We start from the raw sequence: 72,089 nt of genomic DNA, 5'->3' as shown, positions 1-72,089 counted from the left end.
ATCGAACATTGTACCACCCCTTTCCATGACCTAGTACTTGCCGGTGTTGTGATAAAACATTCGACATCATATGTGAGAGCCCTTTCCTTTGCCTTCTCTAGATGTTTCAGAGGTTTAGGTGCCCATGCCTGATTATTCCTCTATAATGCCATTGCTTGAGCGTGTCTCTCATTAAACCATGCAACCAACCTATAGAAGGTGAATGATACAATGGCATTGACAGGCATGGCACGTATACCCTTAAGCACACTATTAAATGACTCGGCCATGTTGCTAGTCTGAAACTCATACCTCCATCCACCATCATCGTAGGCTCTTGTCTATTTTTTAGGTTCTCTCATCAATCCTCTCATCCACTGCCTACCTTCTCCATTTGTTACCGTTTTAAGCTGCTCCAACTTCTCCTTGAAGAACGACACCTCAAGCATGCGAGCAACTTCCTTGAATAGAGGAAAGTTGTCCTTCGTACCATCCTTCCAAAGTAAATTCTAGGCAAGGTGCAGAGTGCACCCATGGTGGTGCAAAGGTGCATACTCCAGAATTTGCTCCTGTATGGCATTGAGTATGCCTTGGTGTCTATCAGATATGACACCAACTTCCCTACCAGGGCCAATGACATGTATCCGGACAAGACGCAAGAACCATCCCTAGCTGTGAAAGGTCCTAATGGCTAGAGGGGGGGGTGAATAGCCTATAAAAATTTCTATAACAACACTTAGCAAACCTATTAGACAAATATGAGACGAAGCGAGTGTTGCGCTAGCCTACTAAAAATGCAGCCCATCTACCACAATTCTAGTTTATATAGTCTCTATCCACACAATGGCTATGTCACTACACTAAGTTAGTGTACTCTCAAAGGCTAACTAAAGAGTCACACTAACCAAACTAACAAGCTCTCATGACTAGCTATACTAAAGAGCTTGACAACTAGTTTGCAGTAATCTAAAGAGAGAGAGCAAGATGGTTATACCGACGAATCGAGGAATGAACCAATCAATCACAAGAATGAATACCAATAAAGACCAATCACCTCAGAATCAAATGATGACAATGATTTTTTTACCGAGGTTCACTTGCTTGCCGGTAAGCTAGTCCTTGTTGTGGTGATTCACTCACTTGGAGGTTCATGCGCTAATTGGCATCACATGCCAAACCCTCAATAGGATGCCGCACAACCAACACAAGATGAGGATCACATAAGCCACGAGCAATTTACTAGAGTACCTTTTGGCTCTCCACCGGGGAAAGGTCAAGAACCCCTCACAATCACCATGATCGGAGCTGGAGATAATCACCAACCTTCGCTCGATGATCCTCGCTACTCCAAGCCATCTAGGTGGCGGCAAACACTAAGAGTAACAAGCGAATCCCATAGCAAAACATGAACACCAAGTGCCTCTAGATGCAAACACTCAAGCAATGCATTTGGATTCACTCCCAATCTCACAAAGATGATGGATCAATGATAAAGATGAGTGGGAGGGCTTTGGCTAAGCTCACATGGTTGCTATGTCAATGTAAATGGCCAAGAGAGTGAGCTTGAGCTGACCATGGGGCTTAAATAGAGAGCCCCCACGAATAGAGCCATTGGCTCCTCTGTTCATTGAAAAATCGGGGCGACCGGACGTGCCGATCGTATTGACCGAACGTAGGACCCCAGCGTCCAATCCTTAGATCTTCGCCATGTGTCCTCTGATTCAAATGCTTATCGCCCGATCTCAATGGTCATCAGTACACTTAAGTTGTGACCGGACGCACTACAGTGTATGACTGGACGTACAGTTGCCTAGCGTCTGGTCACTTCCAGTAAGGTTCTAGTCACGACTGGATGCGTCCGGTCATGCCCGACCAGACTTGCCCAACGTCCGATCACTCTCCCTCTTCTCTATGCGTCGCCACATCAGCATGACCGGACGCTGATCAGTGTTTAGCCAAAGTCCGGTCGCCTACGTCCGGTCTTAGGCCAAGAGTACCACTTTCTTTTATAATTGACCGAACGCTGCTCCCTAGGGTTCGGTCACCATGTGACCAGCGTCCGGTGCACCCTATGAAACCCTAGTTTTTCTATATAGGGCGCCGGTGGCACTGTCGAACTGTCCGCACTCTATGGATTGCTCCCTAGAGTACCTTTGACACTCTGCCCATGAAGTTTCGAATCCTTGCTCCCAAGTGCTAAACATAATGTGTATCACCTTTGTGCATGTGTGTTAGCATATTTTCACAAAAATATTTTCAAGGGTGTTAGCACTCCACTAGATCCTAAATACATATGCAATGAATTAGAGCATCTAGTGGCACTTTGATAACCATATTTTAATACGAGTTTCACCCCTCTTAATAGTATGACTATTGAACCTAAATGTAATCACACTTGCTAAGTGTCTTGATCACCAAAATGAAATGGCTCCTACCACTTATACCTTTGCCTTGAGCCTTTTGTTTTTCTCTTTCTTCTTTTCAAGTCCAAGCACTTGATCATCACAATGGCATCACCATCATCATGTTATGATCTTTATTTGCTTCACCACTTAGAATGTACTACCTATCTCATGATTACTTTGATAAACTTGGTTAGCACTTAGGGTTTCATCAATTCACTAAAACCAAACTAGAGCTTTCAAGCTGTCTTTGTTCTCTCTCTCCACCAAAGCAAAAGCCAAAGAAACCAATGTGTTGTTTGCGTCATAGGAAATGGCTACCAATAGTGTGCCCATATACTTGCCAAGCAAAAAAGTACTATCAATGGATAACACTGGACGACAGTGCCTGAAGGCCTCGATGCACTAGGGAAAATCACTAGAATGCACGGAAGAATATCTACCTCCCGTCCTTCCATTCATTTAGCTTTGGGATGTACTCATAATGCATGCTTGGATTTGTTGCTTTCATTGCATTGAACATTGCAGGCAACTACTCGTACCCCTCCTCCCAGTCCCCATATATCATGTTCTAGGCCTATTGCTTTGCCCTCCATGTTTCCCCATACTTTATGTCATACTTAAATATCTCCTTAGTCATCTCCATAATTGTTCTGACCTTCAAGTTGGGCTGACCCTTCAATGTTGTGTACAACCTTCTGCCAATGAGGGTAGAGGTCAACTATTGATGCTTCTGATTTAGATCTTTCTAGGCACAAGTGTGTGGAGCTATAATTTTGATGATCTTGAACTTCCCTGTGGCCTTCTATTTCTGAGCACATACCCTCCAATTGCAATCTGCATTCTCGCACACCACTATGTAATGATGCTCCATGTAGGAGTGCCTCACCTTGAATGGTCTTTTACATCTCACATAATATTCCTACAACCACCTTCTCAAGGTAGGCAAGTCCTTAAAGACCATGCCCTTCTGAATTTCCACGTTGTCACCAGCCTCAGGAGCCTCTAGCAGCTCGTCATCGCTTCATTCTCTATAAGCTTGTTGAGAATGACTAAGGTCATTGAATTCATGAACTAGTGGATCACGATCAGGACACAAACGTCTGATGAGCTCCATTTCTTGTTTGCTCAAAGGTGCAACTGGGCGATCATCATCAGAATCAACGGCTCTTGCTGTGCCATAAGGCTCCTCATCATTTGCAATATTAACGTCCACACTGTTAGAGGCTATAAACCCTAGGTCCACGTTGGTTGATGGAGGCACAGGAGGACAACCATCATTATCAGGATTGTCTCTTGCATATAAAGCACAAATATGGATAGAATTGAGACAAAGGAATGGAATGAAGGAAGAATAATGAAAGTGAAAGTGTTACTATGTCACTTACTTTGATGATTATGGGTCAAAGGGATCTCCTGAGGGGCAGCAACTTCATCATTGGACCAACATTCTGCATGAACATCTGGACATACTCCAACCTCATTCGGGGCGGATTGAGCGTCAGGCACCAGAACCACATCTTTCACATCCACCTCGCGGTTGGGTAACGGAGGGTCAGAAGGTGCCAGATTCTTCGGTTCTGAAGAGAACCCACGAGGGGGTGAATGCCCATTAGGGGGTGAATACCCATGAGGGGTGGGATCATTGGACAACTTCCACACAACCAAATCCAAACATTGAAACTCATTCTTTATGACATTTTTGACATATTTGTCCCATTGAGCCTCTGATGCAATTGGGACCACCGCCTAAAAATACGGCCTGATTTGCCATAGTGAAGTACCCCCTCAACTGAGATGCCATCCTTATTTGAATTTCAATAAAGCTCATCATGAGCACTACCAAACAACTCAGAAAACAACGGCCGATCATCGAACATGAGAGGCACCCTTTGCATTCCAACAAAACTGATATTCCTAAACTCATCTTCCTCCACACTTTCTCCATGATACAGGGTGACTACGTTGTCCATATAGTTGGTATGCACAACATCAAGGTTATTACGGGTTTAACTAATAAGGGTATAACTAAATTACATATATAATTATGTATCCCACTATCTACCTAAATAAATAAGTATCTAAACTACCTAGCTATCTATCTAACTATATAAGTAATTTTAATAACTACAATTACTACAAGTACTACCTATATATAACTTAATTACCTAACTATCTAACTTACAAATAAACTAAATAACTAAATTAACTACCTACAAAAGTACATAAATAACTAACAATCAAACAATCTATCTAAATTACCTAAATATATAACCTCTACATAACTAAATTGTCTCACTAAATACCTAAATTAACTAACTAAATTATATCACTATATAACTAAATTAGCTAACTAAACTATCTAAACTAACTAAATTATAAAATGAAATTACAGAAAAAATTACCTTACCTGAGGCTGATGGCCTGCCGAGGGAGAGGGGTGGCCTCACAGGGCGATTGGTGGGGGGGGGGGGTGGACGGCGGTGCCGCCAGGCGCGGCCGCCGGTGGCCCGCCGGCTGGAGGGGACGCTGGGGAGAGGCGGGGGCCGCCCTCATCGCCGGTGCACGCGTAGGAGGAGGATGTGGCGATGAGCGTGGAGCTCTTCGGAGCTGATGTTGCGGACTGCTACGGTGGCGTGGGCGGCCAGAGGTGCTGGCACGGGCGGCGGTTGGAATGATGAGAGAGAGGTCGCGCCGGAGTCGAGAGGAAGAGGAAGAGGAAGACGTCGCGTGGTATAGGTATAAGACCTAGACACCAAGATCTGTGGCTCCGAGGTCAGCGCCAATATCTGTTTCTGACCTCGGTGCCAGGATCCGTGGCGTCGACCTACTTGCCACGTCAGCGCCACTTGGATGCCCCGTTTTTCTCAGCTAGGCATCTCAGCACCGTTCGACCCCCAGGGTCCAAAGATTAGTTTACATCACCTAGGGGGTTAAACGTAAATTTTCTTCAAAAAAGGACCAAATTGTAAAAAATTAGGCCCGTGCTCATCCCTTGCTCGCCGCAGCTGCCCACGCTCATCTCGGTCGGGCGAACACCGCTCAGCTCGCCGTAGCCGGGGTCGCCCGCATGCAGCTCACGGTAGCCCGGGTGGAACCCGCTCGCACACATCTCGCGCTCCACCTACCCAGCTTGCCGAGGCAAGAGTGGAACTCGCCCGCGCGCAGCTAGCGACGTCCGAGATGGAACTCCCCCACGCACAGCTCACAGCGGACATCCCCCTGTGCATAGTTTGCGCTCCACCCGCATAGTGTGGAGACCCGCCGCAGCCTTCTCTACCGGACCTACTGCGGCCTTCTCCACATACCAGAGTGGCGAGGTTCGCGCTACCTGCGAGCTCTACACTAGTGAACTCCACACGACGGCGAGCCTCTATTCTCCCAGACAAGAAGGAGATGTTGCGCTGAAACCACATGTTGCAAGCATATATTTCAAGTGTTTCAGATGTTTCAGAGGTATGTTGCAAGTGTTTCATATGGATGTTGCAAAATTAGATTGGGAGGTTGCACATGTTGCAATAGTTGTATACGTATATTGCAAGTGTCTATTTCAAATATTTTATCTGTTTTTCGGACGTATGTTGTAAGTGTATTTATTTTAACGTTCCATATATTTTACACATAAGTTGCAAGTGGTTTATTTGAGATGTTACTTATGTTTTGCAATGACTTTTTCAATTTTTTTCATGTGTTTTTTGCAAGTGTTTCATCTGTCTTCAGAGTTCAGACACATGTTGCAAATATTTCATCTAGATATTTCGAAAGTAGATTAGGTGTTGCATATTGCTCCTCGCTCTCTGTTGCCTCGCCTCGGTGTCTACTCCTGCTCCCGGCGCCGGCTGGGCATCTGCCGCCCCCTCCCTATCTTTCTCGATGTTGGTAACGTTCGGGACGGCACGGGTCCCGTGTAGGCGTGTGAAACGGCATAGAAAACGACTGTAGACACCGGCATCCAGACGTGTCGTCTGTCCGAACGTCCGGGCACTAGCAAGTGCGTAGGGTAAATCTCCTGGTTGTAACTAGGTTGCACAAAAAAAAGGGATGACACGTAAAGAAGTGTTTCCCTTAGCCAGATTACTTTGAACACGAATATTGCTGAAAAAGAATGAATATGAGTAATTTCAAAAAGCTCGATCAGCTGGATAATTACCTCTGCTAAGTTTCCAGTTTTCATCGATCTCACCATCAAATTAATATCTCACCATCAAATTAATCTCAGCCACGCAATCGTCGTCCGACGTGTCCGGCAACTAATAAGCATAGTAATAACGAAAAGACTGGCTCCAGGACGAGACCATGTTCTCTTCTCTTTGAGAAATGCAATGACGTACGTACGAAACGTAACCTGCAGTGCAGCAACACACACACACACACAAGACACGGACAGCAAGTTCCGGCACGTTTCCGCTCCAGCTCACCGATGGCGACGCCCGAATCAAGTTCTCTATACGTCTCGCTCATAATTTTGTTGTCTCGTGCAAGCAATAATTTTACTTGGAGCTTTTTTTATATAAAAAAAATTCCCCTTCCACAAGTTCGAAGAGACGCGCGGTCAAGTGTGTCGCGCTATGTGTTTCTTCTCGTCTCTAGCTTAACCGTAGAATTTGAATCTGGGTGGACATGAGTTGAACGAATTATTTGCGTATGTAACTCATCGTAATTAAAATTCTCCAATCTTGTTCCGAAAGGTTTAAGATAACTACATATATGCTAGCAGAAAACACACACGCAAAGGAAATAGCAAGGGAGGGGGAAAAAATAAGATCAGTTACAATCAGTGATGTGATGACGGCGTCTGTATTGCTTAATATGCGTGCATGCTTGGTTCCTGGTAGCTTCGTGATGCATGCTAGTACTCTCATGGAACATTAGTAGTATGTGCTTGACCGGCACGTTTCAACGACGTCAATTTCCTCTCGCTTTCTTCTTCTCCAACTGGTGGATGCAATGCTCTGCTCTGTTCCTTCTTGCATTCAGCATGTTCGCTCGTTGTTTTGGCTTATCAGCTAGCTAATAGTATTTTCCTCTCACAACAAATTAATATTAGTCGGGCTTATCAGCTCAGAAACCAACTAGCGAACAGTCTGATTGTGTGGCCTGGTAAACGACGACGCTGACGTGCTTTAGCCGCCAAACTGCGTATTTATACTGAATGAATTGGTTTTTCATAATCGGCTGCCAGTGCAAGAAGGGGAGGCTAATACTGTAATAATTAGGATAACAGAGCTGTCGGTGTCCGAATTTAACTTGGACGTTTCTTTCACTGGAGTTTATTGAGTACAATGAGTAGATATGTACTACGGAGGAGTAGTGTATACATCATCAGAACATGTCATGTATGTACATGCTTATCTGTATTCTGTCCATCTCCTCATCCGACTCAGCAGGCCAGCTACGGTTGATGCTGACAGTATGTGTATCCCGTTCCTGCTGGTTTGACAGTTTGACTGGGGTATGAGCTCTGGTCCACAATGTCAGTGGCACTTATTTAGGGGCACTACCGGCTCATTCGTAGTGTACTTGTATTGCAGTTGTACACGTGTAGTTCTCTGAACACAAATGGTCTTGACTTGACTGCACAAGTATGGACAGTTGTTACTGCAACTTCCTTTTCAGTTCACTGTCACTCTGGTTTGGTGAATATGAGCCCTTGTTTAGTTGCCTTGGATTCCAGAATTTGGCACTATGCAAAAAGAAGATTTCCCGTCACATCAAACTTGCGGTATATGCATGGAGTACTAAATGTTGACGAAATCAAAAACTAATTACACAGTTTAGTTGTACTTTGCGAGACGAACGTTTTGAGTCTAATTAGTCAACAATTAGATAATTATTACCAAATAAAAACAAAACGCTACAGTAGCTACAGTGTACGCCAAAATTTGGCGGCGCCGATTCAGCGGTGAACTAAACAGGCCCTGAGCATGTCTTCCCCCAAAGAGAGAGAGAGAGAAATAACTGAATGTACAGGACTTCTCACTTCTTCACTGATAGAGTACACATGTACAGCCCTCCAGTACCAAAGAGCAAATCGTGCTGTCAGTTTGGTCCAGGATGTCGACCACAAAATAGTAGGGATATTTAGACCTAACTAAACCAAATTTGATGAAGGGATTAGGTGTGGAATGTTTTCTTATAGAAGACTTTAATCAGAGCAGTTGACTGGCAATAGTACTAGCACTATTACTGGCAGGGTGTGCCCATCACTGCGCACTATCTTCTGGTGCAATCATTTTGTGTCGCTGCCTTGTCTGGTTAGATCCAATAGTCAATAGTCAATAGTCAATAGTCAATAGTCCAATAGACATATTGGGTGTGTTTACTTCCTGACCATCTGCGGGAGTCGACTTGAGCCTGTTTGGTCGGTTGAACATGCCTCCTCACTGTAACACCTCTGGTATTACGAGCTTGCTTAACACCGAGATTGAGGCCCGAGAGAAATTAGCAAACAAGTTTATCGGGTTTTAAAATTTAAATCACGCATGAAATGATAAACAAACCATGTGCGGCCTATCTTTATGGTTGAGGGAAATCAAATAAAATCTAAGTTAATTTACTCAGTGCGTAAAAAAAATACTATGGAAATCCTAACAAAAAGAATAAAATAAGTAGTTAATTGTGTGGTACGAAAACAATTTCTATAAACAAAATAAAATATAACTTGAGTACAGTGCTTAAGTAAAGTTTGATGAGCAAGTAGTGTAGATGAAAATACAGCTTTAACTTTGGAAAATAAATAGTGTTAACTAGTGTTCTTGGGAGCTCAAAAATCAAATTTGAAATTAAAATAAGCCCTTTTCCTTAAGTCGGCAAAAAAACTAAACTTATGTTTAAAGTACTATTTTTGGTAAATTATATTGTGCCAAATTAATTAAATAGTGCTTTAATATTTTGTTCCTATGGTTTGGTATGAAGTATGGGCTATTGCATGAAATAATTGTTGATTGAAGTTAACAAGATTTAGACCTTTAAAAAATTTGACAAAAAGTGTTCATGGTTGTTAAGTTCAAATTGAACCCTAGTCTTTTCTAAAGTCTGAAAGAGGTAGTAGACAATGCCATTTTGGCATTTAAATTCTAACTAAAATGTTTAAACACTAGCTTCATATTCATGCATTGTTGGTTGCTTCTTGAAAAAAATTCCCCAAACTTCGTCAGAACGCGCTGTAACCATGCTATTGACGCTCCGTTCATGAACAAGCGCTCAGCGTGACGAACCCCTATTGGCACCTCTCTATCTCCCTCGCTGGTCACCCTCAGGCCATGCTTGTTGCTTTTGTAAGAAACCCTTAGGGTCTAATAGAATCTTGAGCTTTTGTTTTAATCTCAACCGAGCTCTAATCGGTTGATTTTCATGCTTTAAAAGCCGTGCACGACGTCGCCTCGGGTTGGCTGGCCTGGTGTGCGCGGTCACCGCGCTCGGGAATGCGACATCGCGCGTGGTGCACGCACCGCCGCACGCGTGCACCACACCGCGCGTGGCCTTGCTGGTGGTCGTCTCATCGCCGCCCCATGCGGCATGTCGGGCCGAGCCGGTCGCGGCCATCTCGTTGTCGGGCCGGCTGAGCTGTGCCTAGGCCTCGTGTGCACTTGAGCGGTGCACCGCTGCGCTGTGCCGATGTGCTGCCGCTACGCTATGCCTTGGGATTGTAGAACTAAAACACTTATCAAGAAACAATGCCTTATGCAACAACGTGGATACGTAGCCTAGTACGTTAGTCATTAGAACTAGCTCGTAGCTTGAGGGGCGTAACCGTATTTTAAGAATTGCGGTTACCGTTGATTAATTGCGTCTCTGCGTTGCATCCACGTATGTCATAATAGGAACAACAATGGATCACAAAGTCATCTGGAGTAGTAGAAAAGATGGTGCCTTGATGATCGTGTCACCATGATGGAATGCTAACCTTTGGTTATATCTTACACAGGCAAGCCCCGGTGCATAACCCCTATTATTCTACACTTTATCTTATGCTTGTGCATTAAGTTTTAAGAAGTTGAATGAAATCCACTTGCATATATATATCCTTATCCTATGAGTCCTACTAGTATGTTATGATCGTGTAGATTGCTATGCTAAAGAATTCTAGTAGAAGTCGAGTGATTATTTGTCACTCGCGAAAGATAGGAAAGATATTATTGTTGTTATTATCATATTACTATCACATGAAATATACATGAATGATAATTGGAGACCGAACGGGACTGTGCCTTGGATTTGGATTTGGACTTGGCAACCGAGCGAGGTTCCGGTTGCATTTGTCCCGCCTAAGTCGATTGAGGACCGTCTGTTGCTGTGGATGGTAGACATGTCATAGACTTATTATCCTGATCACATAATTGCTTATGGGAGTGGAAAGACTCGTTGCGCTCTTGTCGTGGGTTCTGGCTCTTTTCGGATCGACTGATTGGAGACGAGGAAAAGTGAAGGTCTAAGCACCATGCTGAGACTGGGTCTCAAGTGTGGGGGCTTGGAGTCCAAGTTTGGACGGGGACCTGGACCCCTCGACAGGAGTGGAGTCGGTTGGTCTTGTTTGTGCCTGGGGTACAAGCGAGGCGTGTGCTTCGAGGTACCTAGCTAGGATACATTGATTCATAAATCGCCATTTCTGTGAGACGGTATGACTTGGCTATGGTCTAGCACCGTATTAAGAACTGGAATATGAAAGATGGTAAAATAGTTCTGATTGCTTACCACCTGCTTGAAAGTAGCATATGTGCTTACATAGAATGGTTAGTTAATGAACTAATGATGTCTGCTAATAAAATTGAATATTAGGACACACGTTTAGTAATGCTTCCTACATATGCAATAACCCACAAGCCAGATAGCCTTGCATATCCTCGGAGTCTTTTATTTTCCTCCTGTTGGGTAAGTCTTGCTGAGTACAATTGAGTACTCAGGGTTTTATTCCCCCTGTTGCAGGTGACCGGAGGATACATAGAGCTGACTCTTGTGTGTGGAAACCTCCTGTTGGGCTCAGAGAGGATTCCTTTCATGCTACGACCGTAGTGTTTATTTAACCCTCACTAAAAGTTTTTAGAAGAAAAGTTTTATGATCTATCATCATATATGGTTTATAAATGTTCACTATGTTAATGATTCACCAATAATCTTTGTTTTCGTTGTAACTCTGATCATATGTTGTTCTCCGCTGCAAGATAAAAATGTGAACCTAAAATGTATAAACTCTTTTACATGTAAAACTATCTTAATTCCGCTATTGCCTTCAACTTGTTTAAGTACTCTAATGTTGTAATAAAGTAATGTAGGAAATGGTTAAGAATGTTGTAAGCTTTATTCTCTCATTTATGATCCTGACGGAAGAATGTGGATTTTCGAGTTCTCCCTTGGGGTGTGCTCGACGGAACGACACGATTTAGTGCACTCTCTTGGGTACTTAGTGTCTAATGGAAGACAAGTTCTCTTGGAAGGGCATTAGATTAGGCGGTTCTGCCACACTAGCCAAGCCTTAGCAAGCCACCCAGGGGGTCTTACAGCCAGGTCTGAGCCATCCCAGTGCTCGTTCTCCTCACCGCTCGCCTCTGCTCCTCTGGTCCGCCTCACTGTGCCGCCCGACAAGCTTGGCCATCGGAGGCGCTGCTCATCCTCCCCGCCTCACTGCCGATGCCCATATCGGCTCTCCTCACCTCCCGGACAGCAACACTACACATGCTCCTGCCATCCTCTTCACCCTCACGATGCGTGGAGATGGTCTTGTGTGGCATGGAGGAGGACGAATTGCGGCGGCGAAGGTCTCGTGTGGCATGGGTAGAGGACAAATAGCGTGGCTAGAGGGCAAATTGCGGTGGAGGGGGCGGAGGAGGAGGAATCACGTGGGAGGAGGAAGAATCACAGCGGAGCAGGTTCGGTGCGGCGCGGGCAAAGAACGAATCGCGGTGGAGGAGGTGGTGTCGCCGTGCTCATTCGTCGATGGAGGAGGACGAATCACGGGCAGCGAAGGTGGTGTCGTGCGGCCACTGGCTCATGCAGAGGAGGTCTCACGAGGATGGCTGGGGTGTAGGGTTGAGATGGTGAACTAGAGAGGGGTGAATAGTCCTTTCTAAAATTAATCACGTCGGCTAATCAAAATAAATATAGAATTAAAACTATCGGTCTAGCTAAGACTACACCCTTCTATCTAAGTTCAGAAGCACCTTAAAAAGATCATAATCAAGTAACTAAGGTGCCGGGCTAGCTAGAGCTCACCTAATCAATTTTAGAGCAAGGTCACACAACCTATGCACTAGTACTTCACACAACCGGGGAGCTCCTACACAACTAGTCATGTAAAAGCACAAAGCCACCTAAGCTCACTAGCAATGCTCAATAACAAACCTACACAAACCAAATTATATAGCGCAAAATACTTAGCTACACAAACTAAGCAATGTGACTAACAAGGTTACTAAAACCAAATTAGCCACGCAAGGGAGCTACTTCTATGCTACACAAGCAAGAAGGTAACTAGCAAGCTACTAAAGCTAAACCAGTCACAAGAGCAATTACACAAGCATAAAGTATATGAAAGTAATACAAGATTGTGTTTCACGGAATGCAAACCACCGAGAAGATGATGAAGACAATGTTGACATGGTGATTTTCTCCCGAGGTTCACTTGGTTGCCACCAAGCTATATCCCCGTTGTGTTGACCGCTCACTTGGTGGTTCGGCAGCTAATTGGCATCACCCGCCAAGCCCGCACATCGGGCGCCGCTAGAACCTACCCTAAAAGTGAGGGTAGTTCAATGACATGCTCAACTAGAGTTGCTCTTCGTGATCCCCATGGGCTGAGCACAATCCCATTCACAAATCCTCCTTCAGAGCACCGCACAATCTTCTCGCATGTTTCAATAGAGTCGCAAGCCACCAAGCCATCTAGGAGGTGGCAACCTCCAAGAGTAACAAGGACCACCTGTTTGCAACTCAATCATGTAGTGCCACTCGATGCAACCTCATGATGCAATCGCACTAGAATCGCTCACTCACTCGATCGAATGAATACTATCAGGCTCAAGTGAGTTAGAGGGCTCCCAAGCACCACCACATAAGCCACCAAGGATCTAGTGTGCTCAGCAACTGGCCCAAGGCCGGCCAAGTGCTCTATTTATAACCCCAACATGAAATAGAGCCGTTACCCCTTCACTGGGCAATCTGCGCACTGATCGGCCATGTCTGGTCGTTGATCAACCTCCACGTGTCCCTTTCAAACGAATTGAGCCATTGGTGCCCAATGGCTAGCCCTGACACGCGCTGACACTAGAGGATCAGACGCATTGGTCTATGACCGGACGCTCCCATGCGGAGTTCGATCACCTGCTCGACACCTCCCTTAGCACCGAGACCGGATGCACCACTATGCAACCAAACACTCGGCCAGCTAGAGTCTGATAGACTCTAGTAAGGGTCTAGAGACGGAGAACGACAACCGGATGCATCCGGTACGCTCGACCAAACGTGCCCCTGCATCCGATCGCCTCTAGATCAATCTCCGCGCGCCACATCACCACGACCTGACGCATGACTATGATTGCTCAGCATCCGATCACCTCCTCAAACCAGAGTCTGGTCACACGCCTTAGCTGATCTCTCTTGGCTAGAATACCAGACGTATCTGGTATCAATATCGGACGTGTCCGGTCACGTCGGGAACACTGCCGCCTAAGTCAGATACCGGACGTGTTCGATCCACATGTCGAACGTGTCCGGTCACCCTGTGACCAGCGCTTTCAACTCCTTTTCTTCACCAACTTCTTCTCCTTTGCAAATGTTCTAGCACCACCAAGTGTACACCACCATGTGCATGTGTGTTGGCTTTTCACAAACATTTTCAAGGAGTTAACCACTCAACTTGCCACGCCACTTGATCCTAGCAACAATGTAAAGTTAGATCACTCGAGTGGCACTAGATGACTGATATGCAAATAAGTTTATCCCTCTTCATAGTATGGCCATCTATCCTAAACCTGGTTATCAACTTCTCTACACACCTATGACCGGTGAAATAAAATGCCCTAGGTTATACCTGTGCCTTGCGCATTCCATTCCATCCTCTCTAATATCGATGCAACACATGCACCAACATCATCAACAATGATATGATCCACTCCATATCATCATGTGACCATATTGGTTCATTGATCTTGACTTCACTTGCTCTTCGCTGTTGCTTCAGTACATCGGTGCCAAGTCATCACTCAACTTGTCCTTCACACTTGTGACCGGTCCATCGAGCCATGCCTTGTCTTGATCTTCTCCACCTTAGTCACATGACTCAATGTCATGTTTCATATGCAATGAGCTCCTTCATCACATATGTGAGCTTTGCAACATTTCCGAGCCATTTCACCTCCATGGCAAGTATTGCTCACATATATGTACTTGTGGACTAATCACCTATATCTCACTCAAACACATATTAGTTCACCTAAAGTTGTCACTCAATTACCAAAATCAACCAAGGACCTTTCATGGGGGGGTCTCGACAGAGCTCGTATAAGGTGCACTTGCGACGGCCATGGTCGTTGTCCGAGGTTGCTGTCCACGGCGGGGTTGCTCTACGTCGACACACCGCCACTGGGCTACGTCACCACCGCCAGCGCGACATGCTTTTTGATCTGCCGGAGCTACATCACCACCGCATGGCACATGTTTGATGAAATGCCTCAGAGGGGTAACTCTACCATCTGAAAGAGGAGGTGATTCTATTCAAGCAAAACCCGCTAACCAAACACATCAAAACTTAGACAGACTTAAGTAATCACTCCAACCAAATAAGTGTCTATTGGCATGTGCCAACTTGGCTAAGCCTAGCCTGGCTCAGAAAGCTAGCCAGGCTATGAATTAAACTGGAACCAAAAACACCCATTATCATCTACTCTGACTGAAATATTCCCCACCGATCACAAAAAATTAAGAATTCATTACTCGTGCCAGGTCCACAAATTAAACCTCATATAGCTCGAATTATCCTTAACCACGTGTGTGCACCTCTCTGAACTTGACTACATCTAGTTTAGTCCCTGCATAGAAAATCTATATTTACTTAGGACGATAAATAAATATCAGGCTGCAATGTTTTTCTAGAGTAAATTATTACTGTCAAAAACTTTTTTCTTAAGATCACCTATTAATGACCCAACAGTAGTATAGCCTTCCATAGTTAATTAGACATTCCCTTTCATCTCCTATTTTTTTAAATTACATTATACAACGTAGACGTCCACAATACGCACGCACACTCACCTGACACACGGATTATTTTTCTTGGACAAAATGATGGCCATAGAATAGTTGCTTATGTCCTTGCTGACATAGTAGTTAGTGGGGAGGGGCGGGTTCGACCATGCCCATGCGGTGACGACAGGGGCTGCCGTGCCAGGCCAAACCTAATAGTTATTTCTGGAACCACTAGGCGTAGATCAGTGGGTAAATTGCTTAACTTAGATAGAAGACTTGGTGATGCACCTCATCTCAAGTCTCCAGTCACAGCCATGGCGCCGGCGACGAAGTAGCAGCAGTGCAGACCCGGTTTGGTGGCGGTGGTGAAGGCAATGGTGCTATGGCTATGACTGGAGACTCGAGATGAGGTGCATCACTAGGTCTCCTATCTAAGTTAAGCAATTTACCCACTGATCTTCCTGTAAACCCATGTCGACTATGTGTTCTCTAAACACACTGGGCGGTAAGCCTTTGGTAAGAGGATCCGCAAGTACTTACTCGGTACTTATGTGCTCAATGCTTTTAAAATGATTCTAGATTTTCTCCTTTATAACATATAACTTAGTGACAATGTGTTTGTCAGCACACTTGACCTATTGTATTAGGAGTTAACTTACTTTAAATGGTTATTGTTGTTTACCACCATTGTTAAATGCCGGTACATATTCCCTTAACCACTTTTGCCTATTCCTAGGGCCTCGTGACAAGCTATACTATGGCATGCATCATTGATGACACAACAACTGTTTCATTGGAGTTTTTCCACAATAATACTCCAACTGCGAGTGTTAACAACTACTGTGGATTTCACTACACATCTCGCCAAAACTTAACATTTGTACCCACAACTATTTTAGAGTACTTGTTCTTTCTTACTCAACATGAGGCCTATGATACTTTATAAAATTGCAAGACATTCTCAACTCCATTCGAGTGATCTATATCTGGACTGGACTTCTGCCAAAATATCCCGAATACGTAAACTACGTCAGGGTAAGTTCTTACTTGTACTTGTACACTCATCAATCTTCCAACAGCTGAAGCATATGGAACCATGTTTATTTGATCGATCTCATATCGATTCTTGGAACACTTAAAGTCCCCAAATCTATTACCCTTGACTATAGGAGCAGGCGTAGGTTTACTCGCATGCATACTTTATTTCTTTAGAATCTTTTCTAAGTATGTCTTTGCGATAGTCCTAATACCCCAATTTCTACTATCTCGGTGAATTTTGATTCCTAGAACCAATGACGCTTCACCAAGATCATTCACATTGAAACTTGAGGACAAAACTTCTTCTTATCCAATGACAGATTAACATCACTACTAGTGAGTAGAATGTCATCTATTCACAGGATGTGGAAAATTAATTTTCCATTCTTGAACTTCGCATAAACGCTATTGTCCTTCTCATTTTCTTTAAAACCCAAACTTATTTCTTATCGTTTCATTAACTTCAAATACTACTATCTAGAGACTTGTTTTAACCCATAAATGGATTTCTACAGGCGACATCCCATACGCTCTTTTTCTTCCATGATAAAACCTTTGGGTTGTGCCACGTAAACATTTTCATACAAATCCTCGTTGAGGAATACCATCTTTACATCCATCTGAAGTAACTCTAAATCGTAATGTGCCAATAACACCATTATGATTCTAAAAAGAATCCTTGTATGAGACCGGAGAGAAAACTCTCATTGTAACCTATTCATTCTCTTTGCGTAAAGCATTTTGCTACAAGTCGTGCTTTATATCTTTCTACATTCCCTTTGGAGTCACATTTTGTCTTGTAGACCCATTTACAGACTACTATTTTGGCTCCATTAGGAATTTCTTCTAAGTCCCAAACATCGTTAGTATTCATCGAATTCATTTCAACTTCCATAGCTTCTTGCCATTTAGACGAGTAAACGCTTTTCATGGCTTCTTCAAATGAGAAGGGATCACCCTCCTTTTGAATTTCTTCACTAACATAGACTTCATAGTCATTAGAAAACTGGTTTACTAATTCTTCGAGACCTTCTGGGGCCTCAGCTAGTGGCACTTTCATATGGGGCTGTTGTTGCTCTTCATTGCCAAGAGGTAATTGATTCTACAGGCTCCTGTATAACAATATCCTTATTTACATTATTTATCTTGCCAAGAGGCAATTGATTCTACAGACTCCTGTATAACAATATCCTTGTTTACATTATTCATCTTGCGAAGAGGCAATTGATTCTATAGGCTTATGTATAACAAGATCCTTGTTTACATTATTCATCTTCTTCGAAGAGCTAACAACATGTGTTATATTAGTCATACAACATCAACATGTATTGAGAAACTTATTGCTCCAGAGTTACTGGAGTGGACACATAGTCCCTCTTCTCTTCAAGTCTTAGGTCTCTACATACCTCTACATACCATGCTCCCCCAGATCTTCCTATCTTTTCTAAAGATAGTGTATGTTCAAATATTTTATTTTGGGTTTAATCTGTTAAATCTCATATGGCGCTTTAAGCACCACCTTAATATCTTTGAGACCGACTACGCTATTTTCCTGTCAGAACTTTAAAAGGTCCAGAAATTTAGCTATTGATAGAAAGTTCTAAACCTCTAGGTGTAGATCTAGCGGTATGAACAGCTCGTTGGTGTACCTTGGTAGCTAGTTCGCCCGCGGCCGCCGTCACGGTGGTCGCATCGTGCTGGAGTAGTGGTGGCCGTGACACGCGCTCTAGGCCATCGTAGGTGCAGGCACGGTGCAGTGACGGCGGTCAAAAGCGTCCCGGTGGTGGCACTACAGCCGAGTGATCTCATCGGTTAAATAAACAAGGTGCTTCTGCATCAATTCTACATCACCGTTGGGCAGAAAATATAATTAATGCATAAAACTCAGAAATTAACTTAAAATCCATATAACTACTCTTCAAAATTAAATTCTCCCGTTGGTTTGAATTTAATTAGAAGATAACCAACTTCATTGCAACGAAAACTAAATGGAATACATTCTTTTAGTTCAGGATCATTTCTTGGTTCTTATCTACTCTCTGAAAAATTCACCACGTTGGTGTAAAATTTACTAGAGATTTAAACTTCAAACTTAAATTCGTTATAATATTGTCATCGTCAACGTTGGTTAGAAAATAACAATACCATAATTTTACATAAACACAAACGGACTACTCCTCTAATTAAATTTTCTCGTTGGTTCCAATTTAATTAGAGGATGAACATAATCATAATTTTTTAAATATAACTGCTCCTGATCTACGATTTTACTGTGCCATGGTCAATACTAGGATAGTATAAGAGCTACCCAAACTTCTCTTGCTATACGGGATACAAAACATGTGAGTCATCACAAAACTTCTCCAGCCATGCAGGATGGACTAGCATAAGTACTATGCCAAACTTCTTCCCATGCAGGATAAATCTATATACAAACACGCATGCTTAATCCAACGTTGGTCAAATTAGACATGCATGTTACTTATTGCAACTCTTATCATAAAACATTCACTTATACTTCATTTTTTAATTAAATCTTTCCGTTGGTTCCAATTTAATTAGAAAATTAATAAACTAACAACTATGCTAAACTTCTCCCCATGCGGGATAAATCTATATACAAACACACATGCTTAATTCAACATTGGTCAAATTAGACATGCATGTTAGTATATAGATTTATCCCGCATGGGGAGAAGTTTGGCATAGTACTTATACTAGTCCATCCTGCATGCCTCGAGAAGTTTTGTGATGACTCACATATTTTGTATCTCGTATAGCGAGAGAAGTTTGGGTAGCTCTTATGTTATCCTAGTATTAACCATGGCACAGTAGAAAGGCTGAGCATCCCTGATCAGGCCGCGAATCAAGAATCCAATTGGACCAATTGGTGATCAACCTAACGAGCCAAGCCAAGCAGCCGTGCGTTGGCCGGCCGCCAAAGATGTCACCGGCCCACCGCCTCCGGACAGCCTCATGTTGCAATCCAATGACGGCCTCACAAGTCGCAACACTGCACCGGCTTGGCACTTTTAAATTGCCAAATTATGGCGCCAATAATTAGCTTATTAGCTTAGCTTCAAACCAAGCACAGCTTCCTGTCCTCAAACTTTGTCAGTGGTCGCTTTCTGCCACCGGCTCAAGACGCTGTACGCTTGTACTGTTGCTAACTAGATAGAAACATTGGTATGATTATTTTGTATGTTTTGTTAAGCAATGTGGCGGTTTTGATTATATGTGTAGTGCTAAAACATTTTCTTGAACATGCTTGAGCTACAATGCCACTGGCTTCTTCTTAAGAGGAGCAAAGGCAATTTTTACAAAGTAGGTGGCCGGGGTAATCAGCATCTTAGGATCTCCTTGGATCACATCTGGATTATGCATAAGATTATTATAATTAGGATTATGGATTATATTAGTCAAAGTGTTTGGATCCCTGAATTATTGTGGTTTTTTTTAAGTGAGAAATTCTTATCTTACCCTTTAGAAGATGACGATAATCGGGAGGAGAGGGGAGGGTGATTGGACTTTCAGCATCTATAATCCTCCAAAATTATGTCTTTTTTGGATTATGGGATTATGGTTATCACAGATTTTGATTATAATATCCATAATATAATCAATCTTGTTTGGATCATTATTTGATTATATAATCTTATAGTATTATTATAATAATAGGATATCCAAATAGGGCTAATTTTAATTAGGAAATTTTGTGATAGTACAGACATGGATGGTGTCAGGTCACTTGCTTCACCTGCATATATACGACGCAGGGATATAAATGATTAATTCTAAGTTACTTGCTTCAACAACAATTAGTGGCCGTAGGTTTTACATTATGAGTTGGAGGGCTAAGCAGCCAACCAAAGTGGAATAGGTTACCTCGATATAATGTGAAGAGCATCATTACATCTAGTTCATTCCTACCTTCTAATGCAAACAAAAGTAGCCAATGTGGGCCAGATCGATTGCCCACCGATCCAGATCCGCATGCATTATCAGCGATTTGCATTGGAGTAGTGGACCACTACTAGTGGAGCCAGCCATGTCTCAACTCTCAACCACAGATCTTGCAACAGGGGGAAAAAAATGGTGTTCCAGCTGTTGACAAAGCCAACCTGAAGTCCTGAATTACTGAACCAATCAGCCAGAACAGGAGCATAAACTTCAGTATCCAGTGAGCTTTTCGGTACATAGATAAATAATATGAGCATGACTCTGAAGTCTGAAGATGAATTCTTTCTCACATTCAGGTAGAGAGTAGTTCGATCGAGTTTCGAGTGTGACAGCAATTGCAGGAGAGCCACACAGACAGAAGAGAAATGCTGAAGAATCCGATTCTGCCCACCACACGAGGCACACGCACACAACACACAACAAGGGGAAAAGGGTGACCAGGAGGACGACCTCCATCGATAGCCATGCATGCGTTTCGTGGACAGGCCAGGCTTATCAGTTCTCACTCACCGAGTTGATCACCTCCCTGGCCGTAGCTCGCCGCAAACGGTCGTCGCATTCTTACAGCTTGCAGTGCCAAGGAGATCGACCGACGGCGTTGCCCTCAGCAATGATGTATCCATACATCACTGAAGACGTCATCAGGGACAGCAATCGGGAATTAGTTTTTGTGCGCTACTCAAGGAATCTTCAGTCTTTGAGCACAATCGATAATAATGCATTCAGATTATTGAATTGATTAAAATGTGTCACATGAGCACTACTGTTGCTAATTACCTGCACATGCATGCAGGCTGCATATTATTGTACTTGATGTTCCAAAAGGTAAGGGAGATGAACTCATCATACCATACTATAATGGCAGAAACTGGGTGTGGTTCAGAAGACAGTGATATATCGAATTGGTCCAACTAACACACACATATATAACATATATTCCGCGTAGCATATCTCGTGTGTTTTGGTGGACTTCTGGTGCCACTTCCCTGCATTTTTCTATGGCCGAGAATGTTTTGAATCTCAATTCCATCGAGCATTAGACTGTTCGACAGGACTGAAAAATACTGTTCCGGCTGATTGTCGTGAGAGAAAAATACTGTTCTGGCAGAACGTGAACAGTGATTTCGTGAGTGACAGAACCAGCCAGCCAGCCGAACGGCCTAATATAGATCTCGTGATTCTAGTCTGTTCAGTTGTACTCTATATAAATACATCTCAGCACATCGATCATCGTTATCGAGCTTCATATGTATAGTATATGTATGGTTACTTTCCTTGTTTTTGATTTGATCTCGTCGGTCTGTCCGTAAACAGCTCAGTTCGGCTGATCAATAATAATCAGCCTGGATGGTAGTACTTTAGGGATCGACATATTGTCAATGGGCTGCCCAATATGCAAACAGGCCTGACATGGGTCATGGGCACCAAGCAGCACAATACAAAAGCAGACGAGCTGCATCAGAGCAATGATCAGTCTGCCTGTGAATAATGCTAAAAAAAAAATCAGTCTTCTTTGTTTGACTGGTATTAAAGCTGGTTGATAAGCCGACTAAAGCTATTTTGTTGTTAAAGAAAAATACTATAGATTCTAACTGATAACTGATAAGTTCAAGCGACGTCAGTGTCACTGACACCGTGACACGTACTGCGATCAATCGGATCGGAAGCCACGGGATGTTGAGCAGCTTTACTACGTTACTTGTGGACCTCTGAAGTCCAAAATGACGACAGTGGTGAGAAGACAAGGAATATGCTTATCACTGACATGCTTTTGTTATGGGAGTTTTGATTTCCTCCTTATGTATTGTATGGTGTGGTTATCCGCTCCACTCTTTTTTGTGTGTGTTGTTAGTGGTGTTGTGCTGTACTCTATTGTATTTTTTTTGAGTTGTAATTTATATTGTCACTCAAATACAAAGAAAACGAGGAACGCCGATCGACCCGCCGCCTGGTTCCTACACATTCCTGTCTGAAAACGCCGGAATCGATGTACGCTAGCTACCTGCCAACGCCACGTGTGAAGCTGCAGATCGTCCCTCGATGCATTTTCATCGCCACGATTGGCTTAAAGCTATTATCTTCTCTTTCTCCTTTTCTTTTTTTTTTGTCCCTCATATCCCGTAGTTGTACAATTTCTGCCGATGTCTTATCAAAGTAGCCTAGCTCCGATTCTTTTTGCTGAACTCAATTATTTAATAAAACAAATATCCAAGTTTCCCACAAATCATTCAGTTCCGATCCTTAGCCTCTTGTAAATTTTTCTATCATATTGTACATTCTCCGTTATGGATTGATAGTTGACCTTTTACCCTAAAACATTGTCGTTGGCCGGCCTCATCATCGCGCCAACATCTATTTGCATTTTAAGACTTTTTAAACAAATTATAGATCCATTACTAACTCCTAGTGAGCTCCTAATCTTAGACTTGTGCTAAGATATTGGTGTCTAGCTTGGGAAGCTATTTTACATGCATGTAATCCCTTCTTTTGAACTTTACTTATTTAGATGTTTTTCCATCATATGAAAATCAAACAACTACTTTTCATTTATAGTTTTAATTTTGAATTTAGTTGTTTGATAATTATGATTTGTATAGACCTTCCAAATCTGTTAGGAGGTCAAACTATTAATTTCCATGGCTTTTGATCCAAATTTGCCATTGCTAATTATGTTTCATATGGAATCAATATTTAGTTCTTTATTTTTCGAATTCATATCGAAATTAGTTTGCTACATTTACTAAATTTATTATTATTTAGAATTTACTATGTATAAGGCTCATCGCTGGAAAATGTCCGTCACTTTTCTCTGCCATTAGTGTGGCGCTTTCACGTAGTGTTAAGGCAATTACACAGATACCTACACTAGCTTTTTTTATTTTTATTTTGTTTTGATAAACCGGGCCATCAATAGGTGATGCATGAATATTTTCACGGACCATGTAATTTTTCTTTTGCTGAAACAACTTAAAACTAAATGTCCAAGTGAGATAAGCGATAAAAAAATTATTTCTAATTCAACCGATAAATAAAAGAGTACGTAGGATTCTTGTGCATGTATGAGAGACATCTCTTTATTTTGTTCATTTCATGTGACAATATAAATTGGAAGTAAATTAATATTTGTTTGGGGATAAAATACAAAAGAATAGGTGTACGTGATACCCATATCTACATGCCAAGTGAATAGTAAAGGAAAGAAAATAGTGTACACACTTTTGAATTTATATGCATGTAGAGTCCTACTATTTATTTGCACAAAAAAAAAACAATAATCATCTTGTCGGTGCAGAAAGTGACCAACACGTAAATATTTATAGTTTTACAGTACGTTGTGATCGGAGGTGGCCTAGCACTCAATGACACAGGGTTTATACTAGTTCAGGCAACGCGCCCTACGTCCAGTTTAAGTCGGTCGGTGACTTTATTCCTGAGCCCAGGTGCTCGAAGTCTGCAGTGGGATTACAAATGAGAAGGAGAAAGATGGGGTGCACAAGAGGTCCGATCGGCTCCGGTCGGAAGGGCCGAGAGCGACAGGAGCTCCACTATGAGCTAAGTGTTCAAGCGTGTGCTTGAGGTCCGAACCTGGCGGTTCTGTGGTTGTCAGCTAGTGAACTTGATCGATCAAATAAATCTAAAGGGACTGAGCTTTAATCAACTTGGTCTATTAGGAGAAAGCGCATATCCTTTTATAGATGAAGGAGATGTCCTTACAAGTGAGAGAGTGTACGAATGCTTCTAAGCCTAGTTGCCCACACCGACGGGTACAGGATGATGGTAGACGCCCACAACACTGTTGGATGTCAGATGCACATGGGAGGTTCCGTCGTTCTTGTTTGGGTATGACAGATGTCGGTACCTGCACATACTGTTGATGCCCAGAGGCATATGAGGAGTTTCACCATGTGCACTTGGTACGGTAAATCTCGGCGCTCACAACACTATCGATACCCAGAGGCATGTGGGGGGAGCCTTACCGTATGGGAGTTTAATGGCGTCTGCAATATTATAGGGGAAATGTAGGCGCCTACAACACTTTTGTGTCAGGGCGGTTGCAGAGTACTGTTCCTGCAGGTGTACAGGGTATGGTCCCTGGTATCGTGGTTTGACTTGTGCGCCTTGCCCTGCTTTCTCTGCACGTCTCCTGGTCTCTACCGAGCGGGCGTCCCCGGTCGGTTGATCCCAGTCGGCTCTGATCATGCCAGTCGGAGAAGAGCGGTGAGCAGGGGCTAGGCGTATCCCCGGTCGGAGAGTGCGGGGTCAGAGTCGGAAGGGGTGCTTTTGGCTAGGCCTTTCAGTCGAAGAGGCCGTCCGAAGGCGGGCTGGTGACCGAAGCAAGTGCCCCGGTCGGAGAGGTGGGCCGGAGTTGAAAAATGGGCGCTATTCCTCCTTGGTCTGACCTTCCGGTTGGAGATTGGATCACTACCCCGGCCTATCGCTCTGATACTTGGGCCGGCCCATGAGTTGTGCATTATCAGTTTGGGCCGAGCCTTTGTTTGGAAAGCCGGTCTGCGAGGGACCCCGGGTTTATGAACCCGACAGGAGCCCCCGAGCCCCTAGGCGATTCAGGCAGAATCGTCCAGGGGATTTTTGTCTTGACGGCGGGTACGCGCGAGCGCACCCGCGGGTGTAGCCCCCGAGCCCCTGGGTGGTTCGGGTAGAACCGTATGGGGGGTTTTTCATGTTGTCAGTGGAGGAGGTTTTCATTTCGTTGGCTGGTGCGCATGAGCGCACCACGGGTGTAGCCCCCGAGCCCGCAGGCGGTTCAGGTAGAACCTTCTGGGGGGTGTTCAGTAGCAGGCATGTGTGCGTGTTTTTTAGTCAAGGCAGAGTTGTTAGCTAAGGTGTCATTGTGCAGCCAAGGCAGTTAGGTGTGGGGATCGGATGAGGTGGAGCTCGTGGATCCTAGAGCCGGTGCGCGCCATGGGATCGAGCGAGGCAGTTAGTTCATTAGTTTAGGTATCAGGCGAGGCGACAAGGCGGTGCTCGTGGCTCCTGGCCTCGATGCAGCCCGTGCAGCCAAGGAAGTTAGTTTGTTAGTTTAGGGATCAGGCGAGGCAACAAGGCGGTGCTCACGGATCCTGATGGGGCGAGATTGGGGTCGTAGACCCAGGCGTTTTGGAGAGTAGTCGGTGCGTAGCCGGATGGGGCGAGATCGGGGTCGTAGACCTAGGCGTTTTGGAGCGTGTCGGAGTGTAGCTGGATGGGGGCAAGATTAGGGTCGTAGACCTAGGTGTTTGGAGCATAGTCAGAGCGTAGCCAGATGGGGTGAGATCGGGGTCACAGTCCTAGGTGTTTGGAACACAGTTGGAGTGTAGCCAGATGGGGCGAGATCGGGGTCGCAGACCTAGGTTGTTTTTGGAGCACTGTCGGAGCGTAGCCGGATGGGGCGAGATCGGGGTCGCAGACCCAGATTGTTTTTGGAGCGCAGTCGAAAGGGGCGAGTTCGGGGTCACAGACCTAGGCTTTTTGTGTTTTGAACCCCCGAGCCTTGTTGGGCCTTAGTAGGGGTCGGTGTGAGTTGTGTGCGTTACCCCATCCCCGGTTCCTCACAACCGGAGGGGCTGAGTTTTGTCGCTTGTCCCGATCGCTTGGGCTCGAGTGACGCGCTCGATGTGTTTGCTAACGGGTATGACCGAGCGGAATCTAGGTCCATCGTTCGTGATGGGGTTAGTATAGCCCTCTTGTGACATTCCACTACTTCTTTACCTGCAACCCGGTAGATGCCTGGGTCATTCCGAAGATTGACCTGGGTGGCCTAACGGCCTCCCCTCGATGGAGATTCTGTGGGCTTGGCAAGAGGTTTAGGATCGAACGAGAAGGTTGAGATGACCCTATCTACTAGACTGGGTGAGGGCCGCACGGGACTCATCTATGTTTTTCTCCCCTGGCTCTATTGGTTGCTGATGTTGATTGAGGCAACTACCGCTTCATGACGCAACACAGAGCGTTATGATGCATTTCGCTACACGTGCGGTGCTTAGTTCCTGAGCCCCTGGGCAGTTCAGGGTCCGAATCGTCCGAGAGGCATGGGCGTATGGAATGAATGCACGTATGGATGTATGAAATAATTTATAAAGAAATAGAGGGGGTTGGTAGTTTTTACCTTGACGACTTGAGTGACGGGGTTTTGGAGAGCTTCAATCAGAAACGTCCGACCGGGACCCTTGCTTGTCGTTCGTGATGGAGTCGGCATGGCTTACATGGGGCATCCCTTTGCTTCCTACCTGTCTCTCAGTGTGTTTTTCTAAGCCGTTCGATCAACTTAGGAAGCCCAATGGCCTCTCCCGACGGAGATCCCGCTTTGGGTTTTTCCAAGTCCCGCCTGGGGGTGCGGAGAGCTGCCTGCGTGTGGTGATGTTTCGGTTTTCGCGCCCGGTCGTGCGATAGTGGTGAGCCATACCCATCCACGTTTCGTCTCACCAGGCGGTGTTCCGTCCGACCCAACGTCGTTGCATCGGCCAGTGTGTGTCTCATCGGTCAGGGTGTGTCCTATCGTTTCCCATCCGCATTGAATGGGGGAAGGGAGAGAGTTTTTTGCTCTGATCTTTTGCCCCTCTTTGGCTATCACATTTCTTCCTTAAATAGGGGGAGGGAGAGGGCTCTCCATTGTAGTCCTTTGCCTATTCTCTAACTATTGTCTCTCCTCCTTCTTCCTCCTCACCGAGAGTGCCTATATGCCACGGTGGTCCCTAAGTGAGAGAGATGGTAAGCAAGGGGGAGGACTTATAGATCCTTTCATGAATCTGAAGCGCGATGTCGAGCTGGAGGCTGCCCGGGGCGGTGCTAGCCATCTTTGCCTGAGAAGGGGCGGCTTCCACCGAAGGCGGTGGCGTGATGGATTCGTCTGCGAGGCCTTCTTCGGGATGGAGCCGTATGCGGAGGGGAAGTTGCCTAGGATCATGCTGGTGGAGGGTTCCACGCCTACAGCTGCTCAGGTTGACCATTTCATAAAGTTTGATGAGATCTCTTCTAGCCATGGTGGACATACTTTGGTGGCGGCGTCCCTACCTAGGAGCTACCTCAACTGCATGAGAAGGTTCAGAGCCCCATGCTCTTTTGCTAAGCATCTATGGGTACGACACCTTTGAGGTACCCGTTGCGCTTGCCGAAGTCGAGGGAACGGAACCAGGCGGGTCCCTTGAGGTACCCGTTGCGCTCGCTGAAGTTGTGAGCGGAACCAGACAGGGGCCCCTGTAGTGGTGATTATGTCCGACGGCGAGTGCCATTTTCCTTTGCCGTCATGCGATGTCGTCGAGTGGCCGTAGTAGTATTTGGAATGGAAGTAGTTTTTAGCAAAAAATGTAATACTTGAGTTTGTGGGTGAGCCCCTGTGTGAATAGTTTTTGTATCAATGAATACATCAGTCCTATTCTTTATGATAGAATTACTATCCGTTTCTTATTTTTATCCTAGCGTAGCTATTGTTTTTGTCCTGTCTTTTTCGCACCTACTTGTTAGTTCCATAGGCTGTAGCTTTTTTAAGAACCTGGGCATGGCCCATGGGGTTTGGCTGCTCGTAACCGTAGGGCGTGGCAGGGTGCGTTCTGTTAGGTGTAAGAACAAAGTTACGTAGGACAGTAAAAGAAAAGGGAATGTGCTTCCATTCGGGGACAAATTTATTTACCACGTGATAAAAAAAGAGAGGTAATATTCGGTATTATACCCTCATGTAGCCTCGAGCGATCTAGGCTAAAACTGTTCGGGCCGGGGTGCTTTACAGGAGCAAGTGTTGACTAAAAAAGCGGTAAGACCAAATTTTAGTGGAAAAACGACATAGCTGTTCAATGTTCTAAGTGTTGGTGAGAACGTTGCCGTTGGCGTCCTTCAGTCAGTAGGTGCCTGGTTGGATTACTTCAGTCACTGTATAGGGTCCTTCCCATGGTGGAGAGAGTTTGTGTTTTTCCTTTGTCGATTGGGTCCTTCGGAGTACGAGATCGTCGACTTCGAGGATTCTCCCCCTGATCTTTTTTTTGTGGTACCTGCAGAGAGTTTGCTGATAGCGAGCAGAGCGGATGATGATCATCTTGTGGGCTTCCTCGAGCAGGTCGACTACGTCTTGCTAAGCCTCTGTGGCTCGGTCACAGTCGAAAGCCTTCACTCTTAGGGTGGTCGGATGGCAGCACTGCCTCAGCTCCATAAGCCAGGAAGAAGGGTGTGAACCCTATGGATCAGTTCGGGGTCGTTCTCAGGCTCTAGAGGATTGCTAGGACCTCTGCCACCCATCGTCCGACATATTTGTTGAGTCGGTCGAAGATGCGTGACTTGAGTCCTTGGAGGACCATGCCATTGGCACGCTCGACCTGACCATTGGTTTGTGGATGTCCGATGAAGGCCCAGTTGATCCTAATGCCGTATCCATTACTGAAGTCTAGGAACTTCTTTTTGGTGAAGTTAGTTCCATGGTCAGTGATGATACAGTTAGGAACATCGAACCGGTAGATAATGTCAAGGAAGAATTTGACCGCCTCTTCCAAGCAGATGTTGGTGATGGGCTTGGCCTCTATCCACTTGGTGAACTTGTCGACTGCTACTAGTAGGTGAGTGAAACCACCTAGGCCCTTTTTGAGGGGTCCCACCATGTCGAGGCCCCAGACCATGAATGGCCAGGTGATGTGGATGGTTTGGAGCTCCTGTGTTGGCAAATGTGTTTGCTGAGCGTAGAACTGGCATCCTTCACATCTATGGACGACCTCCTCTGCATTTCATAGCGTGGTGGGCTAGTAAAAACCTTGGCGAAAGGCTTTTCTGACCAGCAACCTTGGGGCCACGTGATGTCCATAAATCCTGGCATGGACCTTGAGGAGGAGCTGCTGCCCCTAGTCGGTGGGGATGCACTTCATGAGCACTCCTGATGGACTCCATTTGTAGAGTACATCACCAAGCACGATGAAGGTTTTGGCATGTCGAGTGATCCATCGAACTTTAGTCCTTTCGGGTGGGAGGACCTCCTCGAGGAGGTAGGCGAGTAGCGACGCTCAACAGTCGGTTTGATCGAGTGCCAACACAGCGACGTCGGTGGGTGATGCCATCATGGAGGTATTGGGATCAGAGCCCCCGAGCGCTGGCTTGGCACCAGGGTCAGAGCCCCTGGGCGTTGGCCTGGCATCGGGGTGTGTCTGGGTCGGACCTTCTAGGACAGGGGCGGATGGCTCATGGAGGTTATTGATGAAGATCCCGCTTGGGGATGGGTCTCTCCTAGCTGCCAATTTTGCGAGAAAGTTAGCGGCATCGTTGTCCTTTCAGGGGACATGGTGCAGCTCGATCCCTAGGAATTTGTCCTCAAGCTTGTGCACCTCCTGGCAGTATGCTGCCATGAGGGGGCTTTTGTAGGAGGATTCCTTCATGACTTGATCAACGACCAACTCCGAGTCACCACGAACGTAGAGTCGCATAGCGCCGAGCTCGATAGTGATGCACAGTTCATTGATGAGGGCCTCGTATTCCGTGGCCTTATTTGAGGCCAAAAAATGGAGGCAGATGGTGTAGCGGAGTCTACTCCCATCTAGGGAGATTAGAACCACTCTAGCCCCTGAGCCAGGCGCCATTACGGACCCATCGACATACATTGTCCAGTACTCGTGGGTGACGTTCGGTGTCAGTAGCTGGACCTCCATCCATTCAGCGACAAAATCCGCTAAAGCCTGAGACTTAATAGCGGTACGAGGGGTATACCTGATGTCATGGCCCATGAGTTCGAGTGCCCACTTGGAGATTCACCCCGCGGCATCACGGTTGTAGATGATGTCTCCGAGCGGGTATGAAGTGACGACCACAACTTCGTGGTCAGTGAAGTAGTGCAGGAGCTTCCTAGTGGTACTGGACCTTAGGGTCGGTAAGTACCTCCCCGATGAAGTATATGGGTCACTGTACCTTGAGCTGGTGTCCTGGCTCCTCCCTTTCGACGACCAGGGCGGCACTCACCACATGGTTGCTTACCGCAATGTAAAGGAGGAGGGGTTCTCCCCGTTCCGGAGCGACGAGGATTGGGGCCGATGTCAGGGATGCTTTAAGGCTTTCTAGAGCCCGCTGGGCTTCCTCAGTCCAAATGAAGGTGTCTGTCTTTTTGAGGAGCTTGTGGAGTGGCATCCCCCATTCGTCGAGCTGGGAGATGAAGCAGCTTAGGGTAGCCAGACAGGCGGTGAGCCTTTGTACGCCCTTGACGTTGCGTATGGTGCCCATGTTGGAGATGGCCATGATCATTTCGGGGTTGGCCACGATGCCACGCTTGGACACGATGTATCCAAGCAGCTTCCCCTTTGGAACCTCGAAAACACATTTTCAGGATTCAACTTGATGTTGAACCTTCAGAGGTTTGCAAATGTCACGGCCAAGTTTGCGATCAGGTCGCAAGCTTGAGCTGTTTTGACCACTATGTCATCAGCATAGATGGCGATTGTTGGTTTCGGCCGCTCAGCTTGATCAGGCTAATCAAGCGGGTCGATTTGGTCGGTGAAGCATTGCTGCATGCACCTTTAGGAGGTGGTGCTAGCGTTCTTTAGGCTAAAAGGCATGGTCATGTAGCAGTACGAACCATATGGGGTGATGAACGAGGTTGCGAGCTGATTGGATTCTTTCATCACGATCTGGTGATAGCCTGAGTAGGCATCCAGAAAGAAGAGGATCTCACAACCCAAGGTGGAGTCGACTATCTAGTCTATGCGTGGCAAAGGAAAGTGATCCTTTAGACATGTGTTGTTGAGGCCAGTATAATCAACGCACATTCTCCACTTCCTGGTCTTCTTTTTAACAAGAACGGGATTGGCAAGCCAGTCAGAGTGGAATACCTCTCTGATGAATCCAGCTGCCAGGAGTTTGGTGATCTCTTTGCATATCGCCCTATGTCTCTCGTTGTCGAAGCAACACAGGCGCTGCTTGGCAGGCTTCAAGCCTGAGATGAGATGCAGTGCGTGCTCGGCAACCTCTCATGGTATGCCCGGCATGTCAGAAGGCTACCATGCGAAGACATCACAATTGGCGCGTAGGAAGTCAATGAGCTCGCATTCCTATTTGGCCGGGAGCTGGGTCCCGATCCACACCATCTTGGTTGGGTCGATGGGGTCAACACCCACCACCTTGGTTTCCTCGAGCGGGCAGAAGGCCATCGAGGAGGTCAGTTTGTTGCAGTCCGGGACTGCTGGAGTTGATGACTCCCCAAGCCACAGGAGCTCGGACGAGTTGACGACCGTGGTGGCAAGCTCGAAATGCTCGCGGTCGCACATGAAGGCATGTGAGAAGGCACTACTTACAGTGATGACGCCGTTTGGTCCCGGCATCTTTAGCTTGAGGTAGGTGTGGTTGGGGATCGCCATGAATTTGGCGTAGCATGGATGCCCCAAGATAGCGTGGTAGGACCCTGGAAAGTCCACCACTTCGAAGGTGAGAACCTCTGAGCGGAAGTTGGCTTGTTTGCCAAATGTGACGGATAGATCAATCTACCTGAGTGGGTATGCCAGCGCTCCCAGGATCACCCCATGGAAGGGAGAACCCACTAGGCGGAGTTCCGACCAGAGAATGCGCATGGTGTCGAGGGTGTCGACATAGAGAATGTTGAGGCTACTACCTCCGTCTATCAGCACCTTGGTGAAGCGCTTCTTGTGGACGATAGGGTCGACGACGAGAGGGTAGCGTCTCAGTCTTGCGACATGGGAGGGATGGCGCATGCCTCCCTATAGTGCACCTTGTGCTGGCATTTCGTCTAGATGGCATCAGACCCGCTGAAGATCATGATGCACTCCTTAGGTTTAGGGAAGTTGTCTCCATTCTTACCTACCATGCCTCCTTTCTTGGCTACCGCCTCTTTGCCGTCTCCCTCCTTTGGCCTGCCGGCTTGTCAGAGGAAACGTTTGAGGAGCTCACAGTCCTTGTAGAGGTGTTTGACAGGATAGGCATGGTTGGTACATGGACTATCCATGAGTTTGTTGAAGTGGTCAGGCAGCCCCTATTAGGGCTGCTTGCCCGTGCGATCAGCCACGGCGACCATCCTGGTGTTGTCCAATCAGTGCCGATCCTTTTTGTTCTTCTTGCCCCTCTGTGTGGAGGGGCCCTCGTCCTGGTCCACGCGCTTGGCCTTGCCTTTGTCTCGGCCTTCGCTGAAGACTACTTCGACCGCCTCCTTGCTAGAGGCATGGTTAGTGGCGACGTCGAGCAGGTCACGGGTGGTATGGGGTTTTAGGCAGCCAAGCTTGTGGATCAGGGACTCATAGTTTGTCCCAGAGAGGAATGCGCTGATGATGTCCGCGTCAACAATATCAGGGAGGTAGTTGCATCATTAGGAGAACCTGTGGATGTAATCCCGCCGGGACTCGCTGGGCTCCTGCTAGCAGCTCTTGAGGTCCCAGGAGTTTCTAGGGCGAACATACATCCGCTGGAAATTTCCAACGAAGACCCTCTTGAGGTCCGCCCAGTCGTGGATGTTGTCGTGCGGGAGGAATTCAAGCCATGCCCGAACATGTTTCCCCATGCAAATGGGAAGATACTGAATGATGAAATAGTCATCATCCACTCCTCGGGCCCGGCAGGCGAGCCGGAAGTCTTCGAGCCAAATGTCTGGGTTTGTCTCCTCGGTGTATTTGGTGATGTTGGTGGGTGGTCAAAAACACTACAAGAACGGTGCTCTCTGGATGCGCCGGCTGAAGGCCCGTGGTCTCGGGACCTTAGGGCTAGGACTCCGATCGTCTGGTCGGCGACCGCGCCTAGGGCATGTTTCACCGCTCCCCTCGATGGTTCAGTCAGGATTCGTGTCGCCTGCTCTTGCCACCGCACGGTGGACATCATCATCGTGTCGGGCCTGATGCCGGTTACTGATGATGCTACGAGCGTCCTGGTGTGGATCGGGCCGCTCGTGTACCGGCGGTCGATGTGGAGTAGGCGCCAGGTTAGACCGTGGCGCGTCTATCGCCCCCTGAGCCACGCCTAACGGCTGTAGCGGTGAGCGAATGGAGCGATCCGTCTGGCGCATCCCCGTTCCCCCAGTGGGGAGAGAGGGCGTGTGTTGGAGTCGTGACGTGGAGCTTTCCGCCTATTGAACAGCGGTGGCTTCTACTAGAACCCAGAGGTTCCGGTAGACTGCCCGCTCCTAGGGGTCGGCGGGCTCGGGAACGCCGCATAGAAGCATTGCCGCAGCAGTGATGTTCTGGCCAGCCCAAGCGAATTGTGGGAGATCGTTCCCCTCGTTCATGATGTCATGTTGGACCTGACGGGCGTGACCCCGGGCGCCACCTGCCGGGCCATGCGCATGGGGCGTAGCATGCTGTACCGACTACGCCGGCGCAGGCGGTGGCTGGTTTTGCTGCCGTTGTCGTAATTCCTCGGCGCGCGCTCATGCAAACGCGAGGGCCCCCGCACATGGGTCCGAAGGGGTGTGAGTCTACGTAGACTCCACAACCACCGATGGCTATCCTAGAGCGTCTGCCATAGTGCACTCCTGAGACGGACGGTGGTGGGGTGCCACATCGCCGATGTTGGAACCGTCGCTCTCGCCCTCGACATTCGAGAGTTCGTGGAAAGCGGCATGAGCGTAGCCTGCCATTCCTACGAATTTGGATGCGAGGGGGGATGGCACCAGCATCCTTCGGAGCCCCTGAGCGTACACATCCGTGGAGGACGCAAGGTCGTAGGGGAACCGATCGTACGGTGTTTGTGGCATGGGCGATACGGTCCCTCTGGATGATCGGTGAGAGATAGTAAATAAAGAGTAAATAACAGTACGCATATTACTTACAGTGGGGTTTGAGCAAAGAGTTTGCTCAGAATGAAGCGCAGATGCCGCGTTGTTGAAGTCATAACAGTATGCATATTACTTACAGTGGGGTTTGAGCAAAAAGTTTGCTCAGAATGAAGCGCAGATGCCGCGTTGTTGAAGTCGTGCGTCCCGGAGTCGATGGAGGGTGCCCCTCCGACGGGTGCCATAACGTGAGCCTCCTCGTGGAGGTGTAGTATACCGAGCCAGTCGGCGATGAAGTCCAGGCTTCCGAAGAGGAAGGCCTGGGATGCCTCAAAGATGGGTGGAACCCACATCCCAACAGGTGAGAGTGCGGGAAACTCCAGCGAGCTAAAGCGAATCGTATCGCCCGAGCCCGTCGTGGTGAGGGTGGCAGAAAAGTGGGCCATCAGATGACCAAAAAGTGTTGAACATACAACGTCTTCCCCACGGACAGCGCCAACTGTCGGTGCAGAAAGTGACCAACAAATAAATATTTGTAGTTTTGCCGTACGTTGTGATCGGAGGTGGCCTAGCACTCATTGACACATGGTTTATACTGGTTTAGGCAACGCACCCTACGTCCAGTTTGAGTTGGTCGTTGACTTTATTCCTGAGCCGAGGTGCTCGAAGTCTGCAGTGTGTTTACAAACGAGAAGGAGAAAGATGGGGTGCACAAGAGGTCTGGTCGGCTCCGGTCGGAAGGGCCGAGAGCGACAGGAGCTCCGCTATGAGCTAAGTGTTCAAGCGTGTGCTTGAGGTCCGAACCTGGCGGTTCTATGGTTGTGAGCTAGTGAACTTGATCGATCTAATGAATCTAAAGGGACTGAGCTTTAATCAACTTGGTCTATTGGGAGAGAGCGCATCCCCTTTTATAGATGAAGGGGATGGCCTTATAAGTGAGAGGGAGAGAGTACGAATGCTTCTAAGCCTTGTTGCCCATGTCGATGGGTACAGGATGATGGTAGGCGTCCACAACACTGTTATATGTCAGACATCGGAGGTTCTGTCGTTCGTGTTTGGGTATGGCAGATGTCGGTACCTGCACATACTGTTGATGCCCAGAGGCATGTGAGGAGTTCCACCATGTGCACTCGGTACGGTAAATCCCGGCGCCCACAACACTGTTGATACCCAGAGGCATGTGGGGGGAGCCTTACCGTATGGGAGTTTAATGGCGCCCGCAATACTGTAGGGGAAATGTAGGCGCCTACAACACTGTTTGTGTTAGGGCGGTTGCAGAGTACTATTCCTGCAGGTGTACAGGGTATGGTCCTGGTATCGTGGTTTGACTTGTGCACCTTGCCCTGCTTTCTCCGCACGTCCCCTGGTCCCTACCGAGTGGGCGTCCCCGGTCGGTTGATCTCAGTCGGCTTTGATCATGCCAGTCGGAGAAGAGCAGTGAGCAGGGGCTGGGCGTATCCCCGGTCGGAGAGTGTGGGGTCAGAGTCGGAAGCGGTGCTTTTGGCCAGGCCTTCCGGTCGAAGAGGCTGTCCAGAGGCGGGCTGGTGACCGAAGCGAGCGCTCCAGTCGGAGATGTGGGTCGGAGTCGGAAAAGGGGCGCTATTCCTCCTCGGCCTGACCTTCCGGTCGGAGATTGGATCACTCCCCCGGCTTGTCGCTTCGATACTTGGGCCGGCCCATGAGTTGTGCATTATCAGTTTGGGCCGAGTCTTTGTTTGGGAAGCCGGTCTGCGAGGTACCCCGGGTTTATGAACCTGACACATCTGATTAGGCATATTGTAGGAGTAGAACTCCTTGCAACATATAAGCATCTCAATCCAAATTAAAATTCTTCCAAAACCACCACCACCACCAAAAAGTATATATATGCATGCATCATGCATGTGCGTGTTTTGTAGGAGTATATCCTTCTCTGCTCGATCTGACCACACGTGTATATATGTAGTTGATTGAAGCCAACATCCTGTCAGGAGCGCCGAAACATTTGTCGAATCCTTACTGGAGGCTATATCTGACTGGCGCAGATAGCGTCTCGGCCACCCAGCTCGTCAGAGGAAACTGAACTGTCCTCATCATCTTTTACAGCCAAGAATACCAGTAGGGCAAGCAAGGGGTAGCTGACAGCCATAAGCACCCAGTTCACAATTAGTTAGGTTACCAGGGATACCTTGTGTCTTTATCACTGATATCCTGACCAGCAGTGCAAGCATGTGAGACATCTTCCTCTGTACGGCCAAAGAGTCCATCTGTACGGCAAGACCTGTTGTCCATATGGCTGTCCTGCAGGTCTTGATCGTTAACGCCTTCCTCGCGACATCGATAGCCATCCATGAAACCACGAATGATCAAGTGTGCATGGACCGTACATGATTTGGAGTATTTCTTCTTATTCATACAATCTTTGCATGGACACCACGTAGCAGAGTTGCAGTGAGTCGACATATCCACCTCTGCTGCTCTAATTAATGACCGGAGACCCTCCAAATACTGATCACAGGTACGGTTCTTCAGATACATCCACATACGGTCATCCATCTACAACAAAAGTTAAATGTTGAATTATATAAAAGTCAGTACTTGCGCATATTCTTAATCTGTTAACTATATAGTAGTTAATTATTGCTACGAACCTGAAAAAAGACGTTGAAGATCATCGACCGATCGAGAGCTATCAGATATTATAGCAGATTCTTAATTAGGATATCAGACCTACTACAGAAGGGGAATAAATTATCAACCTGCAAGCTAGAGTGCAGACAAATAGCAGATCCGAATGCATTCGCAGCAAGAGATAGAGTTATAACCAGGGGTACCTTAAATAAGGCCGATCGATTGACGTTGCGGGCGACCCACCGCCGATGGCCGGTTGGAAACCTAGCCAGCTAGCTCTGCACGCGTGTCACCGCCCGCCGCCATGTGCGCCCCCCCCCCTGCGCAAAATATCTAGGCTATAGCTGCTAGCTAGCTAGGTCGATAGGGAATCGAAATAAGGTAGAGCTTGTCGACCCAGCAGCAGTACACCCAATTAACCGCGCGAGAGATCGAGTTCCGATCAGTTTCTTTTAGGATATCGTCTAGCACGGAAGAGCCGTCTTTGATATGACAACTGACAGCTGATATCCCACACCGTCACTGATGTTTTCTTAAAAAAGACAGGCTACAACCGAAACCGTCTCTGACTTACTAGCCGTCTCTGATATGCATTTTAGATCAGATGGGTAATGAAAGAACACGTCTCAGAATCATAAACCATCTCTGATCTAATTTACAGAACAGATGGGCCTCAACAACATATGTCGCTAATACATTAGAGACGGCTTACGTGAAGACGGGTCTCCAATATTGTGTTATCACATACGGGTATTCGGATGTGCGACTGTGGACTAATATTTCAGAGACGGTTCTTTATATCACCTGTCTATAGTCCTTTTTTGTGATGGTTGCAGACGATCGTCTCGAGTGAACGTGTCTCCTTTGTTGTTTTGTGGCCTAGTGCTACTTGCCATGCAACAGCCGCCCCTGCACTCTGCACCGCATTGTAGAACCCGCAATACCTGCACACGTACAAGAGCATGCAGAACAGTGCATGCATGCATCTGGTTCGTTCATGCAATAAGCCAGCCAAGAGTAGAGTAGGAACAACAACTAACAACTAGAGTACGTACGTAGTACGTAGAGACAGAATGATTAGGAATTGATTACCTACTGAGGACCTGTGAGTCATTAGTGAGGGCGCCTATAATCAGAAAGATCTTTTAAGGCTGACGGTCTTTTTCCTCTCTCCCCCGAGCGCCCCCGCGGGGTGACTCGGGCGGTCAGCCACCGCCGCGCTAGCGCCCCCCACCTCCCGGCTCTTCCCCGGGCACCGCCGCTGCCCTCTGGCGTGCGGCGGCGGCGGCCCACAACGGACCAAAAAAAGGCATCCCGTCGCATCCCCACCCCTCCTCCTCCCCCTATCCCCACCCCTCCTCCACCCTGCCCTGCCTCGAGCATCTCCGGTGGGTTGGCCAGCCGGCGAGCCAGATCCGCCCCCCCCCCCGGGGCCGGATCCGCCCTCCCCTCACCGGATCTGCCCTATGCGGCGGAGGTGCGTGTGCGGTTCTGGCTGCCCTGGTGTTGACCGGCGCTGGCCTGCTAGCTGGGCGCTTGGCTTGCGGAGGTCGGTGCCGGTGCCATGGCTGCCTCCCCCAGTGGGCTTGCTGCAGGGGCGGCCGGAGCCCCAGCCTTACAGTGCCCTTCCAACCATTCCATCCTTCTCTGGTTGGGGCACCGCAGCCTCCTGTGCACGACGGCCGGCGGTCGATCTAGGGGCCGTGTCGGCGTGGTGGAGATCGGGCGGGGGCTGGAGTCGCTGCTCACTGCTCACCGGCTGGAGTCACTTGGCACGGTGGCGCCCCCATCCCCGACCCACAGTGCCCTACTATGCTTGGGTATCTACCCTGCTCGGCTTCTTGCTATGGGCTGGTGGCGGTGGCACAGGCTGCGTCATTCTCCTTCCTGAAGCTTGTCCTCATGGTTCCGGGTCGCTGGGGCTGGTTTCTAGGATGAAAATCCCCGTGCGCTCCTATCAACGATGATGGCGTCTGCGGATGTCAGTACCCTTCTTGAAGGCATCGTTGGAGCGCTCCTGCTGCCGTGCCTCTGCTCCTGCTTCCCTGCCTTGAGTTGCTCCTTGTGCTAAGCCTGATTGTGCTTCATGCTACCCTTCGCTTCGGTTTGTCTAGTATTTGGTTGGTGTTGCCGCAGTTGTTTGCTCTCTGTAGCGGATGCTTTGCTGCTGTGAGCGTGATGCCCCCCATCCGCGGGTGCTTTGCCGTGTTGATGGTCATCGTCTTAGGCGGATGCTTTACCGCCGTACTGTTTTGGCAGATGCTTTGCCTCCGTGGTCTCTTCTCTAGCGGTTGCTTTGCCGCTGTTATCGTGCTGGCACCCTTGGTGGATGCTTTGCCACCAAGGCTGAAGCTTGCCTCGTCGCCTCTGCGGTCTTCACTACACTACTAGCTACCGATGTGTCCGTCTTCCTATATTAGGCTTAGTCGTTGGGGTTTTGAGGTGGAGGGTCTCCCCCCTCGTGTTTTCTTGCTGTTCATTTGTGCCTGTGGGATTTCGTTGGTAATTCTAGGATTACTTGCGAGTCCTATGTATCTTTGTACCAACTCTAACCTCTCTTAATGAAGCACGTGCCAAGCACGCTTTTGAAAAAATAGGGCACCTATAATCTAGTAGATGAGGCTCTGGAACATGGCATCCAACAGCCCGTAGTTGAAGAAGAGCAGAAACGGGCCAAGGTAACGTCGGCCGTCCTTGAAGTGAATGAGATCATTCCAGCTGCCATCTCTGTACCGGAGTTGGTTGGCAAGGCCTCTGCCCCAGACGGCGGTGCTTAATGCGGCGGCGATGGCAATCCCGACGACACCCCTCCTCCTGCGGCTAGCAAGTTTTAAATCTTCCACTATAGCTATCGCTATAGCCCGCTATAACATTTTAAGACATGGTGCCGCTATTTGTATTCATGTACAATTTAGCCGCTATATCCCGCTATAGCCAGATTTAGCTTCGCTATTAGCTGATTTAGAGGTATACCGCTAAACACCTTAGCCCGCTATTTAAAACTATAAAGTCAAGGGAGTAGCCGCTGGCGGCAGAGCCGAGCATCCGCGCACCCCAGTAGAAGACATTGTTGAGGCCCTTGGTGCAGAGCGTGAAGAGGACGTCGTTGACGTTGTTGAACTGGTACGTGTAGAAGAAGTTGCTGTCCCACACCTCCGGGAGCACCAAGAGCATCTTCCAGTCACCGAAGACGAAGAGCTTAAGGATTTTGGTACCCTCGGTGGCCAGCGGCGTGTAGGTGGTGGCCCCTGCTACGACGGCCTTGCTCCTGTCGTCATGGATGACATCGCTAGGTGGTAGGATGAGGAGGCTGAGCGTGGCGCCGAGGAGCATGAAGGCCATGTAAGGGATGTACATGCCGTCGTTGACGCTGCCACTGCCACCACGGTGGTAGTTGAACGACAAGGGGAAGAGTCCACCGAACACATTGCCGAGGTTGTAGAGGCAGAGGAAGAGGGAGATGGAGGTGCCACGGCGGTTCGGGGCCGGGTAGGCGGTTATGATGGTGCCCTAGGCAGCCCAAAGGACACTACTAGAGAACAGACTTTAGAACGATGTCCCAATTTGGCATTAGCCTCGGCATTTTTTTGCCCCCGGGACTAAAGGTTCCTGCCCAATGGTCGTCTACGGGGCAGGGATCTTTAGTCCCGGCTGGAATTACCAACCGGGACTAAAGGTTTACGTTTAGTCCCGATTGGTAATAGCAGCCGGGACTAAAGCTTTTAGTCCTGATTTGGGTGATGCTCCGGGAATAAAGATTAATCTTTAGTCCCGGTTTGGCCCCCTAACCGGGACTAATTATCTTGACCTATAGACCAGCTCATTTCTTCCTCCCCGAGCCCGAGCCATTTCATTCAAACTCACTGCCTCTGTTCTTTAGCTTGCTGTTGTTCTTGCTCTCTCCCCCTCCATTGGTGTTGCTCTTCGATTTTGTAGGTAACAAACTTAATCCTCTTATGTTTTATCAGTAGCTTATCTCATTTTGCGATGTAGATGCATGTGTAACTTTATATGTTGAACTTTATTATGATTTTATATGTCATTTTTAGCTCAAAATCACATGATGATTTGCATATATGTTTGAATAAACAAAAGTTAAATTAGTTCTTCAAAATCACGCCTCGCTCGTCCTCGCTAGAGCACGCGCCATCCTCGTCCCCGGCAGCTTATGTGATCTTAGAATTAATTTTTCCATGAAATGAAAAACTTAGAAAATAGTTAGAAAATTGTAGAAAATCCGTACTAGTTGAACTTGTGGACCGTGTTCAGCTCAGCGAGCATGTTCTCTGCCGAGCGGTAATGGACGTCAAGGAGGAGCTTTGATTTTACGAGGGAGAGCGGCAATGGTCGTGGAAGACCGTGTTCTCTTCCTCGTAGAATCGGAGCTCTTCCTTGGTCAAGTACGGTGCCGTTCGGTGGAGAAATGCTCGCCGAGATGATCACGTAAGCAAGGTCAACTAGTATGGATGGTTATTTATTGAAACATGTTTTTGAGCTATAATTTGATGGATATTTGATAACTTCAGACCTACAAATGTCATCTATAAATGTTACTATCCTTGGCAACCTAAACGCCCGTGAGCTCGCCAATATCGAGCAGGTCACTTAGAATTATTTTTTCCATGAAATGAAATACTTAGAAATCATGCCTTTTATTTTTTAGAATTAAATTTTCCATGAAATGAAAAATTTAGAAAATAGTTAGAAAATTATAGAAAATCCGTACTAGTTGAACTTGCGGACCGTGTTCATCTCGGCGAGTATGTTCTCTGCCGAGTGGCAACGGACGTCAAGGAGGAGCTTTGATTCTACGAGGGAGAGCGGCAACGGTCGTGGAAGACTGTGTTCCCTTTCTCGTAGAATCAGAGCTCTGCCTTGGCCAAGTACGGTGCCGTCCGGTGGAGAAATGCTCGCCGAGATGATCACGTAAGCAAGGTCAACTAGTACAGATGGTTATTTATTGAAACATGTTTTTGAGCTATGTGATTTCTATGTCATTTTTAGCTCAAAATCACATGATGATTTACAATAGTAAAATCACTTGATAGTTTGGTATTTTTCTATTATACATAGTACATATTTCATGGTTTAGTTAGATAAATAAATAATTTTAGTTTTGTTTAAATATATTATTTTAGAAAATGTGAAATTTACACTAGTTTGCAAAAATAAGTATAGAAAGTAGATGACAACTGGTACCGGATCCTCGGCCTCTCGTTCGGTTGCGAAACGACTGAGGCCAGAACTCCCTCTCATTATCTACGGCAAGTGTAAGCAGAAGATTGTGATGGAGTACCGAGTCAAGAGACAGAGACCCAAAAAGGGACGTGTTTTCTACAAGTGCCCGGATCACGATGTGAGTTTCTTACGCATTTGATTATTATGGCTAATTGACCTGCTTTTCTTGAATATTTTTGACTAAATATTTTTTGGCTTTAATTTTAGTGGGAGGGCAATGGATGCGATGGTTGGTACTGGGAGGAAGATTATGCTACATACGTGTAGAATTCGGGTGCGCTTGAGGTAGCGGCTGCTGATGATGAGGCAGTGAGCCAGCAGGAGAAGCTTATTGATATTCAACAGAAGAATGATTTGTCTGTTTTAGTTGCGTACGGTCACGAAATAATTATGTTACTAAAGTGCATTGTAGTTTTAGTTTGTTTAGTGATAGTTGGGATTGCTTACGTTATAGTCAGGCTTAGTTAATTAATCAACCGTGTGTGTGTCATCTATGTTGTGTAATAAAATACTTAATTATGTTCAAGGTTTTCATAATTTGTCGTGTAATGCAGATTATGTCACGCCATTGGATGTACAATGCCGATCGCCGCTCCCAAGACTTTATTGAGGGCGTGCACTATTTCTTAGGTGTGGCCGAGGCAAATAAGCGGGATGGTTTCATGTGCTGTCCATGTGCCATATGTAAGAATTTAAAGGAATATTCAAGCTCAATGAGTCATCATTCACATCTGCTTAAGTCAGGTTTCATGTCAAACTATATATGTTGGACTAAGCATGGAGAAAGCGGGGTCATGATGGAAGAAGGTGAAGGAGAAGATTTAGACATTGATGACATTATTGCTCAGTATGGTGCCTTTGATGATACTACAATGGGGGAGATGAAGAAGAGGTAGCGTCAGAAGATGATCTCGATGATGCTCTTGGCGATGCCATTCGTGATGCACAACAAGAAAGCGAAAGTGAAAAAGAGAAAGTTAAGTTCGAGCGCATGCTTGGGGATCAGAGGAAGTTGCTATACCCGACGGCCGAAGAGGTGCAAAAAAAGTTGGGTACAACACTGGAATTGCTACAGTGGAAGGCAAAGAATGGTGTATCCGATAAAGCATTTGAGAATTTATTGAACCTCATAAAGAAGATGCTTCCAAAGCTAAATGAATTGCCCACCACTACGTACGAAGCAAAAAAGGTTGTCTGCCCTTTGGGATTAAAAATCCAGAAGATACATGCATGTCCTAATGACTGTATCCTCTACCATGGCAATGAATACAAGAATTTGGATGAATGCCCGGTATGTAAAGCAGCACGGTATAAGATTAGGCACGATGATCCTGGTGACGTCGAGGGTGAACAACGTCATAGAAAGAAAATCCCTGCCAAGGTTATGTGGTATGCTCCTATAATACCATACTTAAAACATTTGTTCAGAAATAAAGACTATGCAAAGTTGTTGCGGTGGCATAAAGAAGACCGTAAGGTAGACAATATGCCGAGACGCCCAGCTGATGGGTCCCAGTGGAGAGCAATAGACAGGGAATTTCCAGAGTTTGCATATGAGGCTAGAAACTTAAGGTTCGCCTTAAGTATAGATGGTATGAATCCTTTTGGGGAGCAGAGCACTAGTCATAGCACTTGGCCAGTTACTCTATGTATCTACAGCCTTCCTCCATGGTTATGCATGAAGCAGAAGTTCATTATGATGCCGATCCTCATCCAAGGTCCGAGGCAACCTGGCAACAACATTGATGTCTATCTGAAGCCATTAGTTGAAGAACTTCTAGTTTTATGGAACAAACCAGGTGTACGTGTCTGGGATGAGTACAAACAAGAACACTTTGACCTACGAGCAATGTTGTTCGTAACAATCAATGATTGGCCTGCTTTAAGTAATCTTTCAGGTCAGACAAACAAAGGATATAATGAATGCACACATTGTTTTGATGACCTTGGCAGTATATATTTGAAAAGATGTCGAAAGGTCGTGTACCTTGGCCATCGTCGATTCCTTCCTTTGAATCACCAAGTAAGAAAGAAAGGTAAGCATTTTAAAGGTAAGCCAGACCACCGGAAGAAGCCTCATAACTAAACCGGGGAAGATATACTCGCAATGGTCAAGGATGTGAAAGTAGTATTTGGAAAGGGACAAGGCAGCGAATCTATTCCCAAAGATGCTAAGGGACACGCACCCATGTGGAAGAAGAAGTCCATCTTTTGAGAGCTACCCTATTAGCAAGTCCTAGAGGTTCGCAACGCAATCGACGTGATGCACCTGACAAATAATCTTTGTGTGAACCTGTTAGGATTCATGGGTGTGTACGGGAAGCCAAAGGATTCACTTGAAGCACGCTAAGACTTGTAGGGCATGAAAGAACGAGACAACCTTCATCCAGAGAAGACAGATGATGGATGTCATTACTTAAGTCCTGCTAGCTACACGCTTAGCAAAGAAGAGAGGGACAACATGTTTGAATGTCTAAGCAGCATCAAGGTCCCATCGGGATTCTCCTCCAATATAAAGGGTATAATAAATGTGCCAGAGAGGAAATTCCTAAACTTAAAGTCCCACGACTGCCACGTGCTTATGACGCAATTGCTTCCAGTTGCTTTAAGAGGAATTCTACCTCCACATGTACGTCTAGCCACTGTGAAGCTATGTGCATTCCTCAATGCAATTTCTCAGAAGGCAATCAATCCTGTGGAACTAGCTACTCTACAGAATGATGTGGTTCAATGTCTTGTCAGCTTTGAGTTGGTGTTCCCTCCATTCTTCTTTAATATCATAACACACCTCCTAGTTCATTTGGTGAAGGAGATTAGTATTCTTGGACCTATTTTCTTACATAACATGTTCCCCTTCGAGAGGTTTATGGGAGTCTTGAAGAAATATGTGAAAGTCCATTCTAAGCTTGAAGGAAGCATCGTCCAGGGCTATAGAACAGAGGAGTTCATTGAGTTTTGTGTTGACTTTATTCCTGACCTTGCCCTGATTGGCATTCCCGAATCATGACATGAGGGGAGACTCAGTGGTAAAGGAACTTTAGGGAAGAAAACATATATTGGCATGGAAGACGATTATTTTAATAAAGCACACTACATAGTTCTTTAGAACTCGTCATTAGTGCATCCATACATCGAGATACATAAGGAGTTCTTACGATCCAAGTTTCAAGGGAAGACTGAAGCTTGGATTAGGCGTCAGCACATGGAAAGTTTCAGTGGTTGGTTGCGAAAAGAATGTCAAGGCGATGACAATATTGATGAGCAACTGTATTTGTTGGCTAGGCAACCATCATGGCATATCCTCACGTACCAAGGGTACGAGATAAATGGGAATACATTTTACACAGTTGCCCAAGATAAAAGGAGCACCAATCAAAATAGTGGTGTTCACATAGATGGCACAGATCCAAATGGGAATATACAAACATATTATGGCCGCATAGAAGATATATGAGAACTAGACTACGCACCTAATTTTAAAGTCCCTTTGTTCCGATACCAATGGGTGAAGCTGACCGAAGGAGGGGTAACAGTCGACAAAGAGTTTAGAATGACAACAGTGGACCTCAACAATATTGGGTACAAAGACGAACCATTCGTCCTTGCTGCCGATGTGAGTCAGATGTTCTATGTGAAAGACATGTCTACAAAATCAAAGAGAGGAAAAAATGAAGACATTAACTCAATGATCAATGAGCCAAAGCGCCACATAGTTCTTTCTGGGGAAATAAATATAGTGGGAATTGAAGACAAGTCAGACATGTCAGAAGATTATGAAAGAAATGTCCGAATTCCACCCTTCATAGTGAAGAAAGATCCAAGCATCATGTTAAATGATGAAGACACTCCATGGTTACGACAAGATCATAACCAAGGGTCATACGTCAAGAAAAAATTCACTGTTATGCCCGCATGATACAACGATGCACTGTTGTGACATAGTTTTAGAAAGTCTATATGAGATCAAGAATTTATGACTAGTGTTTGATAAAACTTACTCAAATGGGAAAATGAGCTATGTAACAATTTTAGATCTTGCTGAGATGATCAAACTTGGTATTCAAAGTTTTTTCTTCTAAGGTCATTTAGTGTCTCATTTGAGCAAGTTTGACCAAGTCAAATTGGGTCAAAGGAAAAAACAACACTTTGACTCTAGTATTATGAACTCTAAATGACGTCAAATTGAAAAGTTTTGAATACCAAGTTTGTTAACATCATCAAGATCTACAATTGTTGTTTTGGTCAACTTTCCATTTGAGATAGTTTGGATGGTTCAAATATGTGATTTTTAAATTTCGACACCTACAAACTAGTTTTTAGAACCCTAGATTGTCTCAAATTGAAAAGTTTTGAATACCAAGTTTGTTCAGCTCATCAAGATCTACAATCCTTATATAGGCCATTTTTTTATTTGAGAAAGTTTGAACAAAATATAGTTCAAATTTCACAAGCGTGTGGTATAGTTTTAGAAAGTCTATATGAGATTCAAGAATTTATGACTAGTGTTTGATAAAACTTTCTCAAATGGGAAAATAAGCTATGTAACAATTGTAGATCTTTCTAATATGATCAAACTTGGTATTCAGAGATTTTTCATCTGTGGTCATTTAGTGTCTCATTTGAGCAAGTTTGACCAAGTCAAATTTGGTCAAATGAAAAAACAACACTTTGACTCTAGTATTATGGACTCTAAATGACTTCAAATTGAAAAGTTTTGAATACCAAGTTTGTTAAAATCATCAAGATCTACAATTGTTGTTTTGGTCAACTTTCCATTTGAGAAAGTTTAGACGGTTCAAATTTGTGATTTTTAAATTTCGACGCCTACAAACTAGTTTTCGGAACCCTATATTGTCTCAAATTGAAAAGTTTTGAATATTAAGTTTGTTCAAATCATCAAGATCTACAATCCTTATATAGGCCATTTTTTCATTTGAAAAGATTGTAGAACAAAAATACTACATTTTCTTTATTTTTATAGGTTCAACAAAAATTTACTATCATTTTGGTCAAAAAACCAAGAAAAAATTGAAACATTGACGTTACAATAATGTGATAATAATTTCCTATCGAATAATATTAGTTTTATTAATTTTAAGTTACAAATATATTTTTGCATTAATAAAATACTTAGTATTAGTAACATTTATATTCTATATTCATAAAAGAAATTAAAAACTTTAGGTTACAAAATTTTCCTATTTACAATAAATAATTATTTAATCAATAGTCTTTTTTAAAATAAATATTACAAAGTATTGAAGTTGCTATAGAATTAATTAGTATTAAACAAGGAGAATAAAATCAAAATCCCAGGCCTTTCCAATTACTTTGGCGGGCTGCCAAAATTTTCAAGCCTTCAGTCCTGGCCCAGGCCAGGAACCGGGACTAAAGGGTGGGCGGAATTGCCTGCCCAAAAATACCTTTAGTCTCGGCTGGTAACACCAACCGGGGCTAAAGATCCTTTAGTCCCGGCTCGACTTACCAGCCGGGACTAAAGTTAGTCCCGGTTGGTGTTAAAGGGTCCCGGCCTATATATATCGAACGGTTTCTCTGTTCATCTTCTACTTTTTGATCTACAACGTCGATCTCGTCTCTGCCGCGCCGAGCCGCGTCGAGCTCTGCCGCGCCGCCGTCGTCGTCTACCCCCGCCTGGCCTCGTCGTCGAGCCCCGCCCGACGGCCGTCGAGATCGTCTTCGCCGTACGTCGTCCTCGCGTGGCTCAGCTCGGCCCCGTGGCCGGCCAGCACGCCCGCCATGGCCAGCTTGGCTATATTTTTAGATAGTTTTTTACATGGTTTTTTAGATAGTTTTTAGGTAGTGTTTGATATATATGTTAGATTAAAATGTATTAAAATTTAATTAGTAGTTTATTCTTAGTTTTTAGATAGTTTTGATATATGTTAATTAGATTTAAATGTATTAAAATTTAATTAGTACTTTATTTAGATAGTTTTTTAGATAGTTTTTTATTATAGTTTTTGATATATTTAGTAATTATTATTCTATCTCTCTCTATATGTGTTAGATTTAATTTTGATTTAGTAATTCTATCTATGTATATATGTTAGGTTTAATTAGATTTATAGTAATTAATTATATCTAGAGATTCTATATGTATACATATATATGTACTTAATTATTCCTATGGGTATATATACATATACTTAATTATTTCCATGTGTTGAGAGAGAGAGAAAATTGTATCTAGAGAGACATTCTATGTGTTATCACATGCATATCTAGAGATATATACATATGCACTTATTCTATGTGTTGAGAGAGAGAGAGAGAGAAAATTGTATCATTCTATGTGTATATATACATGTACTTATTTCCATGTTTTTGGATCGAAAGTGTTTTTGATTCGATTCCAAAGCACTTATTCCATGTTTATGTTATGTGCCATAGTAATTCTATCTATGTCTTGAAGATACAAATGGCTGCTCCGGATGATAACTTGAATGATGACGTAATGGCGGATATTATCAACGCTGGCACCAATACGGATGTAGATGACACGAGTCAGTACTTTGCTGATTATGAGGATATCCTGAATATCCCGGTGGTTGAAGATCAATAAATTGTCGCACAAGAAAATACTGGCGAGGTATATTCGATTATCTATCATCTCTTATAGATGCATGCGTACGTATATTTGTTGTTAATCATTGTGTTTCTACTCATGTAACCAGTCTCTGGATCTACATCAACCACCGACAAGAGTAGGAAAGTTCGAGGGCCAAAAAAGCCATTAGAGGGTCGTTTCATAATATCATAATTCGACACTGACACCGGCAAACCATTAGGACCACATGCTCAGACATATGTCAATCAATGTGGGTTCATTGTAAGGGATAGGATCCCAGTTAGTGCCTGTGAATGGAAGCAGAAGATATCCGCTCCTAATGTTAGTTTTGTATCTGATCGTGACAAGAACCTAGCTTGGAGAGATATCACTCAGCATTTCAGATTACAAGCAGATGATGCTTTGAAGGAGCTAGTGAGGGATTGGACAATGAAGAAGATGGCAACATTGTTCTAGAGTTGGAAGAAGACATTGTATAAAAAGTTTATCTTGAAGAATAAAACACCGGATTTCAATTCTAAGGCGTTTGTCAAGTTGGAGTCCCATTGAGATGACTTCGTACAATACAAGACATCTTAAGAGAGTGGGGAACGTGTGATGAGGAATCAGCAGAATGCCCGACAAAAGCAATACCATCATCGCATGGGATCAGGTGGTTATAGGAGTGCTATTCCCAAGTGGCAGAACCTAGAAGTAGAGATTACTACCAAGGGAATCATACCTAAAACAATAGAGAAGAACTGGCCTCAACGCGCGAAAAATTGGTTCTATGCTCATGGGGGAAGCCTAGACCCAGACACTGGCAAGCTAATTTTTGGCCAAAAAATTGAGAGAGCAACACAGAGACTAGCTCGTGCTAGGGAAGAAGCTGATAGTGGTATTTTCAAGCCCAACAGAGAAAAGGATGAATTGACATATGCCCTAGAGAATCTCGAACACGGTGGTCTAACAAGAGGCTATGGGGCAGTTCTGTGGCTACAAGCATTCCCAGCAGACAGGGATACCTACAGAAGCCACCAGAGAAAGAAGGATGAGGAGGCAGACCGAATTCGTGTATTGGAGCAATTTGTTAATGAGTCACAACAAGCATTGCTTGAATCATGTGAACGAGAAAAATCTCTTGAGGCAAGAATGCAGGAGGAGATCAAGAGGCAAGTGCAGCTAGCAATGGGTCAAATGCAATCGCAATCAACGCCGGGAGTCACCATTAGCCCCGTTGGTTAGATGAAAAGCCATTGTGCTTCCACGGAGCTGCTAGTTATTCAAGGTGACGCTGGGTTGCGCTTCCCTATTGATGACATTACCGAGCCTCTAACAATATGTGAGCTGCACATTCTAGATGGTAATAATGCATCAATCATGGTGGCTGTCGGGGTTGTATCTCCAATAGACCAAACGAAGACACCAAGAATCCATGGGTCAGTTATTCAACCTGGATATGCTAGCATCTTGATCGATAGAGTGCTCAAAGGTTACAGCAATGTTCCTCTTGACATTGAAGGTGGTGATGGGGAGAAGACACTAGGAGAAGCAGAGAAGACATTTATTCAATGGCGCAAACGCTTCATCATCATTCCTGGGGCGCCACCGCTTCCCCTACCTCACCCTAGGTACGAATAAAAGTGAATGAAATATTATTTTCCATTAATTTTATATTGGCTTCAAATATAATTGACCCACAACTTGTTTTTGTAGCAGGGTCTTCCCCAGCCTAGCCCAATCATTCATTCCCCATCTCATCACAGTGTCGTGGGGGGCAAGACGACTTCATCCCCATGGCGATCTCCAACTCCTACACTGGCCCCATCGCCTCCACAACGATCTCCAACTCCTACACCGGCCCCACCGCCTCCACAACGATCTCCAACGCTTCCACGCCGGACTCCAACACCAACCTCATCGCCTCCACGCCGGTCTCCAACACCGCCCCCACCCCCTCCACAGCGACGCACTACAAAGACGTCTAAGGTCCCAGCGGCAAAGAAGACCCCGAAAAAAGAGTTATTTCTCAAGAAATACTTCCTGAAAAGACTGATGAGCAAATAGCAGCTGAAGAAGACAAAAAAGTGAAAGATTTTTTTATAGATATCCAAAAGCAGAGACAAGCGAAGCTTAAGGAGAAGCCATACTTTTACATACCATGAGATCAGCTGAGGCAGAAGGTCGAAGCTCACAAGAAAAAGATGCTTGAAGTTCGTAAGCCTCCGCCACCATCAGACTATGACCGCTCCCTCGTGAAGTCACATGATGCACATAAGAAAAGGAAAAGAGCATCAGGGAAGGATGTCCCACAGCTCGGACAACAGAAGCAACCAATGCAAAATATTGTTGTTGATAATGAATATGGTTTCAATATAGAAGTCTATCGACCAGACAACTCTGGAGAAGTGTCGGTTTAAGACCTTAATGCTATTTTTGAACTAACTGGTTTAACCTTGGATCAATTGATAGGCAAAGCTCCAATCCAGAACCTAGAAGTTGATACCTGGAAGACTTATAAATTTGGCAAAAGTCTATACAACCCTGTGGCTCTGAATGAATTAGGTACGCAAATGTACTTGCTCAACAAGTGGTACATGCAAGCGTGTGGCAGGGGTGAGCAGTGGATCTTTGTCAGATTTAGAGACCATCATCACTTCCATGGCGATGACATCTTACATATTAGTTTCGAAGAATTGCATCAACTATACCACTTGGACATTCTGGACAAATCAATCATTAGCTCCTTTTGTTTGTAAGTGATTCTTACTTTTATTTAATAAACTCACTTCCATGCGTACGTGTATATAATTATCCTCACATGTAACTTATATTTATATACAGATTCCAAATGTCAGAGCTCCAAAGAATACAAGACACCAGTGTTGGCTTCATTGATCCTTATATCGTATTCAAAACTGATATTATTGTCAAGGAGCACTGGGTATCTGAAGCATAGACGAATATCATGAGGTTCTTCGTGAAGCAGCACGACAAGACAACAATACTTTTCCCGTCCAACTTTGAGTAAGTGTTAATAATAATGTAGTCTACATATTTTATGTAATATCAATACAACTTATATGCATGTACGTGTGTGTATAAACCAATGCAGGTTTCACTGGATACTCATTGTCATTGAGTTAAACTCAAGTCGGTTAGTAATCTTGGACTCATTTAGAAAAGAGCGGGCACTATACCAAGATATGATAGACATTATCCAGAGGTAATTTCGATCTCTCGCGCACAACTATTATTGAATGGACTTTGCCATAATTTATTAACGATCGTACATTATTGGTCGCACAGGATTTGGAAAGAGTTTATTCGGCAACACTGCAAGGATTGCAAGGCACCACTTAATGTAGTTGAAATACCAGTAAGTTGTACTATATATACGTCCCCACGTGTTTAATTACTATATCGTACTTCAATTTACGTGTGAGATGATGAGAATAATCTTCTTCTCGTACAGTGGTGTTTGCGGCAGGAACCAGGTAATAACTTGTGTGGATACTACATTTGTGAATTTATCACTGCACACATAAGAAGAACTCCTAAAGATGTCCTCAGAGTACGTATATATCAAATTTTTATTTATTTTTAAATGAATATATATATATGTATGTATGTATTAATACTTTTCCTTTTATTTCAAATGCAAGACTGAATGATTGAAACAAAGGGTCATGCAAAAAGACCATCTAAAAGCAGTTCAAGAGTCAATAGCAGGATTTCTTCTAGAAAAAATGCTAAATCCCAACGGCGAGTTCTACTTTGATCCTAAGGAATAAATGATGTAAATTAAATGTTTATTGATATCGTTATTTTCGAGAACAAGATTATGAAAGTGTTGTATATATACATATATATCTATAATATATATAGTTTCATACTTTATTCGAATATAATAATGCTCGAGATGAGAATTAGATGTAATTATATGCGTGCGTGTATTTATATTAGCAGCGTAGAATACGTACATAAAAACATATTATATATTAAACAAATATGTGTAACTGAACTGAAAACAAATTAAAAAAAAGAAAAAGAAAAAGAAAAGGAACCTTTAGTCCCGATTAGGGTTACCAACCGGGACTAAAGGGTGCGGCCACGTTTGCTCGGCTGGAAGGCCTTTAGTCCCGATTGATAACACGAACCGGGACTAAAGGTTCCACCTTTAATCCCGGGATCGTTGTCCCGACGCGGTAACCGGGAATAAAGGCCGTTACCGCCCGGGACAACAAGTCCATCCTGCAGTAGTGGGAGGCCGGCGCCGGCGCCGAGGACGGTCCCCGCGGCGACGGGGAAGGCAATGGAGGCCAGGCGGTGGTTGTAGTACAGGAAGGAGGAGTCGTAGAGCGGGTAAGCGAGCACGCCGAACAGGAGGGTGGTCCGTGGGCCCAGCAGGTTGTGTGCCGCGACGCCGAGGACGCCGAACACGGTGAAGCAAGCCTAGAGGGCGGTGTTGGCATCGTCGCGATGGTGTGGTCGAGCTGCCCGGCGCCGCCGAGGCCGGAGAGCGCGTTGAACATGCCGGCGCTGCAGAAGCACACGAGGCCCGTTAGCAACACCTGCACCAGTGGGGAGCTGTAGCGGAGGAGGAGCCCGGGCTTCGCTGGCGGCAGCGGCGGCCGCTCCACCTCGTCGGCCACCTCCAGCTGCTGCTGCATATCCGACAAACCGACAGGAGGGCTGACTTGGTAAGCCACCAATTTGGATGAACACTGCACGTCGTGCTCAAGATAAATAGTGGCACGCACGGTTATTACAGCAGGAATATTATTAGTGGGTTTGTTCCTTGCTAAATGCTAAAATACTAGAGATAATTTTTGCAACCAGCTGCTCCAGCGATTTTATAGGGTGTTTGGCAGGAGCCACTCCATCTTAGATGAGGTGGTGCATCATGAGTTTATTCCTCAAATTTTATAGGATGATTCTATTATTTCTCGTATCGGTACTAATTATTAGCATGTGAGAAACACGGTGATGATGCATCGAATCTATTTCATTTCACGAACCAAACAAAAAAAAAAGAGGGATAGGAAGATGATGAACCACCTTATTCTTCGAACCAGACAAACCGGCACTAATCCCACGAGAACATGCATGTGTCTATGTCTATATGATGAGTCGACAAAATGTCCGCCTCGCTTGCAGTTTGAAATAGAGCACACCTTGCCGTATGTGAAGACAAAAGAGAGAGAATCACACGAACAGGCGCGCACAAAAACGTGAAGAAAAACAACAACCAGACAAACACGGGGCGCACAAATCAAAGACTCTCCGCTCTCCGGCCGCACGTGGTTGGATGGTCTCGGCTTACACGTGGCATTCATCTGCGATTACTGTTTGCATGCAATTTTTCGCCCTTTATTAGGGCCGGGGCCCGACGCGAGGCTACACCTATATAGCCCCTTTGTCAACGATGCTAGGAATCGGAACTACCGTGAAAACGATTTTTAGCATGCACCCAGCCTCATATTTTATAAATGGCGCAAATGGTCAAATTAGCCGTGCAATACGAATTAAGCATGTGCTCATATACTATATACATGTACGGACACTTCAACCACGACGAAGAAGAAGAAGAACCCTGTTTCAATTTCACCCAATATCAATGCTTCAATCATATACTCGGCTTGAGCTACACGAAGCATACATGTCTTCTTACAAGACATCCTTAGAGTATTCAACAAATATGAAAGTTGTCTTAAAAAACCACTAGCGATCAATATTCTCCTTAATAACAGCTAAAAGTGTTAGTTGAAGTTGATGGGAGTGCACAAGGAGACTCCACCATAATTAGCTTTTTAGACCATTAACATGACCCTTCATATTACTACCTCCATTATCGTACCCTTGCCCACGTACCTTGATAATGGTAGTTGATATTTAAGCAAGGACTGAATTGTTCGTTTAAGTGTCTAAATTGAAGATAAAAAGGGACATTGTTCATAGATCAACAATTCACGTCATATTTTATTTAGATTCTTATAATCAAGAGATTTGAGAAAGATGATCTAGAATTAGTAAAGAAGGCTTGTTGTTACTTATAATTTCTAGTAATTAGTGAGAGCTAATGAGAAGTATTAATGAAAACTGTGCAACATTATATTAGGGGCCCAGGCCCCTGTCTGCCCCCTTGTCTCTGCCCTACATGGAATGGTCCCTCAGCTCCAACGGGCGGCGTCCAACCTTGGATCTCCTGTTTTTGTATTGGCAGCTGAGGCGCAACTGTTTGAGCAAACGGATGACTTGGGCAGTGTTCTTTCCATCTGGATTAGAGATGAGGCTGTTTGTATATCAGTGAAGCAGATTCTGGTGAAATTATTTGGGCATTTCAAGTGTACAAGTGCCTAGAGCTACCAATGGATGTGGCCAAAAGCTCATTTCCTCATCGTCAAGAAAGACAAGACACTCGTGCTACGCGACCTCGAGGATGATGGAGATGACTTCCCGTTCTAGTCCAACATGTATCTGTTGGAACACACCATCGTCAATCAGTTGTATGTGGGTTTCTAGGCGTTTTCTACCTATTTGTGAGAATAGTTTTAGTGTTGTTCTCGATCATTATGAGATGTTTGTCTGTTTAATTCTGATGTCAGTCTCATTGGTGTAGCCTTCTAAATTGTGTCATGTATTTGGTTTGGCAACTATGAATGGATGAATGTCTCATCAACGTACCTTTCAGGATAGGTCAGATCGAAGAGTGTAAATCTATACACACTAACCCACATGCTAATTGTGATTAGCATGCTCAGCTGAGTAGTACTTGATGTGGCTACAGCGCAATTGAGTAATTGGTCTTCCCTAAGTACCAACGGTCCTTTCGTTTTCTCGAGCGGGATGCCACGTGGCAACTACCCTAAAAGGATCAAGATGTCCAAGAAACAGAGATAGAGTGTTGAATTGGGTTAATCTAAAATTCTTGTGAAATTAAAACATACCGCTTAGCTCGTTTCACCCTTGTGCCTAAATAAGTGTTTCTAGCCTACCGCATAAAGTTTTGCAACCTAGTTTCAACCCTAGCATAACATGGAAATTCTAATAATGTGCGATGTTTTTTTAGGTATCGGAGAGTCAACACTCTCCACTAGTCCTCGTTAGAGCACCCGTGCATGGGTATTGCTCCCCCTTGATCCGCACAAGGATCAAGTGCTCTTTATGGGCCTCTCACAATCGCCACTGAGAGATCACCAAGATTCCAAGCACCACCAAGCCATCTAGGTGATGTTGATCACCAAGATTAACAAGCACAAACTCTCACTCAACTTAACAAAGCCTAATGAGAAGACTGGATGTACACTTGCTACTCCCTAAGCACTAATAGAGTCCTTAATCTTCGAATTAGAAAATCCAAATCACTCCACTAGCCTTGAGCTCTCTCTTGGTCACTGATATCTATATGCAACTAATCTGAATTCCTAGAGCGTTCTCTTGCACGAAATGGAGGGGGTATAAAAATCACCCACTACAAAAACTAACCGTTTAAACTCCACTCAACTGAAACACCAACACCAGAAAACTTTGGTGGTCTTTTGAACTGAGCACCATACTAATCCGGTGCCTCTCCAACGGCTAAATTTGGACAAGTCGTTACTTTGTACGGCCCTCAAGCGCTTTCTCTGGTGCTGGCCACCGGACTAATCTGGTGCACCAAAACCCTCTATGTAACCTCTCTGTAAAGCACCAGAAATCTCAGTGACCCCCATCGAATAAATCCGATGAGTATAGGAGTCCAAACACTAAGCATAGTACCTAGTAGCGCTTTCTCTGGTGCATGACTTCTCTAGTGCACTAGAATAATAGGTTCCATTGTTCACTGTATAGTGAAACCCTAACATGTAGCGCATTCTCCGGTGCTCCTTGGGGCAGAGCATTGGATAAATCCATTGCACATAGGAACCCCACATTCTCCACCATTTCAATCAACTTTGAGAATGACTTTGCTTCCTTTTTTTTCTTTGGGCTTCCTCTGACCAACCTAGTGTTAAGTTTGACAAGTATGAATCACACACACTTACTAGACTCACCTAGGTCAATCTACATGTTCATACCCCCTTTTATAGTATGGTTAAAGGAAAAACAAAGTCTTAAACTATTCTAAGTGTCTCTCAATGCCAATTTGCCAAATGACACTTAGAACTAGTTTGTCCTTAACCTTATCGCTCATCCTTTGAAAACTAAAACAAAATCCATCAATAGTGGCATAAAACCATTGATTGTCCATTAATCAATCATCATTGTGACCTAACTTATATTGCTTATCCAAAACACTTATTGGTCACAATGATTGTGTCGTCATTAATCACCAGAACTGAATTAGGGGCCTAGATGCATTCATACCCAAAACATTGCATAAAATACCTTTACTCTAGAACATTTTTTTATCATTATCTAAACCCTAGATATTTTCTGTCAGACAAAATATCTAGCTTTAGAACTTTGTACATTTGTATTAATATAGCCCCATGGGGCATAATGGTATGATCCATTCATGTGCAATTCTCTACTTTCTGCCGTATCTACTTACCATTCTTTATTGAAAATAATCCTCCAATAAGAAAATATGGTAGCTCTACTGCACTAGTATTGTTCATAAAAAAAGTATGGTATATATTCCATTCCAATTTCAATGTAATCATGGCTTAGACCAATAAGCCATATATAATCGGTAGATCCCTAGTAAATAAAACGTGTGCCATAACATACTTAAAGTCTTAGTATTTGCAAAGTCTAAAGTATAATAGTTGATTCGTTAGGTTTGAATAGGTGAATACATGAGTACCATTTTCTAGGGGGAGATGCTTGAGTTCTCCGTCATTCTCCTCTCTGCATTGCCCAGCCATGCAACTTCGTGTCTAGTGTTTCTCTTCAGAAAGGGAAGGATCAAGCCATGGCTAGGTCATCATGCAGATGGAGGATGAGGAGGTTTGTGCCATTCTGGTGGGGGTGTCAGCTTTGGGAATCTACGACAGCGAGACAAATAGCGGCACCGACATGATCATCCGGTATGACCTCATGGACCATTATATCTCCCTCATCCCACCGCTGCTGCCGGAGACCAAGACACATCCCAACCGCAAGGGATGGTAGCTCGGCTCCATGGCCGACCGGCTCTGACTGTCATGCTTTTCAATCGACCACGAGGCGGAGGAAGAACCATTTCAACAGATAGATGTGGGTGGTCTTCTTTCTGTATGGATCAGGGATGAGGGTCTAGGTCTTTGGAGATCAGTCAAGCACATCTCAGTCTCGGTTGTCTGGGTGTTTGAGATGTATAGGCGTATGGAGTTACCCATCGATGCGGCTCAGGCAGACTCGCATTTCCTTTAGTCAAGAAGGACAGAAATATGCTTCTACGTGATATAGGGGTTGAAGATGGTGAAATGCAGTTCATGTCCAACCTTTATCTCAACGAGGATGCCTTACTCCATCGAATGTATGAGAGTTTCCATGTGTTTTTCATCTATCTATGAGCTAAGTATTCGATAATTCTGATGGTTACTATGATTCATATTAGCTTGCTTTCCAATATGCAGATCTAAAGTTTACCTTTAATGTCTCTAGAAGCTTATCTTTAGTTTGTAATGTCTCTGGAAATTTATCTTTAATTTGTAATAATGTCTTTGTGGAAGAGTGTAGACCTAAAATAGTAATTGAAAAGTTTATCTTTGAGTTGTGTGTGAGACTTTACAAAGTTGAGTTGTTTGCGTCTTGATGATTGTGTTGAGCTCCTCAGGCTCAAACTCCCTCCTCTTTCCATTCTGGAACACTAGTGTGGCTCACACCTTCTTCCCTCCCCTCCTTTCCGCTCCTCGAGGTCAAGCACACGCTACCGAAAAGAGAAACCAGTGGGTAGAGAAAAATCTCGCCGCGGCCATCGCCATTGTCGGCCTCACCACCACCCCTCCAAGCTCCACATAGATCCTAAACAAGCCATCTCCCCCTCTTCTCCTCTTCTTTCCCCTCTTCCAAGCTCTCTTTGGGTTTACCTCAAATTGGGTGCGCCACCATCGCCATTGGTCTCGTGACTAGATCGACCTCTCTGGAGTGGCCCCGACCAATTAGGGAAGCAAGTGAGCCCCCTGGACCTATCCTCAATGCCTTCTCCACCATCCCGAGCACTCTCTCTTGCTCGGTGTTACCCTGCCGCCGTATGAGCTCGCCTAGCCGTGGCTCCACGCTATTGCTGCCCGTCATCGGCTTAGTTGGCAAGGCAAGGCAAGGCCAAGCATGGTTACAGCGCACCCCATCTGTCGGTCCCCCTACTTGACGCATCCCATCTCCCGGTGCCTAGGCCGTGCCCCATGACTCTGAACATACCTCTAAAACATGGAACACTTGAATGCAATGTACGTCTGAATCAGATGAAACTTTTGAAACATATACTTGCAACATGTGTGTGAAACATATGCAACATCTAGATAAAACACTTGTAACTTGCAACATGAAAACACAACTAAAACATTTGGAACATACTCTTATGCAACATATGTGTGAAACATATGTAACATCCAAATCAAAACGCTTACAACATACGTCTGAAATAGATGAAGCATTTTGATCAAACACTTGCAACATGCCTCTGAAAACACTTGCAACATATGTAGCATCCCGATCTATTTTTGCAACATCTATATTAAACACTGCAACATACCTCTAAAACATCTAAAATACCTGAATCATACATTTGCAACATAGGGGAGGGGAGGCCAGGGCTGGTCAATTCTAGCCGTTGGGGTGGGAGCTGGTGGCAAGCGGCGACGTGCGAGCACCGCTAGCACTGGTAGGGCTCTTGGGTTCCCTTGGCTTGGCTATGGATGACCTAAGGCGTGTGACTATACCTCTAGCACCACCAGCACTAGTAGAGGTGGACGTGCACGACAGTGTGGGGACGAGAGCATGGGTAGGGCACACGGTGGGTAGGACTGATGAGCGAGCGGTGTGGGATGGGGCGTGCAGCTAGGGAGGGTGGCAGCAGCAAGGTGGAGTAGGGGCACGACACAGGTGGGAATGAGGTGTTCGGATGGACGGGCGCCCTAATTGTATCATTATCGTAAAATAATAATACTCTCTGCCATCCACTCCAATCCTTATGAAATCCAAATTCAATAGAGAGTCCAACTAAAATAGTATCATATTCAGACCAGCGCTAAACAATAAACTCTATGATCCAATCCAATCCTTATGAAATCCCAAACAATCCAATTTGAAACACACACGTTGTCGGGGTTATAACCCCAGGGTATCTCAGGGCACCGATTAGTTGGCATGCCACATGACCCACAACTTGCCAGTTGGTGAAGGCCCGAATGATCGAGGCCTAGCGAAAGCCGAGCGGAGCGGGCCAGGTGCCAAGGTTGGGGTCATCCCTAACCCCTTCCACCCACCTTAGCACACAACGCTCACAAGATGCATGACCTCACCTCATCATGACCCCTAGAAGGGGTGGGGGAGGGTAGAGCATAGCTAGGCGCGCCTACTCTAACAAGAGCAAGCATGTTGCACTGACCTCGCAAGGACCGAGGGGACAACACTCACCTCGGCCCAGTCAGACACCATCCTTGTGCCATGCCACATGGACAAGACAACACCACACCATGGTGGCAATGGGTATGATACCCATCGTCCAAATATGGACCAACTAGATGCTTGTACGATCCCACACACTATGGGATGGGATCCACGACAAGGGACTCGATGAAAAAGCCATCCAGACCGGTAGAGTACCCTGACCTCGATGAATGGAGTCATGGTACTCGGCCCCGCAAAGCGACCAAGTGATCAACAACCTAGGGCAGCTACCTATTGACGGTCATTAACATCAATCACAAACCATCAACATAACTTGTATAAATGCATAAAAAGGATCGCCAACATAGGTTTAGGGGTTTAAACTGACAAATTCCATGAGTTTTGGTGAATCTATGTTTTTAGTAGGGTTTATCCAGAAAACTGGCAAGGATGACCTATTTGTCAATGCAAATCACGTTTATCCACTGCGAAATGGACATGGGAAGACTCTAGAAGGCAAACCACCGAAGCGGAGGGCAGGTGGCAGCAATGTGGGGCCGACCGGCCCCACCTGTAGGCCGCCTGGCCCCCTAGGCCTACCTATCAGCCCCTCCTTCGAATATCGGTTCTCCACCACCTCCTAGATTGCATCTACACTGTTCTTTCAAGTTGGTTTGATCTGAGGGTCCATATTTGATGCTCTGGCCTATATTTAGCAGCCCTACCCCCCCTCCCTAGAGCCATCCCTGAAACCCTAATTCATACCTCTTATTCAGAGATCAAGATACACCAGGAGGATTAGGTCTAGACTCTCCAATGTAGTAGATTAGTAGCTCAGGAGTGAGGGTCAAGTTGGGCTCATGCTCAAGTTCCGGATCTAGTCTTGGAGGCTCGACAAAGCCTTGTATCTTCACTTCCACATCTTGTAAGACTTATTATAAATTCATCATATTCCTATCTACATAGCTATGCTAACTTTTAATATGTATCTTGCTTAGTTGAGGTTATCATTACTTTTGTGTGTGGGTTCATAGAGCACTTAGCCTGCTAGTTTATCGGTTGGGCTAAGTAGCCGAGCCTCATGTAAGGATGGTACTTACATGATGCTCTGCCTGTGAGTACACCATGTTTTCTGGTTGGGTGGTAGCAGCGGGAGGTGATAGCCCCATCTATCCTTTGTAGTCCGCTCCAAATTTAGTAGGTTCTTAAATTGTAGGACCGTAGTCGCGTCAGTAGAGTTATCTATTGTGGGTACTCTACCGTCTAAGCGACGTCTCAAAGTGCACAAGAGTAGAGTTAGTCTTAACTATAGTTAGATATATATACTTTGACCATGTAATAAGAATGTCATAGGAATCTACCTCACTCGTTGCTCTCCCGAGTTGATTAGTTTACGTTATCTTATAGATCTACCCCCTGAGTATCATTATCCTTAATTCCTATCATTACCTTCACCCCTGCTCTAGCCATGCTAGTATGTTGACTGATAGATACTCCTTTGATATCCAATAAGTCTTTACTCCATTGATTCCCTATGGTAAAATATAAATAACAATACCTGGAATACTCCCGGTAAAATGCTATAATGATATTCTGTGCAGAATCCTTCACATTCTATTTGCACTTATAAAAACCAACACTACCTACTTTGGGTACGACGCCCCTAGAAACCAGGAGATGATGACGAAGGCCATGACCAACACCATGTTGCACAGGATGGCTGACGAACCACCATTGAGGCTATAGTGCCATCACGGCTAGCACAATAGCACCATGTCACACCTTGCCGCAATGTGGCCAAAAGACCATGATGATAGCCATGACCGGACATGCACCAAAAGATGGCATAACATGCAAGCCAAGTTAGCAAGGTCCTCCCTCAGGCTCTCGACCCTTCAGTTGGGAGAATAACCTCTTTGTACAAGCCCTGGCCCCGAACTCTATATAAGGGCAGCCAGGGCACCCATCTTGCTATGGTTCACATCCTCTTCCAATCCATTTATCCACCATTGTAGTAGGGCTCCCAGAGCTTCTCTTCGAGTAGCCCTTCGCCTAGCATAGGTCCTTTCATCTCTTTCACCATTCTTGCACCCCCCATTGTAAGAACTTCAGAGCATTCAAGTGAGGGATACGCACTCAATCATCTCTGAGACTGGATGTAGGGATCTGGCCTAAACTAGTATAAATCCTCATGTCTATTGGATGCTACCAATGTCTTCATAGAGCAGCGTGACAATCATATAAGTTTACTAGTCCTTGGAACTGCCCTTAGGGGCTGCATCTCGGAGTGCACCCACGTGAGGGGCCCAGTTCCCTCTCTCATTATCAGCCATAGTTGAGACTTCCACCCAGGAAGCTAGATGACCATGGCTCATAGTGATCTCACCTAAGGAATGGCCTATGGTGGCCACACCCTTTTAGGGAACCATGAGATCGCTCAAACCAACGAGGCAACGCTTGTCATCGCCGTATACCTAGTCCAGACTCACCCCATGACAAAACCAGACCCTACGGTAGAGTCGCACCCCGGACAGTGACTTTGCCACAAGTGAAACACACTAAGCTAGGGCATGCATGAGCAATGAAGCCGCCTGCCACCATGAGGCGAGCTAGCGCACATGGCCAAGCCTAAAACCAGGGTTCCATCCTACAAGGTAGATACACTGCTCATCATGCCTTAGCAAGCAGTCAGCTATCACCTAGAGGCACGTGCATCCAAGGAGGAGGGACCCCTGAGCGTGCTATGCACTATGCCAAGCGAATCAAACTACGTCACGCTCGGGATCTACTTCCACAGCGACATGTCATGTCAGCCCTTCGTTGAGGGCACACACCGCACTCAAAGGTGAGGAGACGATGATCATGACATCGTCGTGCCATGAGGGCTTAGGAATCAGCGCATATGAGCCCTCCTGGCCAGAAGCCACAGTGGACTGGACATGAATAAGACATACTCGAGGGCTCATAGGCCCATCAATATTGTCAAACTGGCAGAGGATGGCCCAAAGCCAACCGAGATTCCAATCCACGTTGGTTACGACAGTTCCAAGCATTGAAGAAATGCCCAGATCAGCTTGTGGCCTAGAGATCACCGCGACTCCATCATGAGCAAGCACTCGGGCGTTTGACGCATCCCGAGCTATGACAACCGGTTCATCAGCAGCTTTCGATACACCAATCAATAACGTTATCTCTGGCTCTAGCCGCTCTACCCAAACATGTCCGCTTACACGTATGGGCGCACCCTTAGCTTCAAAACACCATGACCAACCCAAGGATCAAGCTATGGAATGGTACACCCACATACCTCACCTTGAAGCCGCTTAGACTCCCGAGAGACCCGATCTGACTCACGCTAGCAATCGGACATGACCCGCTCGTGGAGGCCGTGTGCGAGAGCGCATATACGTGCTCCACGACATAGCACTACTTGTCACCATCTTGACGACCCCTTCTCAAACACCATGGCAAGCTAGTGACCCGCATCCAGATCTCTCGCTCAGGCTGCCCTGGCTGACCCATCGGACTAGCTTCTAGGCGAGCATGAGAGGAAATGGGAAACATGTTCGTTCATGGCCAAGAGAGCGAAGGGAAAGGGAACTTGCACCGTTGCCCCACTTTCTCGTCGCATCATGTCGCATCTACAATCATCCCTCACCATTCATCCGCTCCAATGGACCGTGCACATTTTTAGCCCTATGGGCCAGCCCCTAGGTTAAAAAATGCATCCGCAAGCACAAGACTGTAGGGGTGGAGTGTAACACCCTCAGTGTTACACTGTAAATCATTTACTAAAACATGCCATGAGCATCATATTTGTGTGTTAATGCATGTGGTGAAATGAGTAGATGCAATGTCATAACATAGAAGGATCATTAGAATGTTAATCGAAAAGTTATTCCATGATTCGCGTAATTATCAAGTAGGGTTGTAAACCAATTTTTATCGAACAAAAACAATATAGAACATATATGCAACACTTAAATAAAGTTGAAAGTACAAACTTTGTAGATGACAATGAAATACTTTGTGTTGATAAATAATGTTGCTAGCTTATATTTCTAAGGGTTTGGAAATGCAACTAGAAATAGAAAGTCATTCAACACTTAGAAGATTTCATGAACTTTTGGTGAGCTAGACACTACGATGTTTGGTAATTTTTGTATGACAATCTGGTTAAGAAGTAGGGTCATGTTATGGGTTGTTTTGGTGGCCTAATGTACCCTCTAAAGTATGGTGAAGATAGTTTGGGTGTTTGGCCAACCAATTAGTTGATTTGGATGCTTTAAAAAGCGTGCATGGCACGTCCTTGGTTGGTTTCCTCGTGTAGGCACGGTCACCATGCCCTTGAGCTGACGTCGGCGCGCTGGCCGCGCTCGGCTGGCCATTGTGGCCGACAGCCCTAGCGCGTAGTTGCCCCACCTCACTGTCGCGCTGCTGCCGTCGTAGTCCCATCGCGTGCTGTGCGCTACCGCTGGTGCCACTGCTGGTGCCACTATGGCCACACGTGTTTGCTCTGCTATGCTACCCTACCCCCAGCTCGCTGCACCACATTGTTGCCTATCGCACCATAGCACGCTGTCGTTGCATCGGCCTATGCCTCTGTGCCACTGCCCGCCCCCATCTTCGTGCATGTGGGCTTGTCGTGGCTACTGTGTGTCGTTTCGCCATTAACGGGGCTATGGCCGCCCCGCCGCGCTACCACCTCCTGTGCGCGTGCACGTTCTCTCCTAGATGCGTTGGCTCGCAGTGCCTACACATGTGTGCCCAGACGCGTCCTACCAAAGCTCTAGTAAGCTAGCCGGACCCATTCCCTTTTTTCCCCTCCCTCCTCTGCCACCCAGGCTAGCCAAGCCGTGCTATCAATCTGGCATGGAAGGGTCACATCCATTCAATTCGCTATGCTCTAGACTCTGCCTTTGAGCCTGCTAGCTGACCTACCCCACACTGCGTCCAACCACATCATGACAAGCTCCAATTTGGAGCCTTGCTTCCGCCACCACAACATTATAGGCTAAGACCGCCGTTACCGTGGGCAAGACCCCACCTTGCCATCCTAAGCCAAATTGGCTACACCCCCAGCCCCACCTCAAAATCCTTCTGGATGTGCGCACCTGAGCCATGTCCTTACTGCTTCCCTCGTAGCGCTGATGCAGTCATGCCACCATGGCCCGCCAATGCCCTTGCCGCGCACACGTGGCCAGCTCAACTAGGATAGTCTCTAGCCGCACCACCACTTCGGTTAGGATCACGGTGAGACCCTAACACTCATCCACTATCCATATTTCCTCTCTAATGGCGGAGCTCACCTAAGCAGGGTTGCCGCCATCATAGGTTGGTCGTTGCCATAGAGGGAGCTCCTAGACGCGCCCTCGCTCATCTCTTCACTGCCCATCTATTCGCGTCTGCACCTATGTGAGCATCAGTCCTTTAGATAGGGCGGAGAAGGTCCCAGTTGGTCAGCAGGGATTGCTAGTGTCATCGGCCGCTGTGCCGTGTGTGTGCGGCTAGGGCATGGACCTCTCCATTACGAAGTAGAGAAGGGGTGAGGGGTTTGTTGCAAAGTTGTAGTCTGTTGAAATACTACACATAGTGTTAGTAGTATTATTGGAGAACGCGAGGGCGTTTTCAAGTTAGTCGGCGCGCACGTGGGCTCCCCTGTTGCGGGCCGCCTTTGCACATGTGCGGGCCGCACCGTTCGTTGGTGGGCCACATGGGTTGAATTCATTTTTCCTTTTTCTAGAAAATAACATTAGGTTTTATTTTTAGATTCTGAGCTAGACTTTGAAAAATCATATCAATTCACATAGACATTCTAAAATGATGAAATAAATTATGTTTAGTTCCTAAAAATATTGTCTATCTAATGGTATGATTAGTGGATACATGTCTGACTTGATGCTTAGGTATATTAATTCATTTGAAAGAGCTTAGTATTATTAGGTTAATATTTGTATGAATTTTTGGAGCAAATGGGTAATAGTTTTTTTCCATGAAATTTTTACAGCAGGTTCATTGTATTATTACGTGCTCATTGTAATTTTTGTAGCCTTAGAATATGTTGAGAGATATGGTAGCTAAGTACTCCTTGTTGTTGTATATAGGAAATCGTTAATAAGAGTAAGAATATATTTTAGTTGCTAAGTAGCACTTGTAGGCAAAACCCTATTGGTTTGATGGGAATGATGATTAGCTTGGTATCTTAGTCATTAGAGCTAGCTTAGTGGTTTAATAGATGTATTCTTATTTTAAGAACTATTGTTGTCTTAATATTGAGCGTTGCATCATCATTGCATGCATGTAGAAAACGAATTGGTGGAGTTCGTGACTGAGGGCGAGCAGGAGTACGAGGAGGTGAATGAAGAGTACGAGGAGGAGATCCTCGTGCATGAGGAGGTCCTAGAGCCACCATGGACTAACTGAGCTAACACCCCGCCTGCCCAAGGCAAGCCCCAGTGCATAACCCTTATTTTAAATAAGCATTGAATATATATATATATATATATATATATATATGATGTGCATTTATGTTATAGGAATTTTATGGAAACCACCTGCATAAATATATCTGTCATATGAGTCCTACTAGTACAGGTGCGAGTAGCTGCTATGCTTAGGATTTTTAGTAGCGTGAGTAACCTACCGTTACTCACAATAGGTGATTATTATTATCACTCTGATGATAAAATGGTGAAAGGAAAAACGGAGATCGGGTAGGGATATGGTATGGGTATTGGTGGGTATAAGAGGTTGTGTTCCACGGCCAACGGGACATAGCTTGGTTATACTATTTTCCCTATCCGTGTCGGTTAAGGACCGTCGTTGCATTAGATTCTAGTCAGGTCAGAGACTTATTATCATGAGCACATACTTGTTTATGGGAGCAGAGAAGGCTCGTTGCTCTCTTGTCATGGGTTTCGGCTCTTTCCGGACCGATTGATTGGAGGTGGGGATGGTGGAGGTCTAAGCACCACACTGAGTCCATGACTCAGGTGTGGGGGCTTTGAGTCCAAGTTTGGACGGAGACCTAGACCCCTTGATAGGAGAGTGATGGATTGGTCATGCTTATGCCTAGGGTACAAGCGAGGCGTGTGTTTCGAGGTACCCAGCTAGGCACATTGATTCGCAAATCGTTGGGTAATCCAGTATGGCTTGTCTATAGTCTAGCACCGTAGTAAGAACTAGAAGATGAAAGATGGTGAAATGGATCTGTTTGCTCAACTCTTGCTTGAAAGTAGAATAGGTGCTTACATAGAATGGCTAGATAATGAACTAATCATGACTGCTAATAAGAAAAATACATAAGGATCCACTACTAGTTATGCTTTTGCGAAAAGTAAACCCAGCAACCCAAAAAGCTTATCATATCCTTTGGAGTCGAGAAATTATTCCCATAAGTCGGGTAAGTCTTGCGAGTACATTGTGTACTCAGGGTTTATTTACCCTGTTGTAGGTGCAGCTTGAAGAGTAGCTATTGTGTGGAGGATTTTACTGGTGGGCACAGACAAATCCTTGTATTCTACCGTTAGATATTTATTATAATTCCGCTGTTTAAATTCCGCACTCTGAACTTTGTACTGTAATAATGTATTTTTAAGAACTCTGGTTGTATGAAATGGACTAAGTATTGTAAACTTATTCTTATTATTGGATCCTAGAGGAAAAATATAGATTATTTGAGTTCTCCCTTGGGGTGTGCTCAACAAAATCCGGTCGATGTAGCTTGCTTTCAGGGTACTTAGTGTCTGGTGGAAGACGAGCGCTTCCGAAGGTGTGTTACTTTGGGTGGTTCTGCCATAGGTGGTACCAGAGCCAATAATAAGTCTACAAGTTTCATAACTCTTTTCAAAACCTAAAGTTTGACCAACAAAAGTTTTACGAAAAATAGGATGCGATAAAATTATGTAAATAAGTATAAGCCCGAGCAATATAGTCTATCTAGGATAGCGGCACTAGTTTTATCTAATCAGTTTTCTACAGGTACACTAACTTATGCCGCGTAAGAATCATTTAGTAAGCAGAAAGTTAGTGTGCGATGTGCCAAAAATTTTTGTGAATGTCGCTATATTCTAGCCAGAGTGAACGGGTAGGCCAATGCATGCATCATGAAAATAGAATCTAGCTTAAATTAAACTTCCCCCATACACGTATAATTTGGATTAGTGAATTGATAGGATAACCTAAAAGAATGCTTTAATAAAAGTCTTATCATTTCTCTAATCTCTTGTTCCTAATCTGGAGGGTTGTCCCTAATGGTTGGTTCCTATCTGTTTACAGATGAACCTGAGGTCTGGTCATGGGAGTACCAGTGTTGGGGTGGACCTAGGGGATAACGGTCGCTGTGAGGGCATTAGCAACAACAATGGGGAGAGCCACAAGGCCCTACTTCTGGCTCCTCCTCCTCTGCCACCGCCACCTTTGATGACCCATGTAGAGATGATGGCGAAGATGCTAGCTGCTCGGCAGGAGTCAGCCCGTGCCTTGGAGATGCTTGCCCAGCCAATGGTGGCTTCACCCGTGAAGACCCTAGTGGCAATGGCAAGAACAGGGTTGGTGCCCATGGTCCCAAGGGGCCCTATTCTTACTAGGATTTCTTGAAGATGCACCCACCCACATTCACGCCGATCGTGGAGCCTCTAGATGCAAAGCATTGGCTTCGTATTCTAGAGCAGAAGTTTTAGTTGCTCACTATAACTGAGGAGCAGAAGGTGTGCTTTGCAATGTAGCAGCTATTGGGTTCTGCCAGTGCATGGTAGGACATGTTCAATGCCATGCAGCCAGTGGATCACTGTGTGACTTGGCAGGAGTTTACTGCCGCTTTTAGAGAGTACTACATTCCTACTGGTGTTCTGAATAGGAGGTTGATGGAGTTCCTAGACCTAAGGCAGGAGAGCATGTTGGTGATGGACTATGTAAACAAGTACAACCATCTATCATAGTATGCTGGGACTCACATCGATACTGATGAGAAGAAGAGGGACCGTTTCTATCATGGTCTCTCTTGCAGTCTGCAGAAGGAGCTGTATACAGGGAACTACCAGACTTTTGGTGCTATAATAAATGCTACTATTGCCATGGAAGGACTTCAGCATGACTCCTAGGCTGAGTGGAAGTGCAAGTGGGTGATTACTGGGCCTTCTAGTCACCCCCAGGCTTAGAAGGTGCAGGTTATCAGGTGGGTGCCCAATTAGTCTTTGGGTGGGCAGTCGTTTTATTAGCCTCAGCAGACCTACCAAGCACCTCCCACTCAACACAATGCTCCTACTCAGCAAGCGCAACAACAATAGCCCCAGGGACAACTGGTTCTACCATGTCAGGGGCAGGGGAACAAGCCTAATGCGTGTTTCAAGTGTGGCAAGGAAGGCCACTATGCTTGAGAGTGTCCACAGAACCAGCCTGCATAGTCTGCTCAGCCCTTAGCCAACTCCTGTCTGATCAAGCGGACGATCATCAAGAAGAAGGTGCTTGTAAGCTAGTCTGGGCAAGTCAACTTCATTGAGGCTGAGGAAATCTTGCAGAATGAACCAGTGATGGCTGGTATGTTTACCATTGATTCCCACCCAGCATATGTGTTGTTTGATTCTGGTGCATCACATTCATTCATGAGCATGGGGTTTGTAAAGGCATAGTATATCACTTATGGCTATACCTATTGCCTATAGAATCTGTACTCTGGTTGTGTAGTTGTGCATTAATACTCAGACAGACATAGTTAGATTAGTGCTAGCCACTCACACTTATTGCCTCCAGTTCATGGTGCTAGCCGGGCAAGACATTGATGCAATTTTGGGCATGAACTGGTTGCGAGTTTATGGGGTAGTCTTGGACCTTAAGCAGAGAGTTGTTGAGTTACAGCTTCTGTAGCACCCGGTTTTAAAGACAAAACTAGATACACACTATATGTGAGCCCAGGAAGTCAAATCTCACATATAGCCACAAATAAGGGTAATATCAAAAGACAATACTTATTACATAACGTATTAGTAAAAGGAAAATAACCTCAGAGTATAAGACAACGAAAAGTTGATTCTGATCTTCTGGCGAAGACTCTGAATCCACAGGGATGACTGACTGGTTGACCACAAGCCTTACTCCTCCAGACTGGCAATCTGGTACCCATCCGGGATTTTTATCCAAGTATAGAAAAGTAAAACAAGCATAAGTACATGTCATACTTAACAATTATATCATGGGGTTCATGAGGCTCAAAAAGGCTAACACTGGTTCACTGCGATTAGCTTTAATAGATCATCTTTTTAAGTAGTTGGGTGGCAAAGAATTTATCATTCCCATAAACACATGATCAGGTAAACATGAATAATGTATACCATAAACAATTTAATTATTAGCACCATTATCCATTAGTGATCATCTCTATTCCATAAGGGTCCAAGGTCGCTCGTGTCCGTGAGCATGGCTGTTATAACAGTTTTACACTCTATAGAGGTTGTACACGTTCACTGTGAGTCGTGATTTACCCTTTCGCCCGAGGTGATCAGCCTCTTGACCCACTACCAAGGAAGGTTGGCAGGGTTCACTATGAAGCCTTTCAAAGGTTCATCTAACAAGTTAGGGCCGCTAAGGTTTACGCATCAATAAGCATGAACCCCCTCCAAGTAGTGACTAGCAAGTGCACCTACTTGGCAGACCAAGATCATACCCGTTGGAGCCCCTCTTGCGCCGTAAAGGTAACCACTAACAAGCTAGAAAAGGTCCTCATACTGAGCTAAAGCTAGAGCCATATAGCCCTCATAGCTATACTGTAAGTCCCGGATGATCACTTACAGATGAGTCCTTAGGGAGAGGAATCTAGAGCATTTAGAAAGTAGCTAAACACTCCAGCCCCCTGTTTCCATGTTACTAAAAGTCATGTTTTAATGTTTATTGCATATATCATTAGTCAAGTTACAAGATCATGGTTTTGATTAAGCACTAGCAAAAACTATCCCATGCAATAACCCAAAGGTCTCAAGGTACAAGATACCAAATATCTAGGATATCCTTGTTGGCAACAAGGTAGACACATGCAATATGAATTAAGTGATTAAATGTGAATAGGTAACAAGGATGGTCCCATGCTATACTTGCCTTACAAACCGATCCTTCGATAAGCTTTATTCTTCGATGTCTTTCTTCTTCTTCTTGGATCACCACATGTATCTCACCGACTGCACAATCGTAGAACACCACACAAACATCCATACACATACATGCATAGCATATAGTTGCATCTATATCAGAATAGTACACCAATCATAGAAAAATTAAGTAAAAGAGATTGATATATGATTCTACGTATCACTATGATCACATAGTCGCGAGAAGCACGCTAATCGAAGCTACGATGAAAAAGATACATCTACCAAAAGATTTGCTTAATACATGGAAAAGAAACTATAGGATTTGTTTATGTTAACAATATGAATTCATATACAAAAGATATTTTATAAACAATATGGATTGAATCAAGTCAATCTTAGATTTAAATTATAAAATAAAAGTAAAACAAATCATATTATATATATAAAACCTAGTTGCATAATCTTTAATATTTAAACTATGGTTTTTATGAAATAGTAATATAGTAAACATCATTACTAATACGTAGATCTCGTCGTTACGAAACAAACGCAACTTGAACGGGCTATTTCAGAGTTTAAATAAATAAGTTATGATTTAAACAAATTTTACTTTAATTAAATAATAGATTAAATCTACTCATAAATTTCAAGTGTTGAAAACATGCCTAACAGTTGTATAAACATGTAGAATACATAAATACGATCCTAACGCAATTTGAATGGATTAAATCGGACTTAAAACGCAAAAGTTACGCATGAAATAAGGTTCAATGGCATTTCTGTGAATATTTGAACTCATTTTTGAATTAAAACAATTAAAATTCTGAATTTAAGTGTATTTTGGACTG

The 72,089-nt window shown here is 45.2% G+C and overlaps 1 pseudogene; it reads right to left on the bottom strand.

Moving 5' to 3' along the window:
- Nucleotides 1-36,229: 36,229 nt before the first annotated feature.
- On the bottom strand, nt 36,230-53,313 carry LOC136469523 (UNC93-like protein 1; annotated as a pseudogene).
- Nucleotides 53,314-72,089: the final 18,776 nt, after the last annotated feature.

Source organism: Miscanthus floridulus, chromosome 8 (genome assembly GCF_019320115.1).
Source record: "Miscanthus floridulus cultivar M001 chromosome 8, ASM1932011v1, whole genome shotgun sequence".
In the NCBI taxonomy this organism is placed as follows: Eukaryota; Viridiplantae; Streptophyta; class Magnoliopsida; order Poales; family Poaceae; genus Miscanthus; species Miscanthus floridulus.
The sequence above is the reverse complement of the archived record's forward strand: the minus strand, read 5'-3'. Positions and strand labels throughout refer to the sequence as shown.